Here is a 72,089-nt window from a genome sequence, read left to right on the forward strand (position 1 = left end):
TCTTGAATGAGCCGTCCCCCCTTAAAAATTCAATTTAACAAATGTACACTACTAACGTTTACTACGATATTTTCCCATTGACTACTGTACGCTTTTTAACCCTTATCTCTGAGTAGCATCTGGGTCTCGATAAGTGGTAACTCCTATGTAAAAAAGCTATCATCCTGTCAGGAGAAAGTATCAATGAAAATAAAACTTCTGTCTTTACATTATATATACTACTAGCCTTCCCTACTGAGTGTTTCTCAATAGCATTTTATTAATATTGCATTTTTGTTTTCAGAGTATTATTTTTATCCCAAACAAAGAATTAACTCTGTATTGTATGTGTCTTTAGTAAGAGGACATCCTATACAAATATTTTCAATCTGGACACACTATGTTCTGCTAAACTTAGATTAATCACATTGCTTGTTATTTACGCTCTACGAAAGTAATGGATGAATAAGAATATCTTATTTATTCTGTCAGTAGAAAGTACCGATCACAAAAATGAAAAAAAAAATAGCGTAAGACGTCATATTGTATATTTGATAAATAACGGGTGATCAACACCATTGGAAATTTTATACAGATCGATAAATATCTGGTAGTTATTGGAGACGAATTTACCAAAACAAACAAAATAATTTAGTCAAAATAGGAGCAATAAACATCACCTTGAACTAATTCCAAGAAAGCCTTTTATTGTTTTGTAATATTACATGTCGGGAAAAACATACTAAAAGTTTACGAAAATAGAATTTCAACAAAGAGTTCAAATGTGACGTCAAAGAATATGGCCGCCAAAGCTGTAAAATGGTAAAGGATACTTTCAGTGTCTGTCATATTTTTGTAAATAAATAACATAGTAGGTTCAAAGATGCATTTATACATTTATTTTCATATTATTATATTATTTTATATTAAAGTGCTATTTATACATTTATTTATTATTTTATGCATTCTTTTAACGATGGATTTTTTCAGAGCTAATGAGAACGATAGAACGTCAACAAAGTTGCTCTTTAAGCAGCACTGAAGTAGAAAATGATGGGTAAATAGTGGATATTGGTGCGAAAGCAGCCGAAGGTATCACTAAAGCAGATATTGAGAGTTGCGTTAACACGGTGGTAGCTGCTGGAGCGGTGGTGCACAGAAGATGTCATATGAAGTACATAAACAAGGAGCAAATAGACTTGGATCAGAAAGCTACTTCCGCTCATCGTTCACCTGCCAACAAAGGTACACGGCTGTATACTGGATCCTATTATAGCACGACGCATATTTTCTTCTGTGGACATCAACTGGTAAAGATTAAGTCTGTTTCTGATTTCGATGAGTATAGCTTGTTAAAACAGATGGATTATTAAGGACCAACTTGTCACATTGAAAACAGAGTAATGAAACAGCGAACACCATTCAAGGGTGAATTTCGTAATATTAGAATAACTTACATACTGCAGACTGCCTGTGTCATCGTTCAGATAACATAAACTTTGATATCAATTACGGAATTCCTATATGCCATACTAGTTTATCTACTAAAAGAGCCGCGAAAAGTAGACCGATCGATAAACATAAATTAAAGACAGCGGTCTTGATTCGAGGACAACGATACAGATGACTATGTCAACAAGAGTGTAACAGTATGAGTGAAGAAGAAGGGTCTGATGATGAGAGTAGTGCCTATTGATCCGACACAGTTATTCAGTGATGAGATACGCATTCTTTAATCTTAAGAATGGTACATGTAGGTCATAATGTCAGCGATGACGTCATCATCCTGCGTGTTCATGTAGTCAGTATAAAACTTTGTATAAAAATTGTTAAAATATTTTGTATAAAAATGCAAAGTCTTCTGCAAGCCACACAGTTTTGAAATATAAAAATAACGGTTTCATGACATAGTAAGAACTTTCTGGTGATCACGTATTTGAAAGCTTTTAGTATGTTTTTACCAACTGTATTTTGTGCAAACTAAAATGTATCTCAAGTATTAATGTTACGATTAAGCTGATCTAGCAGAGCCAGTAACGCGTGTGCAGCATTAGCAGCATTGGACTCACACATATGTAAATTAGCAAGCCAGTTCGCGATATGACAGAAAAGCGAAAGAAGAGAAGCATAAGAAACGCGCAGAAAAAAAGAACCACATAGGCGATCAAAGGTCTCACAACAGACACTCAGAACTTAGTACAACATATGGACGAACGACGGTGTACCATGGGCGAGCAGCAGACATAGCAGCGGAAAGGAAAAAAGAGATTTAATATACCGCGTGATAGGACAACAAGGCGAAGATAGGTCAGTGTGAGATATAAGAAACACGTGTGGCGACAGGACAAGTAGACAGGACGGCACGGGAGGTGAAAAAGCACGTGTTCGGCGAGTTTTGTCAATTACATTGTTAACTAAGAGACTTCTAAAGCAGGATGTAATGCGTTGATTCGAAATACTATAAATAAATGCCACTAATATCAAATAGAAAAAGGTTATTTCTTATTTCTCCCCCTTGTTGCTTAGCGAGACGTTAAAAAACCGAGTGTGGTCCATGTTACAGTGATTATTTAGCAGGGCTCTACAGACTCCATAGGATGAGTCTTTAATAAATCGTCAGTTAGGCAATGAACCTTAGAAGGAGAGGATTATAAATTGTGTCGAATAAGCAAAAATATTTAAGGAGAATGATAAGCACTAAGAGTAGTAATACATAAGGTTTGACGACGTCCATGTAAAAGTTGATTGTGCTATTTTCTCCACAGATGCTATGTTCTAAAAAAAGAATACTTTATTCATATAAATTCCATTGAGTTTATAGCTAAGAAAAAGACGGGGTGAAGAAGAAGAAGAAGAAGAAGAAGAGAGAGAGAGAGAGAGAGAGAGAGAACGTGTCGTTGGGAGAGTAAGTAGAGAGATCGAGAAAGTATAGTTCTTTCCTGCGTTGAAACTTAGTCGATTTGTAGCTGTAAATATTTTACACGGAATTATGGATTTTATTATTAGTCGAACATAACAACACATCATGTTCGCAATGTATTTTCTGTATGACTCCCTTTCTATAGAGGATAAATCCTCTTGTAAACCAAATTGAGAAGGCACTGTTGTACTCTGTGAAGACAAGAAAATTACTCTGAGTAGGATCACCCCAGACATGACAGCAGTAGTTCATTTAAAGACGAATCCGGCTTTTATAACTAAAAATCCAATCAATTGAAACCCCTAGCGCCGCTGTGTGATTTTTCGTTTCGAGGGAGATAGAGTTTGGAAATACTGAGACAGACAGAAAAACAGACAGCTGTTTATATAATGGATTACAAAAGAAAAAAAATCTTGTGAAGTTTCTAGAGTCGTATTTTTGCTCCGACCCAGAAGCGGGTTGTGTGTCTATTTAATTTTTAAGAATTGTCTTGCGACCAAAACGTCTGTGAGTATTTGTCAGTTAGAAAAAGAGGCTTTCTCTCGAAAGCTGGTGATTATAAAGAAGTACAGGTTACGTAAGCACTTCTTCAGCTACATTAGCAACCAATTTGATTCAAGCCTTCATTTGAAATGTTGGAGTGAAAGTCAGTTCTAGTAGTTTGACAACGAAGGCAGGTTCTTCATAGAGATTGACAGTAATTTCAACTGTTGATGATATGAGAATTGATTGCCTGGTAATCATACTGGACACCCTTGCAGAAATTGAGATCAGCTATGCTATATCGAAATTAAAGTCAATTTATGCACTGATAGTTTTGGGGAATGACAAGATTAAAATTGGTTAGAATAATCAAATACAATTTGCATGTATTGTGCACCAGTACTTTATATCCAACAAATATTGTTTTCTTATCAAACCAACAAAGCACATAATATAACGTTTTTCTTACTCTGTCAACGTTTCTCACATAACCATATTCTTTATACACACACCAATGCACCTTGGAAAGCAAGATGATCTATATATATCATGTCATAGCATGTTGTAAAACTGTTTCATTTTTTATCACTGAAGACTTGTTTCTGTAAAAACGATTATTACAGCAGAAAAATGACAGAACGTCAAGATGGTAAAAGGGAAGGATTATGTTATGTCTAGAAGTTTATGATCCAGTTAAAAAAACTCCATATCTGTCGACTATGCAGTTTCTATCGGTAATTACTGGAAGCAGTAGTCGGACTTAATAAAGAGTGAAAAATGGGAATTATTTATGCAGAAGGTTTTTGCGATTGTGATAGTGTTGCTCCTAGGCTGCAATGTAAGATGTTTTATAAGGAGTAAATGTGTCTAAAAGGTCGTTTTAAAGTTAAGATTGTGGCCAATAGTCTAGACATAATACATTTGTATGTGACATCTGTTGTTGCAAACATACAGTATTTTGATCTAAAGGGAAATTCCTGCAATCTATAAATATATATATATATATATATATATATATATATATATATATATATATATATAACTACTTCAATTAATCGCATAAATTAATATACGAAAGTATAATTTTATAATTATTATTTTATAATTTTTATAATTATAATTTTATAATTATAATTTTTATAAACTAAGTATTTACTTCAACAGTGTTCAATACATAGGTAGAGCTAGGTAGTAAGTTGAATTAATTGCCGCATATAATTTTCTAACTTACTATATATATATATACATATATATATATACATATATATATATATATATATATATATATATATATATATATATACTAGCATTTCAGCTCGGCGTTGCCCGGGTGTTTGAATGAGTATTTTGAGCAAAACAAAAAAAAAAGTGGTGGTAGGAAGGCAGGCTCGAACCCGTACCGCAAAGGAGGAAAAGAACGGGGCAAAACCTAACGTTTATGCTTTTAGAATACGTAATTTAATAGAAAATCATTAGAGTTTTAACGCAAATAAAAGGGATAAAAGACCGTTCATGATAAAATAAGCATACATTTTCACTTAGAATACCTTATACATTTTCCAAAGAAACACATGCATCAAGAATACAATTCGACATTATACACAGGTTCTGATTTGCTCATTCTATTAACAAGGCCGATAGCCATTAGTCGCGTTCTCTCGTGTAATGAATGAATGCGTGAATGTAGGATAGACATAAAATTCTTAAAGATAAACTAAAATGACCGAAAAATGGGCTCAAATGACTTAAATCAATAAAAAGTAAATGATTTAGAATGACTTTAATGAACTTAAGGATGAATTGAATGACCTCTAGAATGACTTGAATGCTTCAAAAATAACTGAAATCCTTAAAAAACAACTTGAATTATCTGGAGAATGACTTGGATGGCTTTGAGATTGACTGGTTGTAAAGTTGGTGATCATTTAACATTAAATTAATACAGATAAGTATAAGATACTACACTTTGATCCCGGCCCGAAGGCCAAGAAAAAAGTATTTATTTGCTCTCCCACCGAGCAAATTAGGCACAAGGCCGATTTTTATTGTGAGGAGTGAAGGGGAAATGGGGACCAGCTCCCCGGGGATTTGCGAAGCTGGATAGTGACAATTGGTATGAAGGGTTGCCCCTGCATTGACCAAGGTCTTATATGAGGTGTTGGTATTTATTTGCCCCCCCCCCACACGCTGAGCAAATTAGACACAAGCCCGATTTTTAATGTGAGTAGTGAAGGAGAAATCGGTACCAGTAGGGGAGCTGGACAGTGACAATTGGCATGAGGATTTCCCCTACATTGACCAAGGTCTTTTATGTGGGGTTTCTTCCACATATGGTCTTTGCTTATCTGCCGGAACAGATACTAAAATTTGATCTTGGCCAAAAACTTAAGAACAGCATCTATTAACAACAGCCCTTTGATCATAACCGAAAAGGCCAAGCACAAAAGTGTTACGGACAGACCAATTGACAGACCGACCAACCGACGGACCGTCGGACCGACGGAGTGACTTATAGAGTCGCTTACATGCGACTAAAAATAGTTGGAGATTTTTGTTAGAGAATTGATCAATATTTGGATATAAAGGTCGTTCCCGTCTGTTATCATGCATAGGGAATGTTTTTCATTTATATATATGTAAAAAGACACTATTTGTGTGTGCCTGACTGCGTGTGTCTTCTTATGGAATTTTGGAAATTTAACATCAATGTACATTATGTTTCTGTGAGTGTTCTTATATAGTTATTTACTGGAATTAAAGAAGGGACAGTGCGATTTTTACCAACATCACAAATTTAACATCAAAGCCTCACAACACAAATGGATTTGGGACATTTATTACCTCAGCGCAGTAAGGTCCGGCGTGAATAATCAAAGGTAAGCTATGGGCGTGTTCAAAATGAATGTGTCTGTTAAGACCACAATTGAACCATAATAGTTGACTTTTGCATTGTAAACTTTAATCCAAGTTATTATATAAAATAATTTTATAAAGTATACAATACGTTCTCTTCAGTGCAATGTACACTATAATATGTCGTGGATTAAGTCATGGGAAAGCATGTTAGCTTCCGCGCGGTGAACCGCGATGGGTCGCTAGCTACAGCTAATCGTTTTGATTGAAAAATTGACGATTTCATCGGTTCCAATGGCAACATAAATATTGAAAGTATGGAATATTTATTTACGTCGGGTCTCATTTAACATGATATTTTGATAAAAGTTGATATATTTAAAAATTGTTCAAACGAAAACAAGCGTTAAATACTATATTACTATGCAATGCGAAAAGTTATTGTGTAAATATCTCCACCCAAGCATCTGTAAGAAAATGAATACCGACTGTAATACCAAATTCTGGAAACATATAAAAAGAACAGTTTTAATTAAATCTTACACCATGCACGGTTAGCATACCATCCCCACTGTTCCTCATGTGAGAAATATACTTCTACGACCTCACCTAGTTTATGGAACAAGAAATTCCACATTATGTAACTGTCTTTAATTAAATAGAAATGGATGCTCGACTAGAGCAAACAATCAATTCATTTGATTGAAAAATTAACGAAATTTAACGAAATTTAACGAACTTTAACGAAATTTAACGAAATTAGCGATTTCGAAGACAATAAAATTATTGAAAGTGTAAAACATGCGTCGATCCTCATTCATTCCAAGGCAACATCGCGTCTCTGCATGTTATTTATAATCTCAAATTAAATATAGTTAGTGGAGGGAAATTTAAAAGAATTATCTACTAAAATATAAAAATAACAATAACAGTGAAATAAGTAACTCACAGTATTTTTTTATATTTTAATTGAAAAAAACGTATTATTCGTAGAAACGTAATACTGTTTTTTTTTTTACTTTGAGTTATTGAAATATTATAGCGAAGTGGGGTAGCTTTCCCTGGTCGTAAAACACGTTTAAATATGATATATTAATTTGTCAAGATTTCGGAACCATTATTATAGAATCGAGTATTCAAAATAAAATAAAATAACAGGCTAGAATCGAAACCGAAAGCAATGCTGCATCATTGAAAGCTGGTGACGTTACCACTGTACCATCGTGACACACATATGGACTGATTAAAAATTTAAAAAATAACCAAAATTAATATATATAGCGATATTTTTTTTTCAATTTTAATAGCGATATTTTTTTAATAGCGATATTTTTTTCAATTTTAATAGCGATATTTTTTTCAATTTTAATCCGTTTTTGACTGCTTAAAAATATTCAAACCGGCTAAAGATCCTTAAAAACGGTCCCTCAAAAAAATCCAATAATTTGAGATTCCTAGAGTTTATAATATATGGAGGCAGAGAGACAGACAGACATATATCCTTTTATATACTAGACAAGCGGAGGTGCTTTACTCTGGCGTAAAATACGCTTAAATATGATATTTAAATTTGTATTTTGTATATATTATTAAAGATTTGCGATTTCAAAAGTAAAAAAAAAATATTTGAGTGCCATCAGCTACAATCAAAACCGAATCTCTAGCATTAAAAGCTGGTGACGTTAACGCTATACCAACGGGACTCGCACATAAACTGATTAAAAATTAACAATTAAAAATAAACCAAGATGAGTGATCCAAATGTATAACGATTTTATCAATTTTGACCCATTTTAAAACTATTTTAACCTCTTAAGACCATAAAAGAAACGGTCTGTAAAAATCCAATCATTTAAGGCACCTAGCGTCGCTCTGCCACTTTTAGTTTCGTAGGAGATAGAGTTTGAAAATATGGAGACAGACATATAGCCGTTTATATATTAGATTACAAAAAAAAAAAATCTTGTGAAGCTTCTAGATCGTATTTTCGCTGCGAACCAAAAGCGAGTTTTTTGTTTATTTAATTTTTCAGAATTCTCTTGCGACCAAAACGTCTGTGCGTATTTGACGGTTAGAGAAAGAGGCTTTCTCGCGACAGCTGGTGATTATGACACGATTCCCATCCCACCACAACAGATGCAACGATTGGTGTTGGAGAAAAAATAAAGCTTGTCATGGGATTGCACCATTTATACAGTCGGCAGATGCGTTTTTATTCTTCGTTCGGAATTTTCTTTTGGTTGGCCAAAAAAAAAAAAATAATAATAATAATTCGAAAATAAAGCTTTGATCAAAAGCAATGGATCCTCAGCATTTTTTGTTATTAATTCAGAGTGTTTACGTTTTTGTTAAGAAACGAAAGTTTTGAGCGGCTGCTGTAGAGTAAGATTTATTTGCACAATTTATATTTCTTGCACGAAAAGATTCGTTGATGGAGCACGAGCGATAATCTTTAAGATGAGTCAATTTAGTACATAGGTTTAAATGTGAGAACCATTTTATTAATCTGAAGGGTGATTGGTCGACTTAGAGTCAGACAAGTATCTTTGTAGAAAGTCATGTACGCATCTCTTAGAATATTGGGGTTGCTCTCATTTGGAATTTGATTTTGGAATCCAAATAAAATCTAATGCTAGATCTGTAGAATTTACTAGCAAGAAATTTGGAACAAGTGTCAGACAGTGTCCTAGTCTTATATCAATGTTGCATTAATAAATGTTTATTTCTCTTAGATTGTTCCCTACATATCTTGATCACACAAAACGTACGTTTAAATATTTCTTGGATTGGCGTTGAATTTTTTTTAATAAGATGTGTAGAATATCGATTTGTTTTGGTTGTGACATGTTGTTAGAAATACAGGCTGATGAAATAGTAAATTCCTATTTTAAAAACCTTGGAATTTACTTATGAATCATATAATTCACAAGAAATGAACATAAGAACAGCATAATCCTGTTTAGTTCTTTACTACTGCAACAACTTAGACACACGGGTCGGAAAGTAGGTTCAAGAAGTTAGCGCTCTTGAGGAGAAGCAGCCCCCGTTGGCTTTTCTCGGTATAGGGTGTCTCCACGATTAGCAGTAAACAACCATTTTTCAAAGAGAAAAGGTAAATTCTGGAAGAGTGAGCCTCCCATAACTGCATAGAACTAGAATTACACTGCAATCAACAGGGGCAAGATTATTACAGAAATGGTCAAATCTCTGTTGATTTTAGGTGTCGGGGATAAAAATCTCTGCTCATGTGAAATTTTCTTAAAAATTCAATGTGCTCACAACTATTTTCCTTTATTTTCTCAAGACTCTTCGAAATCTGATTTTTAAATAAACTATTGTGGAATGGCAGGACTTACTTCTCGTTGTCGTCCTTCAAGTTCTTCTAAAGTCACTGTAAAAAACTTTTTCTTAACAAACACCAATGAAAGAAATGCTTCATGGTGTTAAATCAAAGCTTCTAACCAGCTATTTACGTGAATCACGTCCAACTAATCGTTTCCCAAGGAAATGAATTGCTAAGGTACACTAGGAATATAAAACTAGCGCCTCCTTGAAAGATACCCTCTGGCATATTAGAATTCGCCAAGCCAATCCCGTCGGTATTCATCAGTCATTGATTCTCAAGCAATTAGCAATAGAGAAGAAATACAATACTGAGGGGGTTGAACCGCCTAGGACTACCCAAGACACTACCTCAACCTGATAAAAAGACAACCATAATGGCCCAGTTTAAGTTAAGTGTAAACAAATCCTAAACTGGTATCTTCCAATAAAGAATCTCTTAACAACATGAGTGGCAGCAAGACTATTTATTTGTTTCAATTCTAACCGCAGGTAAATACTACGTAGAAGATGGACAAAATCACAACAATTCCGCTAAGGGAAAGCCTTCTGGCCTATTAAAAGTACATGAGTAGTCCTCACGATATTCTTCGAAAGTTATTTATATTATAGTAATATCAAAATAAATACGATTCAAACCAACATAAAAAAGACCTTTGGTTTTATCGATAGTTACTTAACAGTTTCATTTGTATTTGGTGTGTCTACACAACAGAGTATGATTAATTTAACAAATATTATGTTACTGCAATTATTCCCCTGAATCAATTTCAAATGCTCAGAAATTGATTTATATCGTATTTGATATTAGTCATGTGCAACCTGATATCAAACAGCCTCTCATAATATTTTAAAGGAGAATATAAAAAAGCAAACATATACTTTGTGGGATGTTATAGTAAAACTTTTATATACGATCAATATAACACACAATTATTACACTTCATAAACAAAAACAAAAAACACATATATTCAATTGTCATATATGTTTCGTTTAAAATAGAGAAAAATACATTTTGCACGTTGAAGACGCAAACGTATTTTTATTTTGACTTCCTTTCAAATCAGTTTTAATGAGACAGATTTTAAATAAATAAATATAATTTTCTTTAGTTTTCACACATATTATATATATATATATATATATATATATACATATATATATATATATATATATATATATATACACATATGAACTAACATGTCGCCTGGCATTGTTCGATCGTAAAATATGCATAAGTATTATATATTGATCCATGCAGAAACTGAGATATGTGCATGCGAGTATTATGTTTATTCTACACAGTTCATTCCTTCCAAGTAAAAAAAAAAAAGTAAACAAATAATCAAGCTAGGTTCGAATCCAAAACGTAAAGGCAGTGAGTCAAGTAGGAAAAACATTAGGTCTGCTTGGCACGTGTCTTCAAGCCTACTTTTTCTTAACATAAGTAATCTGTCATATGAACGATTCACGCATGCATATTCGTGAAACAGTTGCCAAGCAGATTATGTTCCGAAAAACCCAATGTACAGTTTTCCTTTCAATTATAACCTCTTAGCAGCCCCTTTTCCGGATGAATACCGATTACAAATACTTACGACATATCTGAATACCCTATATACCAAATTTCAAATCATAGATACACATTTCTTGAAATGAGAAGTGTCCTCACGCATACATTTGCAATTATATATATATATATATATATATATATATATATATGATGGGCTCTCCCGTCGATTTAGACTAATGAGGTGCCGTCATAACAAATACGTTGCTCGGAAATCCACACTTCTTGGCATTACTGCTAACCTCCGTCGGTGCATATTACTGCCACAGGAAAGAGTATACAGTAGATTGGAGTTTTTACATCAGTGTTTCCTAAACCTAGATCTATGTATTAACGAAGACTGGGGGTGCATCTCGCCCAGTTAATTTATACGCATCCAGATACCAACTATGCGCGTACATACAGCGCCTCAACTTTCCAAATGGTCACCCATCTGATATATATATATATATATATATATATATATATATATTTATCCATCTATCTATCTATCTTTCTTTCTATTTATCTTTCTATCCCTCTCGCTCTAAGAGAGAGAGAGAGAGAGAGAGAGAGAAAGAGAGGGGGGGAAGACAAAAAATAGCAGAAACCCCCGACAGTGCCGAGATCTGATGACGATGAATGCAGTATTCGTAATCGTATATTTGTAACCATGTGAATCATAGTAACCATTTAATTATAAGAAAACACAGGGAAGTGCAAATGTAGCTAGGTTGTATGGAATAAGTGGCAATTTTAGGTCAATTTTGAGACAAAACAGTTTGACAATAAAGAACCGCCAATGCCTTAATGGCCATTAGCTTTTCCATTTTCGTAGAGTATTCCAGAGAAATTGGTGAAGTATGCAAGTGAAACCTTAGCAAAAAAAAAACAAAAAAAAAAACAAAATATTTGATCAGACTAAAATCTTTCTAGTTTTTAAAGATTGTAAAATTTTGAATTTTCGTCGACCGATGTTTCAGGCTTATACTGTATTTAACTGAGTTAAATTGTATTTAACTCAGTTAAATTGCAGGTCTTTGCAATGAACGGAACCTAAACCATCGATTACCTTGTACATGACCTAGATATCCTCAAAGTGAATCAGAAATGACGTTTCACTAAGTTTCATAACAATTGGTCAAGCGATGTTAATGCTAAAGGGGCACAAACATAGAAGCATATTCATAATCACTTAGGTAAAAAAAAAATAAACAGTTAGATGCACTAATTTGCGTACATTCTCATCCAAACGAATAATTCGCCGTACCGACTACGCTAGCGCTTAAACTTTGAACTTTTAGTATAATAACGTTTAATCAGTTTTTAACTTAACAACGCAGTACACATTCACCCATCGATTCTAAATAGTATATCGTTTTCTTATGATCCAAAACAGGTGCGTGAGAGGATGGATCAGGCCACAATTTTATATTTGCATAATGTATGCAAACAAGATGCACCCGTGATTTATTGAGTCATAACCGGCACCAGTATTTATTTTGTTTTGAATTAATTCGAATAGTCATAAACTATGTCATATATTTTAAACCAATTTTTTATGACTGAAAATAACAAGCTTCGTTACATATGTTTTATAATTTTTTTCTTACTTCATTCCTCATCTTCTTCGTTTTTTTTTCTTGTTCGTTTTCTTCCTATTATTTTAAATATTCTTCTTATTATTACATAGCAGAAATATTGACACATTCCGGGCTGGTGCGTCTTCCCCTATCCTCTCCCACTTGGATAGTGCTCAGAAAAATGTATTCAATCTAATACGCCCCACTTTATCAACCCCTGTCCTACTACCGCATGTTATACCTTTGTGTCTGTTTGTCAAATATTTTAATGAGATGTGCTCTAATTAACACGTTCCATTTGTGCCACTTCGACACACATAACTCTGACAAACCCACTTAGTAACAAAACCTCTCCCCTTCAATTTAGACCCCTAAATGCCATAAAGCTTTCTACTCTGATACCTTTTTTCCTCGAACAGCTAAACTTTGAAATTTCCTTCTTTCTACCTGCTTCTTTGAGTGTAATGACATGTAGAAATTTAGATTTTACTTGACATTGCCCCAAATAGTAGCTTTTTTTGTTCAAGTGGCGGTATGCCTTGTTAAAGGTGAATGTGAATAAAAATATGTATATGTATATATTATTCTTCAAATTGTTCATAAAGAAATAACAGACTTATCATTTTTTTAATCTAAATTGCTTATGTGATTTTGGAGTCTGCAGTCGCACTGATGTAAATCAGATGACGACGTTTGAAAAAAAAATAGAGTTATTCTAATTTTAAATGCTTTCAAAGAAACAAAGAAAGATAGTGAGTGTTAAAATGTACATACAATGAGATGGACAAGGAGACAACGTAGATGATTATATGGAGATGCTTTACCCGTTCATATTATTACATATTACTTCTAATTAAAACATGTATATGTAAGTATTTAAACCATAAAATATCAGAACTAATTTTATTTTAGCATGAATGACCGTACGTACGACACAATCACGTTGAAACACCGGTTCTCGCCAGATCACTGAAGTTAAGCAACGTTGAGCCTGGCCAGTACCAGATGGGTGACCATTTGGGAAGGCTAGGCGCTGTATGTACCTTCTGGGAATGTTGGGCGTGGGGCCAGCACCCTCACCCTGTAAAAAGAACTCCTTGCTGCAAAAAACATCTGCAAACGTTGTAGATAGCCTATGCCCCTCCGGGGGTCAAGGGATATGAATGGATTAACGTAAATAGTAAGGTGGAATCAAAACAAAAACAAAAAAAAAAAAACATTGATTGATTCACATTTAGTACGACAGTAGATTTTAATGGACACATTTTAAAGCATCTACAACTTACCTGGATTATTCAAACGAATGTTCTTATCTTGTTAATTACATCTTTTTCATGCAGTTCGACTAAAATAAAAGCCATAGCATTTAGAAATCTAGCCTTATTTATCATTTATCTCATAGTCATTTATCTCTCAAGCGTTGTTACCGCCTGAGCTACTGGCAGGTGGATATAAAAGGTTACAAATTAAGCGACTTTAATATTTAATATTACACATGCGCAAAAGTAACAGCAGGGGTAACTTATCCTGCCAGGGTTAGCTGTTCTGTTTTCAGTTTTAACCTCTTATTAGCAAATTGAAAGTTTGCTATATATCCAAATATTCTATGCATAAAATTCCAACCCTTTAGACCAAATATTCAGAGAGCAGTTTAATACACACACACACAATGACTAAATCACACACAGACACACTTATATATATATATATATATATATATATATATATATATATATATATATATATGCTAGAAGTCGACCGGCGTTGCCAATCGTAATATATTCTATGATAGGATGTTTTAATTTGTGTAGATTTTATATTAATTATTATAGAGCAAATTCTCTATTGATTATATTGTAGCCAATATATACAGTAAATGATTTCAAAAGTAAAAAAAAATTACTTCAGTGTCATCAGCTTGCATCAAAACATTCAGTCATAATTGTTATTTAGCGCTTCAGCCTTCGTCAATAACGTCTAAGCTATCGCCAGACAAATTAAGATGTGAGTTTGGTAAAAAAAAAAAAAAATTCGAACCTGGCACACTCATGGTTTTGATCCGTTCCCGTAACAACATATCCACTATCACTCACTCTTCATTTTCGATATTATCCTCACAAGGTTTTAACAGATCTTATACAGTAGGCACCGCCAAAACTGGGGGGCGGGTAAGTACTTTTTGACGGACCGTCTTTTTAAAAATCTACCAAAAATCAGGTAATTATCCGATCAATACGAAATTTTCAGCGATTATTAAGAGAAGAATAGACTTTATAACAATGTACTTATTTTTCATAAACAATATTTTTATATATTTTTTATTTGCTTACAAACCCGCCTTTTGTGTTAGAGGGGCTACAAATATGCATAAAATAATCATCTGAAACCGAACAAAACATATTGTGTTGTTGTAAGGGATAGAATTATAGATTAAAGAAAAATTGTTTGCATACCTTATTTTGACGTCTGAATATCAGAACTTCGATTGTGTTTAATTATCCCGCTTTTGAGTTTTGAAGTGTGAAATTCGGTGAATATGTTAAGTAAAATTATTAATTTAAGTTAAGCAAAACAAAAAAAAATGTTTATACGAAAAAAGCCATTTTAAAATCTTTGATGAATAAATTAACAATTTTTTTTTAGCGAGCCGAATAATGCATGACCATTATTAAACAGGACATGCTTTGAAGAATCGATACAAAAAATCGATACATATTGTATCCTTTGTGTTAAAAAAGCATCATTTTTTCGACCCCGTTTGAGAACGTTTGCCGCCTTTCGACTACGGTTGACCAAACGCGCTGAAATAATTTTTTTTATTCTGCTTTAAATTGCCCCCCCCATTTTTGGGAGCCTGGCCCCCACACACATACACATTAAAAACCAAACTCATACAAATGGTCACCCAGCTGGTACTGGCCAGCCTCAGCATTAATAATACATTGAAATTTTCGTCACTGAAAAAATAAGTTTTTTTTTGGCCTGTTTGGTCTTCCATATTTTGCTTTTTATCAAATACAAACGTAAATATTGTCGATCTAGACTCTAGATCGACGCGAAGTAATTGGTTGCCTATATGAATAAGTGGAATTATTTGAAATCCAGGTACTTATATTATAATATTTTTGCATATTCTCATAGAAAATCACCCTAAATATTAGTTAGACAACAAATAAATATATTAATTATTTCCAAAACCTTTTTTTTTCTTTTAGATATTTATGTGCGTTTTTTGTGCAAGACAAAAAATGTCAATTGTTAACTTTTTGCAAAAATTTAACATTTAAACTTTAATTAAAAATAGTAGAAAAAGTTTTACATTATTCTGTTTTCTATATGATAAAATTTAGGGTTTTATCTTTCTGGAAAAAAAGGTTACTCAGAAATAATGGATTTTAATAAATGTAATTTCGTTTTAAAAAACAACAACAACTTGATTTTGGGGCCATTTTTGGCGGTGCCTATTATACAGTCACGTCTCATCGAACTCCGGGAATCTGTTCGTACTCTATTGTTATTTAATGCATGGGATAACACACTCTGGTTCTGTTATTAATGACTGGATAGAATTCTCAACACATACGTACTTATATGTCTTGTGTCGTTCGTATTGGGGATATTGATATTGATACGTATCAGTTTTCTATGTTAATCGGTGATTAAAGAAGAGAACAAAACTCCAAATGTTATACTTCATACATGGCGACGAAGACTTTTTTCCTTACAATGAACTCATAGTCGTGCATAAATAAAAACATGTCATTCCTATTAAAATTCATACCATATCACATAAAACATTCTTCTGTTAGAATCTTCTATATTTGTGTAGTAGTAAAAATGGGTTCCGTTCGAAATTCTGCCATATAGAGTTAAAAAGATACATTCACTGATCTCTGCCCAATCATAGCTCACAGAACGAGAGCAAGCTACCCCTGTGAAGTAAATGAAGGGAAGTTCCTCCAAACTCCCAAGTTCTACAGAAACATTCCCGAGTTTGACAAGATACCCCTGAAGAATGTCGAAGGTTTCATCGACCTAAACGTTGTAAAAATACCATTCAATTACCATTTATTATTACTGAACACTTGTATCTCTAGCGCCATAAGTCCGTGTATCATTGTATTTGCGAAGAATATCCCATTCGTATTTATTGCTTTAATCTCATTAAGTATATTGACATTCAAACTGAAACCCGTATCTGCACTTAATTTAATAGTCAGCCAAATCTTCACAACAAAACTTCGGGATCAAAATTCAGTCAATAACAAAGTCTAACGTTTTCTTATGATGAAGAGGGAAGCGGCGCGGGTGAGTGTTTTGTTTTCCTCCTCGCTTTATATGAGTATACGATATGATTGGCTGTCAATTCTGGGTATAAATGTTTGCCATAAGCACATTCATCACACTTGAAAACAAGATTTATTCTTCAGAAATTAATCTCCTGTTATTGTGTAATAAAGAAGGCAAGAAGACATCGGAAAATCAAACCGTCAAACATTAGTTTCTATTAACACTGATACAAAACGGTAAGATAATAGTTTTCGCACTTGTAAAATATGATCTTACCTGTGTTTGTTGTGGCTAAAAATAAATCAAATTTTTTACCAAAAATGACGTCTATTTCATATCTATGTCATGTGTTGGGGACGAGAACTTTTGCATCTTTTATACTATGAATCAATGTCATTGTTAATTATGTGTGATGAAATCGGTGGATAGTATACAATCTCATAATTAAAAAAGTGTTTCAATCCAATTTTACAAATCGTATTAAAATATTAATGTACAGCAGTAATGTTATCATTGCATATCAACTCTGTCTGATGGGACAAAACTCTAATCACCAGTTAAACTCGATCAATAACAGTGCAAGAAATATTAATATTCAAAAACACGCATATATCACAAAACACTCGTTTTTTCTTATTTTTTTAATTTGTTTAATTTTAATTACTTTTAGAAAATATACACAAGTGTGTGATAATTCTGAAACGTTTCCTTTGAAACAAAAGCAAAACCTCTCCATAAAGCAGCCCATTTATAACGATGGATGCCCAATTATGTCGAAACACAATTTCCTAACTACGTAGATTTTTATTAACAAGGTTAATTTTCACACACGTAAATGCATGTGGAACTACGCAAAATAAGCACGTATTCAATCTTACTAGCATAACAGGCACGTTGATCTTCACATACATATCCTCTGACAAATTCAGTAATGTTTACATTTATTCCGGCTTGCATTACGTTCCTAAAATGCTAATACATACTAGAGGAATATATTTCATCACACACTGAAGTTTATTTTTCCTTCCACAAGCTTATACTGGAAAATATCCCTTATAGAATAAACTAACAACTATTATCCCATGTTTCCTTATTTTATATGTTTTTTTTAATCTATTATGCTTGCATTAACTAATAAGGGGTCGATCCCTACAATCTAGGTTTTACATTGCTTTTGGTAACTTTCAATACAATTCCGGAACAATAAAATGGGATATTGGTATACTAAATATAAAAAAAAATAGCCCTTACACCTTACATTTATCCATAATGTAATTGCAATTATGACATAGACTTATGATATTTACGGTTCCAAAATAGATTTCATTTCCCGTTTCTGTTTTTTCTGCCCATCTGTAATTTAATTTTTATTTTTTCGTCTCACATTATTCCTCTTTTCTCTTTATTGGTAAAGAATAAAACACAAAATATTATACTTCATACGATGCGACGAAGATTTTTTCCCTTGCAATACACCCATAGTCGTGCATAAATAAAAACATTTCATTCCTATTAAAATGCATACCACATCGCATAAATCATTCTTCTGTTAGAATCTTCTATATTTGGATAGAAGTAAAAAAGGGGTTCCGTTCGAAATTCTGCCCATATTCTAGAGTTAGACAGAAATATTCACTGACCTCTGCCCAGTCATAGCTCACGGAACGAGAGCACGGTACCCCTATGGAGTAAATGAAGGGAACTCCAGAGTTCTACAGAAACATTTCCGAGGTTGACAAGATACCCTTGAAGAATGTCGGAGGTTACATCGACCTAAATGCTGTAAAATACCACTCAAGAACGCCCCCAGTAATTTGAAGAATACAAATAATACAAATAATTTCTTCTAGTTGTTTATATGAGGTTTAAGCGTTGATTATCCTTTTGAAATCGACTTAATAAACATGTAATTTCATTCGCTCTGACAAGACCATTTGTAAATCCAACTAAGTAAGCTTATGCGTTAGTAATAGGAGGGGTTTTAAGATAATCGATATAAAATCAAATTCTATTATCTTTCATCAATTTTATTCTTAAAAACTACGTTTCTAAATGTCTAGTCTCTGTTTACATGCAGAAAACACAACCACCATTACTGTTATTCGTGTTTAGATTAAAGCACACATACCATTATTTGTTCAGTTCACAAATTTTTTATTTGTGTCTTTGTTTTCCTAACCAAAGCCCGACTTGGTTGTTATTAAATCTTTTGTTTAATGTTTTTTTAAATATCTAATATATTTAGCTTAACACGCATATATTCATCATCATCCTTTTTTTGATACGTCCATGTTTAAATTAGAATTTTATAAGATAATAGAAAATTACGTTCTATTTCTTGTTTTTATTTGTAAAGTTTTAATTCCCATTAAAAAAACATTAACCAAACTATATGATAAAACTAGTTTGTGGTAAGTAAAATAAAAAAAAACAACAAAAAAATGAACGGTTCAACGTTCGAGTGCACAGCTCAACGAAATTTCTGGCCACGCTTATGGCCTTTATATGGTTTCAAGTGAAAGCTACGTCATGTCACCTCACGTCTTCGAAGTTGTCTTGAAAGTCAACACCAAAGTGTACCTAGATGTGCTGAAGAGTGTGGGGATAAAATAATGCAATCAGGTGGCCGATGGCGAACCCGGCGTGTGGTAGCAAGACTTGGCACCGGCTCACAAGTCCAAAGAGACTTGTCTCAAGAAGAAGTGCTTCTCCCCGACGTAAACTCGCTAAACTACTTCGTTTGGTCATATGTAGAGAACATCATTATTACATTCCCCAACATCCGCCAAGTATTCGCCAAGCTCCCGCCGGCGCTCGTAACAAAAGCATTCTCCCAGTTACGGACCCGTTTTGAGGCGGTGATTGAGGCTGAAGGCAGTACATTAAATAGATGTCAGCTCTACTACATGATCGAGTTCAATTGATTTTTTTTCAATAAAAGTTTTAAAATAAAGCTTTAGTATTGTATTCTTTAGGGCGACAAATTTATTTTCCACCTTGTAACGTACAGACTTCCTTTAGATACATATATATGTGATGTGAAGTATCTGTTTTTTTTCTGATCGAAAAGTCAACAGCTTAGTACGCAAATAATGCAAAATCTATGATGTCTACCTTTCTAAAGACCATTCAAGGAATATATATATATATATATATATATATATATATATATATATATATATATATATATATATATATATATATATATATTATTTACTTTGAGGGCCCGCAATTGCATAATAATCTCATATACGCCTACGGTTTCTGTTGGAAATGTTGTTCATCTTGCGCCAGAAAAATGTCTCTAGCACACTATTTCGTCGCTGATTTAAATTGACTCGGCGGAGAGCCGGTTTGACAGTTTATTGCTAGAGGTCGGAATGGACTTCCAGATGAAGTAAATTCGCCGCCGACCCAATAATTCAAGGCGACATCGAACAAGTGCTGGACTATTGAGTCCTCGACTCCTCTTATATGCAAGATTTCATAACCAGTTCCACACATGGCTACTGACACATGCTTTATTATTATTTTCGAAATGTATTTAATTGCATCGAATATAAATAAATAAAATATAATCTATAAAAATAGTTCGGTTTCGAAACAGCCGATAGAAATGGGAAGTGTAGCAGATTCATTAGAAGAAAACAAATTCATATATAAGTATACGGATATACTTATCCCAAGTAAGCAACAAAAAACGTTTGCTTTTCTCTCGTCAGATTTACATAATAGAATTATATACTTAGAAACTTCCCATCGTCACTGCTGTAATTTCATACAAATTATAGTGCTTGATTTTATTGCGCATATATTGGCGACACTCCTTCAATCGATTAACGAATATTTCCGCTTATTGTTTTTATTTTTCTGTGGCTTGATTTACTTCTAAATGAGATAAATAAACAAGACGCAGCCACACTAAAATAAGCTTGTCGTACTGACTCATCATCACAACAGCGCAGTCACTTTTTTTTTACACGGTGGTCACCACTTATCAAGACCCGGAAGCCACTCAGGGATAAGGGTTATTGCAAGTACAGTACGTTAGTGTGGAGATTTAATGAAGTGTTTACTTTAGGGGCGGTTCATTAGGAATTTGTTAACGTTGGACTTGAAGACATCCAGGTTGTAGTCAGGTGGGAAGCAGGCACACGGAACAGTTCCACAGGCGTGCAGTTCTAAGAAAGAAGCTTTATTCATGGAATCCACGTTTTGATTTAGGCACAGGTAAAGAGTGGGGAAAATTTTTCACAGTGGATTCAGCTAGACGGGTGTTTTTCATGAAAGATTGGCGAGGGAGGACCAGAGATTGGAGTTCAGACGAGCACCTGCCATGGAAATAACGATAAAACAAGGATAGGCTCGCAACGTCTCTTCTGTGGGAGAGAGGTTGCAGGGTAGATAAAAGGGCATCCCCCACTAAGCCATGAAGTCTATTTTGTACTCTGTCAAGGCAGGATAGGCTGTTTTTAGCAGCTCCTGCCCATTTATGGCAGCAGTATTCCATCCTTGGAAGTACTTGGCTTTTATATAGATAGAGAATTGCATCAGTAGTGAGATATCTTCTGGAGCGGTAGAATGATCCCACCATCTTTCCACCGACCTTGGCAACAGACTTGATGTACGTGTTCCATTTCAGATCAGGAGTAAAGGACAAACCCAGGAGCTTGTCAAAACATTGGGCTTCTCCTAGACGAGAGCCATCTATTTCAATTGATGCCAGATGGGGATCAGAGTTAATGATGTAAAGATGTCTTATGTTTGTTCTTATTTCCTTAAGGAAAACTATGTAGCCGATGTCGAAAGGGGTTTCTAACTATTTCAAACAAAAAAGTATAAATATATATTTTTCCTATAATCTATTGTTGATACCATTCTGAAATTTTTGGAGGAGATGTGAAACGTGTGTTATGTTGATTAATTGGACTCTTATTCTCATCTTTAGTGTTATACGAACAGCTTCTCGGTCGTTGCAACCATCGACCTTCTTTAGGTGTTGAAAACATGCTTTTTTTCTTTACTAAAGAAAAGAGGGTTAGCTCTGCATTACAATAAATTCAAACCGTGGGATTGGGAGTGAGTCTGTAGATCATAAAGATGGTTCAATCTTCAGGGGTCACTAAAATATTTTTAAGTTTTTCCTGACTCGATTTTTCGGGATATCTATACTTATTGTAAATATTACTGAAAAAATGTTTTACAGTTAATTGTATTTAATTATGTATTGCGGACAGTTATACTTATCTTGATAGTCGTTCTTTCAAGACATTTCGGCAAACTGTTCCTCTGACCTACTTCACAGAAACAGCTGGCTGAAACGTCATGAAACAACAACTATAAAGATGAGGATAACATTCCGCAAACATTTACTCATCTCAAAGGATTTCAATAAAAAAATAATACTTTCATTTATTCTTTAAAGATTACATAATCTGATTTAAATCAGAATAAATGAAATGCATTGGTTTTGCAAGATGCTTGTTAGAGTAGAGGCAAGGTAACTACAAAAAAGGTTCATATATTAGGAGTAGAAAATAAAAAAAATTGTGAAAGATTCAAACAACAAAAACACATTAAGAAGATAAGGAAAAGAAAAGGTGAAGTAGAAGATTAAACGTCGCGACAGAAACAATAAACCTTTTCATCAGTTTATCCACATTCACTATTCTACGTGGCTTAAATACGATTATACGTTAAATAATAAAATTTGAATTTGCTTTCGAGGTAGATTCTTTCAACGATTCTATTCAGGCTTTGTGTTATGTTTTAATCGGGTAATGACGATATACGGATCCTGCTAGTTTACTATATTTTCCGCCATAGATAGCTTGAATACCTGTTGCCTCAGCGACCCTTTCTCTGTAATCATCGAACCGTGATTTGCACAGGCTAATCCAGCAAATGATGAATACAAATTTATTTGTAACAACCGTCTTCCCTTCCAATTCTATAACAGAATACAGATGTCTTCCTTGACAGTTTTGTACGCTACTTGACAGTAGTCCAACGGCAACTTGCAAAAATGATTCTTTAGTCATAGCCACCATGCATAACTGAAACCGAGCAGACAGATCACAGTGAGGTCTCTAATTACAAAGACGTAAACCCGGAAAATGACGGGCGAACAAAAGGGACAAGGAAGTCAACCGTTGATTCTGATATCAATAGTCAATTTTGTTTCTGACATGAAAGAACTCGGCCATCTGTGTTTAGTTTTTTTTATTATTCACGTGCGTTCTCGCATGTTTGCAAACGATTTTGTCCGCCAGTTCATCTTTTGATGGTTGGTCAATCAGTCACGTTTCATTTTTAAGAGTGTGTGCGTCTGATCTCATATATGTACACATATTTCCCTCACTTGGTAATAGCAGTTGTGTTAGTCTGTCACGATTTTGTTTTAATATAAAATAAATATAAATATGAATAAATAATATACATTTTAGTTACTCTGTAACTTGAAAATTTGTTATTTTTTATTTAATTTTTTTTACTAATGTCTCAACGCATCAAGGTTGAAAGCAACTCCAGTATATAATATGATTAAAAACATGAGCAATTTTTTTAAAGATACGAATGGTTTAGTGTTTGGTTGCATTGTTTTTTTTTTATTGCCGCGATAGCAAGCATTTTAGGTTTAATTAATTCTAAATTTGGTAATTACTTAAAAAGTGGCTTTCTGTTTCAAATACCATTTTCAAATATCTTTTCAAATACCATTTTCAAATATCTTTTCAAATACCATTTTCAAATACCATTTTCAAATATCTTTTCAAATACCATTTTCAAATACCATATTCAAATATCTTTTCAAATACCATTTTCAAATACCATTTTCAAATATCTTTTCAAATACCATTTTCAAATACCATTTTCAAATATCTTTTCAAATACCATTTTCAAATACCATTTTCAAATATCTTTTCAAATACCATTTTCAAATACCATTTTCAAATATCTTTTCAAGTTGCTTGGTGTACTTGTTTTGTTTCACCGCTTATACAGAACTTCGGGTCCAATAAATTTTGAAAATGGTCGTATGCTTCAAATTATTTTATATCTTCAAATAGTTTTCATAGTTTAGGGATTTTATTGAGAAAAAAAAATTGTTGATTAAAATTTAGCTTTTCCGAAATCTGAATGAGTTTTGCTAAACGAAGAGAAAAAACCAATAACATTTACTGCATTTATGCGAAATAGCCAATATCTTTAGAGAGACTGATCTAGTAGAACCAGATCAGTAGTTTATGACACGTATTTCTCCGCCTCTTGGAAAACACATGTTGTAGTCTACAGGAAATCAGTCCCGTAAAAATGTGTTCCACTGATGGAAAGCTTCAGAAAGTAAATCTCTTCATAAATATTTTATTTGACATTAAGAGTACATGGAAAGAAAGCGAAGTCATTTTCTGTTGTGACAGAAAGACGAATTCCTGATGTAATTGTTTGCCACGGTTAGATGCTAAATATGCTTTACTGTTGATATTGAATAAACACATCTTAAGAATTGCGATCTGTTATTAATACGTCGTAATTCTTTCTTGATTCCTTTCGATACATGATTATCTTTCCTGTTTCTTACGTCTGTCGGCCATTTTTGTTAGTATAGTTTTTTTTTGTTATTGTTCTGGTTTAAATGATTCTGGGATTTCTGATTGATGGGGCATGTAATTGGAGGCAAAGTCCGAATAGTTAAAGGGATGACAAAGGAGAATATCGTGTGGACAGAATTCGCCAACCATTGCTATATCAGACTTCAATAGTATCAAATGTAATAACCCCATCACATGGAGACATGAAACCGAATCCTCTACATTCAATTGCTCGTATTCACCTGGGATTTGATTTAGTCTCGTACAAAGTAATTCTTGGTTATCATCATTATATACGTCAATCAAAGAACAATAACGGAACAATGAGCATCTCAAGTATCTACATTAATGATGTTGATAAGAAAGTTCTTGCTGTTTTTAACTTTTAAATTCAGATGAACATACCTCGACTGAAAATAAAATATATTTATAGAAATAACCACCATCAGGATCAACAAAAATTTGCCAACGCAAAATAAGTATATCTATGCCAGTAACGTAACAATATTGTATTCGCGTGACGCTGAAGACGTTTTTAATATCGTTTAGGTTTTTGAAGCATTTCTCACGCAGAAAGTTGTCGAGATGCTTGGAAAGGTAGTAGTAGGTATGTGAGAGGTCTGGATGTTACGGCGGATGAGACAGAGTTTTATAGCCCAATTCGTTCAACTCATGCAGAGTCGGTTGAGCAAGGAACTGTCGAACATTGTCATCGAGGAGAATTGAGCATTTTCTCTTGACTAATGCTGAGTGTTGTTGTCAAAGTTTTTTATATACATTTCCTCCATTTATTGACAGTACTTCGCCGCCGTAATAGTTTCGCCTGCATTCATATAACTGTAATAGATGAAACTAGTCGCGGACCACCAATTATTCTGCAAGACTTTCTTATAGTGCAACTCCGGTTTCGGGAGGTGTCGGGAAGTTTTAATGGCGTCTTGCCGCTTAGCTGAGCGTCGCTGTTTTTCGTAAAAAAACATTTTTACTGAGGAAATCAGGTTGAGAGACGGGTCATTATTCGTGCGTAAAAGAAGGGAAGATGATACTTCATAACAGCGTTTCTTTTGGCTGTCTTTCAATTCGTGAGGAACTCATTTATCAAGGTAATTTTCTTTCCACTCTCTCAAGTTAATAGAAATCGTCGTATACATGACGTCTAATTCAAAACCAGTTCTTGAATAGTTCTTGAATTGGCTTGGACTAAGGCTCTTAATGGATCGTTGTTAACATCCGATGGCCGACCACTATGTCCATTATCTTCAGGACTGTCGTTTCTCCCACGAAATTTCTTACGCTACTATTATACAGTACGCTCAGTAGATCTTCGGACTATTCAATGTATCTAAAGACGTACTTGTTTTGAAACGATTGAAATTCAAACGCTTAGATAGTGTGGAAAAAAACTATTTAGAGGGTAAAGTAGATTACCCGGTGATAGCGTAAGCTCCGAGGGGTTGCAAAGGATGCCTTATGCGACCCCCCCCCCCTACTGGGTCGAGTAACAAGTTTTGTAGTACGGCGAGCAGCGAGTAACTAATTTGTGCCAACCGTTCACCAGTAAGTCGTTAACAGAACTGGTGCTAGTCAGAGACACAATTCTTTTATAACAGAAGAATAGTGCCTCCCCCTACTCCTCCAAGTCTTTAAGAGACTCGTTCTCTCAACCAGTCAGATTAGAATTCCGCCCTCGAGGCCGGCGCCACCAAGTAAGCAATCTCCTTTTTTTATTTTTATTTTTATTTTTATTTTTATTTTCTCACACACTCCCGACAAAAACGAGAAAAAAAAACAAAAGGTAGAAGAGAGAAAAGAAAAAGAAAAAGTTACATAAAAATGACAGACCACCAAAATACTTAATCAAAAAACAACTGTTCGTACAATATAGCAGTAGTCTATCAGTCCAGATATCAATCAAGCAGGCAGCAGGCTAGGTCTACCCCGTCGTTTTTTAAGGGGCGCACATTCTGGGCAATACCACTTTTGCCTGTTGGGAGGTTCTGAGTCGATACCGACACATCGGAAATGGTACCAATCGTCGCACGAGTCACACCCGATCATATTCTGATTCTGCTGCGGAGAGCTGCACAGGGGACACAACCAGACCTGCTCTTCAACACTAGGGGGTGAATCCAACGTCTCCCCTCCCTCCGCAACAGGAGGTCCTTCAGGAGTCCTAGAAAGCTCTAAGGGGTACAGATGTTTCAGGGAATGTACTTCCTCCAAGCCCTCCCCTTTTTGTACACGTGCTGCTCTAACGACACCATCATGGCCTGGAATCAGTTCAGTAATAGTTCCTAAGACCCAAAACGGTCTGGGTTTCAAAGGACTCTTAATCAGCACAACATCATCCTTCTGGAGGCGGGTTCTTGTACTGAGTCGGGATCGACCAGGAATCTTCCTTCCCAGCTCTAGCAGGTACTCCTCATACCATAGTTTGTGGAAATCTGTCAGACATTGGTCCCTAAGTTCCAAGGTTTGAATTAGCCTCTCCCTGCTGGGAGGCAACAAGGTTGTTCTATCCTCTCTATCCAGTCGTATCAATAGCCCGGGGCTCTGATTGGGCTTAAGGAACATATTAGGGGTAATTGGAGTAGCATTTTTGTCGGCTGACACCTGGTAAGTAAGAGGCCGGTTATTAACAGACCTCCGAATATCCGATAACACTGTCAGAAGGGTAAAGTAATCCAATCTACCCCTGCCAAGAATCTTAAATAGGCAATTCTTCATGGTCTTGATACATCGCTCCCATGTTCCTCCATATCAAGGAGAGAACAAGGGAATAGTTTTAAGTTTTAACTTACAAGGACCGTATTTTCTTTGATAGTCCGTAAAAAGAGAGAGACGATCGAAAATCTTTCCACTTCCTATAAACGTTTTCGCGTTGTCACTATAAAGGGTTTCGGGAACGCCATATCGGTTAGTAAATCGAACCAGTGCCTGGAAGAAAGAGGGTACGCTCATGTTGGGAACTACTTCAATGTGTATTGCTCTGATATTCAAACAAGTGAACAGGAGCAAGTACATTTTCGTATCTCGTTTCCCGTCACTCATCCAAAGATGGCCAGTAAAATCAATCCCAGTGTGTTGATAGGGGACTCTGAAATCGGTACGGTGCGACGGCAGGGCAGCAGCAGCATTCGGCGTCACTGGCGTTGAATTATAACGTTTACATCTGGCACAAACAGCCAGTACCTTATTCACAGCTTGTCTACCCTGCGGGAGCCAATAACCGCTTCGCCTCAACTCCGCCAGAGTTGACCCAGTTCCAAGGTGGCAACACCTTTCATGACAATCTAAAATGATGAGTCTGGTAACAGGATGATGTTTCCCTATCAGAATGGGGTTTTTAACTTCATAGCCAAAGTGGGAAGATTGGTTGATTCTTCCCCGAGATCGAATCAAACCGTCAGAGTCCAGAAAAAGATCCAGAGCACGAACCCTAACTGGCATGGGTTTGCCACTCGGCTCCTTTAGGTACTCCACTTCCACGGGAAATTCTTGCCGTTGCACTGTCTTCATAAGGTAGATCGCTGCCTTAGAGTTGTAGTCCCATTGTCGATTAAATCGGATGGCTAGGAACTTAAACACCAAGGCAGTAACAGTCAGTAAACCAGAGAATGAGCAAAACCTCTGAAAAGGTATGGCCGAAGTGTACTCTTGATCATGGATCAAATAACAATTTGCTGAACTGCGGGTCATTCGCTGGCATATCGCACTCAAACAGGGCATATCCTGTCCTGGCCATTGAGATATTCCTTCGCATAGCCAGGAAGGGCCTGAACACCAAAATTCCATCTTGGATTGGAACTTTCACAATGTTAATCCTCTTGTTAACAAATCCGCCGGGTTGAGTGTACTATCAACATATCTGAAGAGAGTCTTCAAGCCATAGCGAGACTCCAACTCCACTTTCATCTGCAGAATGTCTTTAAGTCTATTTTTTGCAAAAACATTTTTGCTAGCCATGTTTTGAGATAAAATCCAGGACAAGACCACCTGTGCATCCGTGGCTATACACAAATTCTCGGGAACAAATCCTTCACAATTGTCCAGGATTGTGGGGAGACACTTGAAGGCGAGGAAAACGGCCATTAGTTCCAACACAGGCAAAGTCTTGTCCTTCATAGGTGCCACCTTAGCTTTCGCAAATAATAAGGATGACCGACCATTTTGTACGATATACACGGCAAACCCATATGCTTCCTTGGACGCGTCGCAAAACAGGTACATATCTCCAGGCAGCCCTGCCATAAGCGCCTTGCGCAAAAAACGGAAATCACTCAACCCTGAAAGGTCCCTGGCTAGCTCTCTCCAATCGCTCAAGATCCCTGGCTGGAGTGGATCATCCCAACCTGCACCATTCTTCCACATAGACCTGATTAGCACTCTACTGCGGATAGTAACCGGGAGACATAGGGACAACGGATCGAAGACCTTAGCTGACTCTGAAAGAACACCTCTCTTAGTTGTCACGTCAGGATTGCACTTTACCGGAGCGACATACAACTCCTCCGAATGTGGGGAGTATCGGTAGCCCAGTACTCTCTCCCACTCCTCTTCATGGATACTTAGAGTACCATCCTCCTTCATCCTATTGCGGAGCGCCTGACTGTTTGAGTTGCATGACTGGATAATAAAGCCCCCTTCCAGCAAACGCCCTCTAACAAGGGAATACAATGTAGTAAGCTCACTCGCGTCTGCCACGGATGCCACAAGGTTATCCACATAAAACCGGTCCTCCATCATTCTGCGGCAAGCATCCTGAGGGTATTTTGCCGCATGCAATTTTAAGATGCACCCCAACACAAATAGGCTGGAAGTAAACCCGAATATCAAGGTGGTGTAGCGGAAGCAGCGCAAACAATTTCCTTGTTTAAGAAAAAAGCAAAACCGGTTCCTATCCGCCTCCAGCTTAAGCCGAATCATTAGGAAGGCTCGGCGAATGTCTGCTAGTAGCACATAATTGTTGGCTCTAAAGGCCAGCAACAACTTGAAGATGTCCCCTGTTAAGTTAACGCCAGAATATGCTGCTTCGTTCAGCGATAATCCATCTCCTGTCTTCAAACTACAGTTGAACACTGGTCTTATCCTGGTAGTTGCCGTAGGGTCCGACTTGAAAACTGGTCTATGTGGTATCCACACATATTTGTCGAACTCCTGAGGGGAGACAAAAATCTCTTCAATTATACGCTCCTCCTGTTGCTAACGAAACACCTCCAAGTATTCATCATATATTTTTCTTTTAGTCAATTTTGCTGCTACCCGGTCTAAAACATGCAAGGAAGTTGCATGATTAGAGGGGACTCTGGCTAATCTATCGTGATGCCAGGGGAGCTCCACATAATAGCTTCTATCCCGAAGCTCTACCGTTTCCTCAAATCGCTTCATCTGAACTTTATCGTAATCAGAAAAGTCCTCCTGACTGGGAAGCCCCAGAGATTCCAACGTAAACATTTGTTCTAGTCCTCTTTGTACCATACTGCCAGGAAAGCACTCCGCCATGGGATCCAAGTATGTTGATTGTGTTTCAAGGACAAAATATAAATGTGATGAATCGACCTGGGGGGTATGTTCCATTACCGAATTAAACGAGAGGTGAGTACCATCAGAGAGGGGCTTATCTTCCAAGAAAAAAGAGTCCACTGCTCCAAACGGGACCAATCCAGGCCCATCCATTCAAACACGGGATCAGCTTCAATGAGTCCAGGTGTTCAATCAGGTCTAACCCAATTATTCCCTTGATCGGTATTAAATCCTTTCCGGTCTCAAACTGGCCGGCCAAAGCATATTTTGCATCCTGAAAGACACGCAATAGAGATTCCAGGTTGGCCACTCGAACCGACAAGTCCATACCATCGGCTACCAAGACAGGAGATGTCACAGTCCTTCCAGAACCCAAGTCAACTCCCAGGACTACCTCTGTGAACCCACGCTGACACTCACCTAGAAAGGTAGACAATCTCAGCTGACAATTGACACCAAGGGTTTCGATTGGGCACAAAGTTCTCAGTACATCTGCCGCCAGATATGTCCGCCCGCTACCCGTGTCCAGTAGGCAATTCACTGACACTGTCTTTGGTCCACAAGAGAATGTAACTGAGAGAATGGGTGGCAACGTGCGGGAATACCCGGTTGAAGTTGCATTGTTCACATCCACATGAAAAGAAGGAGTAATAGCGTTCCCCTTACCAAACTTTTGAGACGTATTCTGTCTTACTGTTGATGTAAATGCAGTGGAGACACCGCCCTTAATCTGCAATCTCTTTATTGCTTCTCCAGTTAGTCTCAATATGGAGGACAAAGGTGGCACCCGTCTATTTGTTAGCGCTATTATCTCGCCTTTCAGTTCGAGAGGAAATTTCCTAAATAGAATCTTAGCCATCAGTCTGGCTCCGCCAGAATCGTCCAAAGAAAAGTCACACGAAAAGGAATTCCCCAGCTCTTCCAACAGCGATGCCGTCCTGGAAACGAAGTCCCCCAGCTCAAAAAGGGCTCCACCTTTCTTTGGTACATAGTCCAGAATATCCTGGAAGATTTGGTCAATGATTTCATCCAGGTCCAGATACTCCCTCCTCAGTATAGCCATGGCTTGCTGGTAATTGGTGTCAGTGCAACTCAGGTGATTTACCAGCCTCAAGGCTCTGTCTGAGAGTGAACACTTCAAGAAGTTCAACCTCTCGGCATCATTGGCCATGCCGATCACGCAGTTCTCAAACCTAGTCAAGAAGTTTCTGAAACTCATGCGGTCGGACTCCATTTCCTGTCCGCTAAATGTAGGCCCTGTGATCTGTATACGTGGGGGTTTAACAATGAAGAAAGAACCTCTCCCGGTAGTTTGCAGAAGCCCTTGAGAACTCAAAGGCAGATTCCGAGTAAGGGCTGGGCTCTGGCTGTCGGTATGCTTGATCCAAATCGCCCAAGTCTTCATAATAATCCTTTAGTTGAGGCAGCCAAGCACCCTCAATCTCGGCAGGTGTACTCTCATCAAAGGAGCCTAACTCCAGCTGTGTGATACAAGTCTCTAACTCGACAATGAATTGTCGAATCTCCGTCCTTAAGAATGAGTACGCCGATGGCCTAACTCCATCACGACACATCTTCAGTCGTCCCTGAATCTTCTGAGTCAATGACTCCCTTCTGCGTAGGAGCTGCTCTTTCGTGACGTTCATGACAGTAGTTAACCGACGAAAGAGTAAGCAGCAAAACCTTTGCAAGATGTGGGAAAAAACTATTTAGAGGGTAAAGTAGATTACCCGGTGATAGCGTAAGCTCCGAGGGGTTGCAAAGGATGCCCTATGCGACCCCCCCTACTGGGTCGAGTAACAAGTTTTGTAGTACGGCGAGCAGCAAGTAACTAATTTGTGCCAACCGTTCACCAGTAAGTCGTTAACAGAACTGGTGCTAGTCAGAGACACAATTCTTTTATAACAGAAGAATAGTGCCTCCCCCTACTCCTCCAAGTCTATAAGAGACTCGTTCTCTCAACCAGTCAGATTAGAATTCCGCCCTCGAGGCCGGCGCCACCAAGTAAGCAATCTCCTTTTTTTATTTTTATTTTTATTTTCTCACAATAGAGCGACAAACGTTATATTAAATGATATATAATGCAAAGGTATTATAACGGAAATTATTTGAAAATACACCGTTTGCAATCCAAATTTTAAATTTTGTAAGAACTTTAGCGTTCACCTGATAGCTTATGAAAACATGCCAAGTATTCCTGGCACGTTTGGATGAGCAGATTGTTGTCGAAGCTCCATCTCTGATTTAAACATTTTCTGAGCCAATTTAATTTGACAATTTTCTAATATTACGCACCAAGCAATTAATGAATGTATTGCATATTATAACCTTTGATCTGTTGTGATATGGTTTCCATTCAACATCAGGCTATTTCCTTTAGTTATGTCTTCTTATCTCCAAAAGGAAATGCGTTCGTTTCTCGTGTTGAATATACTTGGGTCACTTATACAGATTTAGTAGTAAGCATCCTAACTGCCAAATGTATATACTGGATACATCGCAAATGTATGAACTGCCATATTGCTATTAGTTATAGGGATATGCTTAAAGTTTCGTCGAAATATTTATGTAATTCAAATAATATATTCTCATTTATTTATTGAAAAAAAAACTCTCCACGGCAATTAAACTGAACATTATTAAAATCACAACGAGTGAAAGTGTTTAGGCAAATAGTTTTATCAATGGTCATTAACACATAATAATAATTTTTATAATCTGAAGATATGATGTTCAATTAATGATATCGGAATTCAATATTTATTTTAAGGTAATTGAACCTTATAGAATTGTAGAGAAATTATCGATAGGTAGTAACCCGTACACATCATGCTACATTAAACTTGCATGACAATTTATATATTTAGTTTATTAATGCTTGAATAAGGGTTTACATTTATGGACTGATATTACGTAATTTAAATTATACTAGCATCTTTATTATTTTATGTGAATTAATTCCATAATATTAACCGTCTATTATTTATGGGATAATCTTGATTCTAAACACCTAATAACACGCAAAACATTACGGTATGTGAGAGAGTAAAAACTAATTAATACTTTTTCATGACTCGATATTTTGAATTTAATTTTAATAACTAAATATATTCATTCAAGAAAAATCCTCTATCTTCCTGTTTTTTTACTGTTCAAATTAGAATTGAGATATCGCAGTGTTTAAAAAATAGCACGTTTTTCACCTAAGTTTAACACATGTGCGAAATGAATTTCAAATATCGGTCTTCAACATTTGACGACGTGCATCAGTATTGTACGTAAAGTAAATATACATTAGCCAAAGTTTATTCATGAATGCCATTTTAATGGATCGCAAATTTAATTTTATAAATAGATATATTAAAAAAAAAATCATTTTTTCGACGGCCTCGTATTCGTTTATTCCTTTTCACACAGTTAATTAATTATTCTAGTATATTAATAAACTAATTATCATATATATTTATATGATGTTACTCTTAGTTTCCTTTAATATATTTCAACGTTGTTGAATTATTGTGTGCTATTATTCCAAAGAAATGCGTGAACAGACATTTACAGTGAAAAAACACTTTTCTTTTGTTTAAATGATTTACCCCGAATTGTACGCTTAATCTAGGAAAACAATATTTGGCGTGAATAGACACGTACGTTGTTTTAAATATTAAATAAAAAATCAAGTGAAATTTTTTACACTAAGGACCAGAGTCTTTTAAGATTATATGTCACTAAACTCTTGTTAAAAAATGAACGGCTAACTCAGAAGCGTATTCTTATTTTTAAATTTTCCGCTTAATCGATATTTTGAAGTATAAATAAGAAAACAGTTAACACCCATCAAATATTGAAATTTCTTTGGAAATTTTAATATTTTATATCCTGTATTTATGTAAATTCTATTTTTATATTATGAGGAAATTTAGTAAGCATTACATTAACTAATAGAATTATGCAAGCAATGGAGTATATATCTACAATTTACGTACTATTCAGTTTAATCCTCCCTTCATTAGTCCGTTTGTTCCGCTTTGAAAACGGCCAAAAGATGTTTTGTATTGCAAAACATTTTCAATTATATAAAAAAAAAAAAAACTCGCAAACTTTAGTTCTTTTTTTAATTTTAATCTTGCAAACCTGGAAAAGAATATAAGAATGATCTCCCTTTTATCTTGCCTTTTTAATAATAATAATAATAATAATAATAATAATAATAATAATAATATTTATACTACTACTACTACTAATAATAATAATAAAAGATTATTAGTAATAATAATATCTGATCAATATTGTAATGTTGTGTGAAATTGTAATTGTGTTCGAATTTCGTCTACCGCTGTTCCTCACTGATTATAACAGTCAGCAAAACCTTACATCAAAAAGGGAACATTCAAAACAAACAAGGCAAAAAAGGAAAACATTGTCTGCTATAATACTGGACTGAACAGGTAAATTAAAGATTGTTTGTCACAATGTGAGTTTACTAATTGTATTTAACTGTGTAGCATAATATTACTTTCTGAATATTTTTAATTACTAATTAATTTGGACTTATGAGGGGCACTTCTATATTTAAAATACAATGGACATCATTTTCATAAAAAAAGGTTTAAAAGGTTGTATTTGTTGTCTTGTATTTGATTTTCTGTCAAAAAGTCACTAGTTTTGCGCTATTCAAGAAATTTATCAACTTTATAAAAATATTTATTGATTTAATGTACTTTACATTCGTGAAATTTCCGCGAGTCCTGCGTGTTATGTATAATTATGTCAATTAAAAGAGATTATAATAAATTTACGGGTTTATTAAAAAAAAAAACGATTTATTCTAAACCGTAATATGTGTTCGCATTATTTGGTTTTAATTCAAACGACCGTGCTGCAACGGATATAATTGCAAAGTTATAAGGATCAACCCTCAGTACGGCCAATAATAACAAAATTACGAATTATATCATACTTCTGTCCGGATCTTGCTGACAGGACTAGCACAAACTACCCTCGTGAATTAAATAACACGTGTTGTTCGAAATTACGTACCCGAATTCCCGAGTTTGACCATAGTGTTTTCGAGTTCAACGGTACACACAAAGAGGAGATTGGCAGAAAAGTTTTGAGAATGAGATTAAAAAATAGAACCAAGTTCGAGTAAAAACAAATACGAATCATCAATATAATAATGATGATAATAATAATAATAATAATAATAATAATAATAATAATAATAATAATAATATTCGGAAACGTTTTGTAAGCATTCTAAAATAATTATATGACAGTACTCATAATAGCATACGGATTTAAAGAGTCTATATTTCACATTAATTCCCCGATATTGCTCTAGTCTATATGATTTCTAAAAAGACATTGGATACGTACGGGAGGGAACACGTGAGTGTTGACAAGATCATAAGTGAATGTTATTATTCGTAGAAAGAACTTTATTTGAACTTATACACACATGCACGCACCCCATACACACATGCACGCACCCCCATACACACATGCACGCACCCCCATACACACATGCACGCACCCCATACACACATATAAACAAATTGAGCTTAAGTATTTGGATAATGTCAACACAGTGTTATTTCACTGCCCGCATAGCAGCAACCGAATAGCGCAACCATTAGAAGCCACGACTGTCGTTTGTCGGGTTTCGATCCGTGCTTGAGGTAGTTGCTTGTCTAGCCGCACTGATAAGCCGTGAAACAATGAAAGAGTACTGTATGTGGATAAAGATAATGCTCCGTATCTTGGGTTGAGCATATTGGGAAGTGATATACAAATTACCATTTGCGAATTAAGCGATGCTCTTTATGCATACATATTGAGCTTAGGTATTCGGACAATGTCAAAACATTGTTAATTCATTGCCCGCATTACAGCAGCCGAATAGCGCAAAGATTAAAAGTCCCGACTGTCGTTTGGGTGGTCGGGTTTCGATCCGTGCTTGAGGTAGTTGCTTGTTTAGCCGCAGTGATGAGCTGTGATACAGCGAAACAGTACTGTATGTGGATGACTATAGTAATCCACACACACACACACGCACATATATATATATACATATATACATATATATAAATATATATATATATGTGTGTGTGTGTGTGTGTGTGTGTGTGTGTGGATGACTATATATATAAAGAAACTCTCTCTCTCTCTCTCTCTCTCTATATATATATATATATATATATATATATATATATATATATATATATAAAGAAAGAAAATAATCAAGTTACGTGTTCATCAACGCTTCGATTTATCAGTTCTTTTGGGTGGATGAAATTAAGAAAATAAAATACCAGTACAATATTTAAAAATACATTTTGGTGTAATCAAATATATGACTATGCTCATTTCAGAAACGAAAAAAGTCGTTCGAAATTCACAAACGGCCACAACCTTGTGAAAGAAAGTAACATTTATTGACTTTTTGTACATTTTTTTAAAACATCATATAGCCGTTAATATATGTAAAAAAGATATGCTGCAATTCATATAATTCTTGAAACATATATGTCCATTATGATTGAAATATAGATGTTTAAAATAAATGAATTTTTAATTCAAGCACAATTTAACAAGGTTTCTGTGATTTATCTACAGAGTAAACTCATATTAAAATATCATAATTTCATATTAGACACAGTCTCACAATTTAGAAAGCATCTCATACATATAATTATTCAATAAATTACCAAACAAAAGGCATTCAATAAATTTCCATTATACATCCATATGTGAATTATAACAAATATATTTGTCCAAAATGAATACAAATTACATCAAATATTTTTAATTATATATACAACTATAATATAACATAATATTACGTTTGATTGTCGGTTGTGTTTAATATGAATAGCTTCAAATAGCCTAAAAACAATTGATATTTAAAAAAAATCTCTCTCAAAAAGCAGCAACAAAGAAATAACATAAGAAAGTACTAAATATATTTAAAAATATGAAGCATTTTTTTTGCCGTTATTTTGAATGCTAAATTTGTAGCACCTGAAGCCTTAATAGTAACACATTATTTTTCTGGAACTAACGTAAGTTATTTTAGACGTTTACAAATATAGCATACTGGGTTCTTTGTTGTTGAGTATTATTTCTTTTTCTAATTTTATTACGGTTATTTTTACAATTTGTCTGGAATGCTGCGAAGCATCGAAATTAATTTTACTATATATGGAAGATGTATTTAATCTTTGAGTTTGAAATAAAAATATTGGAAATTGTAAAAAATAAAAAAAACGTAAAATACGGAATTGATTTATTTAAAGTTAAATAATATTTACTTATATATATATATATATATATATATATATTCGAGCGTTACCGACGACTTTATACTTTAAATGCATGCACTAAAAGTCTGGGAACTTATTAAAGAAACCTCGTATATATATATATATATATATATATATATATATATATACACATGCGTATTTCTGTCTTTTTGTTTATTTGTTTATTCACAATTTGATTAATATATACAAGACGTGTCCTTAATCCTCTATTTATTTTTATATATAGTATGATACTGGCAAAAATATACAATTAAGAGATCTCCTTATTTGAATATAACATTAAGAAAAATCGATTTTACTAAATAGCGGTATCTAAGTTACTGTTTTTAGCTAGAGAATAATTTCAAGTATTCTATTTAAAATTGTTATTTATCAAATTTAAGCAACAATTGCATTGATAATATATTTAAGTTAATTTATTTTAAAATTAATGTTTCCAACAGCGCCAATTAAAAAAAAACATTTTTAGAGTTATTTGCCCTTAGATGCTATGCATAAAACGTTCACCAAATAAAATCGTTTGGTAATTTCATTAATTTTCTAGCTGAAAAAATAGATTTTTTTTTTACTTTTATTGTTTTTTTTATAAATATTAAAAAAAAAACATTCCGAAAAAAAATGAAAAGATTTTATTTGTTTGTTTTATTTTCGAAATCGATAATTTTTTAACATATAACCCAGCGGCGTTTTGTACCTAACAAATAAAGATTTACTACCCCCCCCTCTAAATTCCACAATTTACACTTTTTTCTTCTTTTTTTCACGTAAATCTGATCGATTAGAAACTTAATTTTCTAATTAAAAAGGTAACTTTATACGACGTGACCCGGCGTCGTTTAACCCCTAAGAAATGAAGATGTAATTTTTTCAGCCTAATACATTTAAACAGGCTTTATAAATATTATGAGAGTAGAAATTTTGAAAAAATATCATGTTAGAGCGGGGGATCACTGTTCTATATAAATTGAACGTAAAATAAGCATCCACTTTTTGTCACCAGCGTTCAACGAGACATGTCACCTCTAGCATTTTTTAAAAGTTTTGCGATTGAGAGGGGAGGGAAAAATCTGACTAATACAATTTTTTCTGGCAGGAATTACATTGGAAACATAAAATAACGATACATTTCATTATTTTTATGCGACCATTCTCTACTTTCACCTAACAATTTAATAAACAAACACTAAATTATGACAAATTCAATTTTTGCGTTGGGGGAATTACATTAGAACATAAAACAACAAATAAAAAGCAAAACGAAAAGCCTCCCCCTTAAAAAAACAAATCGAAAATTTCCTTTATTTACAAAAAAAGCCAGGCCAAGTTCAAGTGTTTTTTTATTGTTTGGCCTCAAAGGACCGACCCCATTCTTTGGGTGAGTGGTCCTTAAGGCATTGTTTTGTTTATTGTTAATTACTAATTGTTACTTGTTTTTCTATTTTTTTTTCAGATAATCCAGTGTCTGGACCCAACTGAAGCAGCCGGCCAGGCTAAGGGATACTGACGTGCCTTTTTAGGCGAAGGTCCTCTTAGTTCCAAATTGTCGGGTTGGAAAAGGGCACTGGACCACCACCTAGAGTGGAAAAAAAACTAGAAAGTTTCCTTTCTGGCCCGGGGAGCGTCTTTGCGAAGTAGAACTGACGACGAGTGCCTTCAACGTAGCCCAAAGAAAATATCTCAAAAACCTCGAAAGCCTGAAAATGGTGGAAGAGAAGGAGGTCACCAACCCACGGAATTTCGCCGACGCCCCAAACTTGATAAGGTTTGTGAGGCCGAATAGGTGAGGAAGAAAAAATGCTTTATGGAGGATGTTGGAGGCTGGAAAGACTCCATTTCTGGGCCTCATGCTCATGGACGGGGAGCACCCATCGCTAACACAGATTGCAAAGCGCTGCGAGGGGAGGGCCCCTATTTATATTAACCTCTCCTTCTATATGGCAATTTAGTTGACGTCCCCCTTGGACGTGGGGGCCTGGCTCGAGACGGACAGCTTATGTCCGACCTGCTCACTAGCAGTCTCGGCCAGACCTTCGACGTACTTACCAACGAGGATTTCAGACCCTTAGTCGACGAATATTACTTGTTAGGGAAACATGGCCACGGGCTTGAACCTAGCTAGTTTGAATGCGAGGGGCATGAGATCTCGAAGCAAGGCTGCTCGCGTGCTGAGGGATCTCGTGGCCCTTGAGGTAGATGTAGCTGCACTACAGGAGACACACTTTGTTGGCGCTGGAGACTGCGTTGTGCTTGTAAGTGATTTTGACGTTTACTCAGCATATGCCAGCCTTCAGGGCCGGGGGATTTCTGTACTAGTAGTCGCACCCTGTCTGCGACGGTTACCGTAGTCCATGCAGACTCTCATGGGAGACTGGTCATGGTTGATGTTGCCGTTAAAAGCGGCGCGTTCCGGATCGTGGCAGTTTATGCGCCTAACATCCAAAGCGAGGGGTTCTACTTTTTTCGGCGGGTGTAGGTGTTTCTCTCTTCGGGTCCGGAGTGGATAGTCTTAATGAGGGTATGGAATGCCGTCCTGGACCCCAATATAGATAAGGTCGGGGGGTTAGAGGGTTGGGGCGGCGTGATAGCAGTCTGTCTGACCTGATAGCGTCGTGCAATCTGGTCGACATGTACCGTCTGGATCACCCCGGGAGGGAAATGTGGACGTGGCATGGTACTTCGGCCGTCTGTCCGAGCATATACTTAGACAGAATGTTTATTAGAAGGGGCGACATAGATTTCCTATCTTGTTCCACGTTCCACTGGCTAGGTCAATTGGACCACAAACTCGTGTTGGCCCGTATGAAATTAGGTAATATGCCTAGGTTGGCTGGCTACTGGAAGTTGAACATCTCCTTGTTGGATTCGAACGACTTCCGGGAACAGCTGACGTCATTAATTCAGAGGGAGTTAGTGGGGGCGGTTACCGGGAGTAGCTGGTGGGTTAGGGTTAAGGCTACCATTAGGCTCTTTTGTGGCCAATATAGCCAACGCCTCGCATTAACTAAGGCGCGGACCAAAAGGAAGCTAGAAATAAAATCTGGAAGGACGCTCTCTCGTATATGCACGGGAGATCTGCAAGGGGTTTCGGCAACATTTGGGGGAATGCTTCACTCAACTTCCCAGACTCCGAGGCCAGGAATTTGGCAGCTATTTAGCTGGCTCGCCCCGCCTTACTGCGGTCCGAGCGGCTAGCTGTGAGGGATGGTTACGGAACGGGAGGTAATTACTGCATTGGCCATAACAAATCTCCGGGGCCCGATGGTTTGCCCTACTAACTATTCTTGAGGCTGTCGCCTATGTTTATGCCCCTTCTGACGGGCGTGTTTAACCGTTAGTTTTCCCAGGACTCGATCCCGATGCACGTTACTAAAGGAGTGGTCACGCTTCTGAAGAAGCGGGATCAGCATAGAGGGGGGAATCTAGATGATTATAGACCCATAACTCTGCTTAACGCACATGTCAAGATTTTGTCCCGCGTTCTTGCGAACCGACTGCAGGTTGTTATCGGTGACTTGATCGAGCCGGATCAGAACTACGCTGTGAAGGGTTGATCGATTCAGAACAATTTGCACTTGGTCCGAACGATCATAGAGAGTCTAGAAGCCGACACGGAAGCCATGCTGATCAATTTAGATCAGTCCAATGCGTTCGATGGGGTCGACCATGGGTTATTGAGATCTGTTGTGGAAACCGCCAGCTTTGGTCTGGACTTCCGCAAGTGGGTCTCTGCTCTGTATCGTGATCCCGCGGTAGTGGTGCAAGTCAATCATAGGTTGTCGGAGTCTTTTGGGGTCTTCCGGTCGGTTCGACAGGTTTGCCCACTGTCGACTCTGTTATATGTCCTGGCGTTGGAGCCCCTTCTTCGCAAATTAAGGGACGAGGCGACTAGACCAGTCCTGCGCGGCATATCCCTTCCTGGCGGCAAATTTACCAGGGTGTCAGCATACGCCGATGACGTCACTGTGTTTGCTGCATGCTGTAGCGATGTTAAAGCGGTGATGGAGGCGATCGCTGATTACGAAATGATCAATCCCATCAAGTCCGTTAGCCTTCGATTGGGGGCCCTGGACCGGGGTAAACTCGCTTCTAGGTGCGTTCGGCTGGACTGATGGCCCGGTCAAGATCCTCGGAGTATGGTTCGGGCCGGATCTCCAGCTGGACAAGAATTGGTCGAAAGTACAGACAATTTGGAGGAGATGGTCCTTGAAGGGTCGTGCGGAGACATGTGCCATGTACGTGTTTCCGTTGATCCTTTACCGCTTGTCTGTTCTTCCCCTGCCTGCGGATCGCTGGAAGGCTTTAGAGCGCATCCTTTTCACACTTCTTTGAAAGGGAGGAAAGCCGTATGTTCGCAGACAAGTCTGTACGCAGAATCTTATCGAGGGAAGCTTGGGAATGCCTGACCTACAAATTCACAAGCACGCTGAGAGATTGGCGTTACTGAGTCAGACACTGATGGAGGAAACGCACTGGGTACCAGTCGTGGAACAAGCTTTTCCATGGCTCATATACGACCCAGCCGCTGAAGGTCACAGAAGACCGGTGGGGGAACGGCGTTTCCTGACCAAATGCCGAGCCGCCTTTAGGGCATTGCCGGGGTCCAGTGACCTTGCAAGGCCTAGAAGGAGGTTATATGAGGAGTTAGTGGCGGGTACCGCGAAAGCTACGCTGGTGGAGCGGCTACAGCTGTCGAAGGGGGAATTTATCTCGCTGTAGAGTTGAGCGCCAGCCAGTAGTTACATAAATAACGCGGAGTTTTCTGTCACATGGAGGCTAGTCCGGGATGCGCTACAACTCTTTGGCAGACTAGCCAGGGATTTTAGGGACAGTGAATATTATTATCCCCCTGCCCATGCTGCAACGGCGAAGAGGAGGAGGAGACGAGGGGACATGCGTTCTTTCATTGCAGTGGGGTGCGGAGTCTCTGGGAGTATGTCGATTTAGCGTACGTGGTTGACAATGTGGACTCGCCGTTTACCAGGGAGACACTGGCGGTTTTTCTAGTGATCCTAGTTGTAGCTAGATTAGTGACATGGGTCTCACCCTGGGCATTTTCTACGAAGGGCGATCTGTTTCGGATCAGGATCTGGTCGTTTATTTTAAGCATCAACTTAAAATAAAGATCAGATGTGATTAGGAAAGATTGCCCCGCATAGACTTTGATAGGACATAGGTGCACAACACTAGCTTGTGCATCCGACGAGGCGCTAGGTTTGAGTTCGTGTTTTCACCCTAGTGGTATTGGTCCTAAGGTGCTGGGGTTTTTCTCGGAACCCAGCCCTTTGGTTAATACAAGGTTTACCTTGTACTATGGGTAGATAGGTAGTTAGGCTGCGTAACCACTAAGAGTGGAAAGGAAGTACTTTATTAGGGCCTAGACTAAGGTAAGTATGCGTGTCGATCCTGTTCCCTTTTATTATTTCATCGGCACTAGGAGAACTTCCAAAGATGCCCAGTCCACTTGTTTGTTTTGTCCCTGACCTGTTTTTGCCGATTACGTACTTTATCTTGAAAGACGCCGTCCATCCCTGTTGACCTCAACCCCAAGTTATTTTCGAAGAAGTGCTGTCCTTTAGGTCCTCCACTCCCCACTAGGGAACGACCTGCTTGCTTTCACCTCTACTCTCTGGAAGGGGATCCGGTGACAGTGGGCGTTCGAATTGACGAATAGCAAGTAGGAAGGATTCCCTTACTAACCCCCCATAGGTATTTTGTTTATTTGTTTTCTTTTTCTTTCTTTTTGGGTGTTTCATAGTTTGCTCCCCTTCCTATCATCTTACCCCCCATTATATAAATAAAAAATACTTTTAATTTTGTAAATAAGTTTTGTTCTTTTTTTTAAATATATTATTTTTCTCTTTTTAAACAGCATGAATGTCGCCCACCATCCCGTAAGCTGGGGAGCAGTTGTTTTTAAGTAGTTCCTGGTAAGAATGTAGGCGATTGAGACTCTAGTATTGGGGTTTCTCTAAATAAAGTACTTGCTTTTCAATGCAAGTCTAGCGCAGTCCTTAGAAAATACTCGTTTTCCCCCAAATCCCTCTTACTGGCGCTGGTGCCTTTCGGACCCACATGAGGTCTTGGCAGTAGATAAAGCCAAAGCCGGGGCCGAAAGGCTAAATAGCATCTGTTCTCAGCATACTAACTTTGCTTTGCTAAAAGACCGGTAGCGACCACCCACTTGACCAACCTTTGGTCAAGTTCAAGCGTTTTTATTGTTTGGCCTCAAAGGACCAACCCCATTCTTTGGGAGAGTAGTCCTTAAGACATTGTTTTGTTTCTTGTTATTTACTAATTGTTTCGTTTTATATTTTTTGCAGATAGTCCAGTGTCTGGATTCGACTTAAGCAGCCGACCGGACTAGGAGAAACTGAACTGCCATTTTAGTCGAAGCCCCCCCCCCAGTTTCCAAATCGGCGGGTCAGAAAAGAGCACTAGTATAATAGTAGAGGGAGCAGGCCTCTGCCTCTGCCACCATGGGGGACGCCCCTGGTGTAGGGACTGTGTCGGGGGGCACCACGCTCGGTGGTGCAAAAGTGCCGTTGTTGGTGTGAACCACACCCGGTGGTGCCCCAGTGCCATTGTCAGGGAATGCCACATCCGGTGGCATTCCAGTGCCGTTGGCGGGGGGCACCACACCCGATTGTGCCTCAGTGTCCGTGTCGGGGGGGGTATCAGCTTCAGGGTCTGAGTCGGGAGATATCGAGAGGGAGTTTTTCCAGTTCGCATCTTCAAGCGACAGTCCGATGTCGGGTAAAGTGGCAGCAACGCCGGAAAGCTTAAAGAGCTGGCTCGAGGAATCCCCTAGAGGGATATGGCATTTACCAAGGAGCTTTAGAGACAGTGGTCTGTATCCCTCGGCCGAAAGAGAGGTACGGAGGACGGTGAGGTCAGAAGGATGCAGCCCGCAGAAGAGGCAAGATCTCAGGAGGTGGCAGTCCCTAAATCTGCATACGGAGACAATAAGAGGGGACGCAGGTTCATTAGCGTCAGAGAGGGATGCTAGTAAAAGTGAGGCAAAAAGGCACCGGAGGAGGAGAAGCGGACTAGCCCGGTGCAAGAAAGTAGCCCTGGCAAAACTCCCTGGGGCCCAAAGGAACAGAGGACCCCGGAGGAATATAGAAAATTATTTCGTACCAAGTACCAAGCCCTGACAGAGGGAAAAGTGATAAGACCAGAGCCAGGCACATTAGAAACCTTGCGCGGGCAGTATTGTGTCATTTGTAACATTGGACACAAGAAAAAAGGGTTGGTAGGAGTACCACAAGACAACTTCATCAAGATGTTGGTAGACCAGAACGTTCTTCGTCAGGAGCAGTTATGCAATGTGGGACGTTCTGGTGAATACCAAAGAAGAAGCGGAGAGGCTCGCGAAAGGGGACCTCATCCGGAAAGGAATTAAATTCAAACCAGAATATTTGGAGAAAAGAAAGACTCTAGTGTCGGTACTAGAGCCCCATGCTGCATAAGCGCGGAATTTCTCGGTGCAATATTGTCACAGGATGGAAACGTTGAGGCGGTTACCCTGGTCCGAGGCCCGAGGAATATCCAGACCGGGGATAACACATAATGATGAAAGTCGACAGAAAGGGCTTTAACTCCATCCCTGCGCAGCTGAAGTGCGAAAGTTGGACGATGTCCTTAATAGTAGAAGGACGATGACCACATTGCTGGTACTGCCAGAAGCTAGGCCATATGACAAAGGCGTGCCTACTAAAAGCGCCAGCAGAGTCCAGCAAAACGAACCCCCAGGCTGCTATTCCTGCAACAACCGCGGCTCCAAAGGTGGCGACCATAGCAGATAAGAAGGAGAAACACCAGTCCGACTGGAAAACAGTGGAAAAGAAGAAAAAGACCGTCCTACGCAGAAAAGAAGGAGAAAAGGGTGTGTAAAAAGTTAATTGGTGGCGCCTTCCTCAGAATCGAAGGAAGAGATAGAGAAAAAAGACCAAAAGAGAACGCAGAAAAAGGCAAAAGAAGACAACAACCCTGCTCGTGAGAATACCCCTCCAACCTCACACCCCGATTGAGCAGAATACCCCACCCTCTTTAACACTCTCATGCAGAAGCCACAGTAGGAGGAAGCTGAGGAGGAGATAGAAGTCCCAGAGGACAAAATTATTCCAGAGGATAAGGCAGTAGCCTCTCCGAAACCGACAAGAAAGCTGCCCTTTTTGCCTGGGGTGAGGATCTGCGGGGCGGACGAGGTGGACGTACAGGCAGAGTTGAACGGGAAAAAGCAACTAAATCAGTTGGCAAACCTCTTATATGTAGATGGGAAAAGAATCAAAGACCCAAGAAACTTCCCTGAGGCGCCACTGTGTCACCTTCGTCAGACAATACAAGGGGGCACGGATCAAAGCGTTATGGAAAATGCTTAGTGAGGCCAAATAGGCAATTCCAGGACTGAAGATAATTGAGGAAGAGTATCCCTCTCTGAAACAGATTATGGCGAAATGCGAAGGGAGGGTACCCATATATGCCCACCCATCCCTGTATAGAGCATTGAAAATAACATTTCCCCTTGACGTAGGAGGCCTGGCTCGGGATTGTCAGCCTGGAGCGGAGCTGTTGACTGGCAGTCTCGGCCAGACCTTCGAGGTCCTTACCCCCGATGACTTTAAACCCGTGATAGACGAATATTACTAGTTAGGAACTTGAAACTAGCTAGTTTGAATGCGACGGGCATGAGATCCCGAAGCAAGGCTAATCGCATGCGGAGGGATCTCGTGGCCCTTGAGGTAGATATAGTTACAATTCAGGAGCCCCATTTTGTTGAGCCCGGAGATTGCAATGTGCTGGTGAACGACTTATACGTTTACTCCACATATGACAATTCTTATAGCTGTGAGGTTTCTGTGCTAGTGAGTCGCACCCTAGCTGCGACGGTTACTGTAGTTCACGCGGACGCTCATGGAAGGCTGGTCGTGGTCGATGTTGCCGTTAAAAGCGGTAAGTTCCGGATTTTGGCTATTTACACGCCCAATATCGTTGGGGAGAGGGTTTCCTTTTTTCGGCAGGTGGAGGTGTTCCTTTCAGCGAGTCCGGAGCGGGTAGTTTTAATGGGGGACTGGAATGCCATCCTGGACCCCAAGATAGATAAGGTCGGGTGAATAGAGGTCGGAGAGGTGTGAAAGCAGCCGGTCCGACCTGATTGCCTCGTGCGATCTGGTCGACAGGTTCCGCCTGGATCACCCGGGGAGGGAGATGTTAACGTGGCAAAACACCGTGGCCTCCGGTCCAAGTACTTACTTGGACAGGATGTTAGTTAGAAGAGGCGACATAGATTTCTAATCTTGTCCCACCTTCTACTCACTAGGTCATTCTGACCATAAATTAGTAATGGCCCGTTTGAGAGGAGGTAATAGGCCCAGGTTGGCTGGCCACTGGAAGTTGAACGCCTACTTACTGGAGACGAACGACTTCCGGGAACAGCTGACAACACTAATCCAGCGGGAGTTAGTGGGGGCGGTTACCGCGAGTAGCTGGTGGGTTAAACTTAAGGCTATCATTTGGCTCATTTGCGTGCAATATAGCCAACGCCTCGCGTTAACTAGGGCACGGACCAAAAGGCACCTAGATGATAGGCTGACCCGGGCGGTGGCGTGTGGTAATCCCCTAAAGATAGCAGTAGTAAAGGGGGACCTCCAGCGTTGGGCTAGCGAACGTTACGAAGGTCAAGTAGTTAGAGCTAGGTTAAAAAGTGTCTCTAACGAAGCTGTGAACATTGACGCTGTTGAGCGTAAGACTGCCTTAAGACGTGGCTCTGATGGGTACATTCGGAAGGTGAAAAACCTGGAAGGACATACCCTCGTATCGACTCGAGAGATTTGCAATGGGTTTCGTCAACATCTGGAGGAGCGCTTTACCCAACTACCCAGACTATGCGACTAGGGGTTTGGCAGCTATTTAGCCGGCTCGCCTCGCCTTACTGCGGCCCGAGCAGCTAGCTGTGATGGGATGGTTACGGAGCGTGAAGTCATTACTGCGTTGAAGCAGGTTGGCCATAAAAAATTTCCAGGGATCGATGGGCTGCCCTACGAACTGTATTTGAGGATGTCGCCCATGTTTGTTCCTCTTCTGACGGGTGTGTTTAACGACTGGTTTGTTCAGGGATCCATCTCTGGGCAAGTAACCAAAGGAGTGGTCACCCTACTGCAGAAGAGAGAGCGGCATGGTGGGGAGGACTTAGATGATTATAGGTCCATCACTTTGCTAAACACAGCGTTGAAGATTTTGTTCCACGTTCTTGCAAACCGACTGCAGGTTGTTATCGGCGACTTGATCGGACCAGACCAGACTTGTTCTGTGAAGGGGAGATCAATTCAAAACAGCTTGCACGTGGTGCGCACGACCATAGAGGGGTTAGAAGACGACACAGGAGCCGCGTTGATCAATTTAGATCTGTCCAAAGCGTTCGATAGGGTCGACCATGGTTTCTTGGAATCTGTTATGGAGACTGCCGGCTTTGGCCCGGAGTTCCGCAAGTGGATTTCCGTTCTGTATCGTAATCCTGCAGTAGCGGTACAAGTAAATCGTATGTTGTCGGAGTCCTTTGGGGGTCTCTCGGTCGGTGCACCAGGGTTGTCCACTGCCACCACTGTTGTATTTCCTGGCGTTGGGGCCCTTCCTTCGCAAATTAAGGGACGAGGCGACTTGACCAGTTCTGCTCAGCATAGCTCTACTTGGCGGCAAATTCGCCAGGGTGTCCGCATACGCTGATGATGCCACCGTTTTCGTAGGGCGAAGGATCGATATTAAAGCTGTGATGGAGGCGGTCGCTGAGTATGAAATGTCACTGGGGCCATAGTCAATCGCGGCAAATCTGTTGGCCTGCAGTTGGGCGCCTGGACCGGGGTAAACTCGTTTCCAGGCGGGTTCGGCTGGACGGATGGCCCGGTAAAGATTCTCGGAGTGTGGTACGGGCCTGGACTCCAGCTGGACAAAAATTGCTCGGAAGTACAGACGAAGGTCGAATCATCAGTAAGGACTTGGGTTCGCAGGGGCTTATCCCTGAAGGGTCATGCGGAGGCGTATCAAACTTATGTCTTTCCGTTGATCCTTTACCACTTGTCACTACTTCCTCTGCCTGTGGGCCGCTGTAAGACTTTGGAGCAACTCCTTTTCAAACTTGTTTGGAAAGGGGGAAAGCCGTATGTCCGTAGACAGGTCTGTACACAGAAACTCAGCGTACGCCGAAAGATTGGCGTTCCTGGGTCGGACATTGCTTGAGGAATTGCACTGGGTACCAGTTGTGGAGCAAGCTTTTCCACAACTCTTATCCTCCCTGCCGCTGAAGGTTGCAGAAGACCGGTGGGGGTACGGCAATTCCTCTCTGAATGCCGAGCCGCCCTTAGGGCATTGACCGGGTCCAGTGACCTTGCACGGCCTAGGAGGAGGCTATATCAGGATTTAGTGGTGGGTAGCGCAATAGATCCGCTGGTTGAGCGACTGCACATGTCGAGGGAGGAGGTCCTCTCTCAGTGGAATTTAGCGTCAGCCAGAAGCTATTTAAACAACTCAGAGTTTTCTATAACAGAGAATTGTCCGGAATGCGCTGCCACTTTTTCGCGTGCTTGCCAGGGACTGCAAGAGGGATGAATACGTTTCCTTTTGCCCCCGCTGCGAGGATGATGAGGATGAAACAAGGGATCACGCCTTTTTTTCTTTGCAGCGGAGTTCCGAGGCTCTGAGAGTACGTCGGAGAGGTAACGGCTCACATCGACCCCGAGCGGTTGGTGCCACTTGATTTGGCGTACGTCGTCGACAACATGGACCTGCAGTATACTGGGGAGAACGGTTGGTATTTCTCGCTATCCTAGCTGTAGCTAGGTTAGTGGCGTTGGTTACACGTCTTAACATTGTCTATGGGGTTGAATCTGTTCCGGATCGGGATCTGATTGCTTACTTTAAACATCAGCTTAAAGTAAAGATCAGATGCGATTGGAAAAGATTACATCGCATAGACTTTGATAGGAGATGGGTGCACACCACTAGTGTGTGTACCCGAATAGTCGCTAGGTTTAAATTTGTTTTCTCACCCCAGTGGTATTGGTCAGACGGTGCTAAAGTTCTCCGGAACCCAGCCCCGAACAAAGTTTTTTAGAGTAGGAGTAGTTAGGTTGTAACCACTTCGAGTAGAAAAAAAATATTACGTGCTAGACTAGGGCAAGTATGATAGTTGATCCTGTCCCCGATTTTATTTTTCATCGGCACTAGGAGAGCTTCCAAAGATGCCCAGCGCCCACCCTTTGTTTTGTCCCCGGTCATTGCCCCCCCTATACGTACATTTTTCTTGGAAGACGCCGTCTACTCCCTATATCGCCCATTCCTATCTAATTTGTTTTCGAGATATCGTCCCTAGGGCCCTCACTCCCCACTAGGGAACGACCTGCTTGCTTTGGACCTTCGGGACCGGAAGACAGTGGGCGCTCCATATTTAGAAGTAGGTTGGGAGGATCCTTTACTAACCCGCCCCCATATGCATTTTGTTTAGTTGTTTTCTTTTTCTTTCTTTTTGGGTGGATCTTAGTCATCATCTCATCCCTCATTTAGTTTTAAAAATCCTTTTGCTTTTACATACGATTTTGTTTTGTTAAATTCATTTTTCAGAGTGTATATAAAGCCGACTCATGCGCTGGGGAGATTTTAAGTAGATAAACTCCATGGTAAGAATGAGGTATTATGGTGTAGTGTCTTAGTGTAGGGAACTTAATAAAGTCTTCTCAAAGACCTAGCTCTTAGTTTACAATAAGACTCGACCCCCACTTCCCCCTACCGGCTCCATACCTAAGTGTCTTGGACCCCAAATGAGGGCCTGGCAGTAAATAATGCCAGATCACTATACAGCTCCCATTTCCCACCAATCGGGAGCTTGTCTCCTTTTCCCTCCCCCTCCCTCTCTCTCCACATTAAAAAATGGCCTTGTGCCTAATTTGCTCAGTGGGGAAGGCAATAAATACAACCCTCCCTGGTCCGGGTGATAAGATCACAGTGTAGTATCTGTTCCGGCAGATGCTGCAAGAAAAGACCATATGTTGGGGAAACCCCACATAATAGACTTACCAATTGTCACTATCCACCTCCCCGGGGAGTTGGTCCCCATTTCCCCTTCACTCCTCACATTAAAAATCGGCCTTGTGCCTTATTCGCTCGGTGGGGTAGCAAATAAATACCCTTTTCTTGGCCTGTTGGCCAAGATCAAAGTGTAGTATCTGTCTTACTACATGCTGTACTCATGTTTGTAACTTTGTGATATAAAGTGGGGGATCACTTTTCTATATTAATTTAATGAAAAATGATCACCCACTTTACAACCAGTCAGTCTCAAAGCTATTCAAGTCATTCTCCAGATCATTCAAGTTGTTTTTGAAGGATTCCAGTTATTTTTAAGCATCCAATCCATTCTTAAGGTCATTCAATTCATCCTTACGTTCATTAAAGTCATTAAGTCATTTGAGCCCATTTTTTGGTCATTTTAGTTTATCTTTAAGAATTTCATGTCAATCCTACATTCACGCATTCATTCCTTACACGAGAGTACGCGGCCTAGGCTATCTGCCTTGTTTTTTAGATTTCGGTGTGCTAAAAACGAATCTGAAAACCGTTTCCGTCGCAGAAAAAAAAAATTGATTATATGAAGAAATTACTTTTTGAAAAGTCGGGTGTCACTTTTCAATGTTAATTTAACGTAAAATGCGTACCTACTTTCTGGCCACCTAAGAGAGGGGGACATTTTTTGTGTGTTTGTTACCTAAAAAGTTTTTGTTTGATTTTTTTTGCATGGTATTAACCCCTGAACTCTGGCACTATTTTCCATTTCATAGCCTAGCCTTCGTTTATGTTACGCGCGACCATAAACGAAAGCTGTTAAATTTGCACTCGCGTACTAAACTGCATTGTCACAGTGTAGTATTGGCGAAAAATTAACATTAGACAAAAAAAAAGTAGTTTTTCAAATTTTAAACCACGCAATTCTATATGTTATCACGGATGGCCATTTTGTACGCGCAAGCGCGCGCACATGCCGTACGCGCGTTTTTCGTCTAATTTTATTTTTCTTCCAATACTACACTGTGACAAGGCAGTTTGGTGCACGAGTTCACATTTAACAGCCTTCGTTTATGCTCGCGCGTAGCATAAACGAAGGCTAGGCTGTGAAATTGAAAATAGTCCCAGAGTTCAGGGGTTTATACCATCGCGCTTGCGCGTACAAAAATGGCAACCGTGATAACATAGAATTACATGCCTTCATATTTGGAAAACTACTTGTTTTTGCTCTAATTTTAAATTTTCGCCAATACTACACTGTGACAAGGCAGTTTGGTACGCGAGTGCATATTTAGTAGCCTTTTTATGCTTGCCCGTGAAATGGAAAATAGTCCACGAGTTAAGGAGTTAATACCATAGAAACGGTAAATTTGCGACGGAAACAGTTACCATATTCTTTTAAAACCCACCGAAAACTACAAAAAAACTATTTTTTTTCTATATGAACGTGAGACGAGTTTTAAAGTAAAATACCGATTTTTCTTTATTATTTAATTTCCTCGTGTCTTTATCGAAAGATGAAAACAGAAAAAAGAAATCGAAAAAAGACTTTTAGCCAATAAACACTAAAAATTACTCCTCTCCCAGGTAGCCAGAAAGTGGGTACTCATTTAAAGTTAAATTTACATTGAAAAGTGATCACGCACTTCTCGAAAAAGTAATTTCTCCATATCATGAACACTATTTTTTGCGATGACACATCGAAATCTACAACAAAAAAAAAATATATATATTCTGTCATATACGAACGTGAGATGGGCCTTAATGTAAAATTTTACCAAACAATTTTTATTTTTTAAACAGACGCGTGAAGAATATTTTTAAAAAGAATTTGTTTATTGCTTGAAATTTGACGGTAATTGTTCAATTAAAAAAGTCAGTTAAAAAAATTCAAAAATGTAAAAAATATTAAATACAAGAGCAGTTCAAAATTTTAAATAGTCTTGTGTGCGTGTTGCCATAGCAACATGGCGGTTTCATGTATGCGCTTATATGTGTGTGCGGGTTTGTTTTTATAGAAACCAGACGTAAGATTTGGATGTAAATGGCAGTTTTCGTATATACAATGTCTTTTGGGGGGTAGTTTCATATAATTTTATTTTTGTAAATGTTCACTTAGAAAAAAAATTAACACCTCCGAAAATTAACAATAAATTATTGTCTTTCATTTAATGCTGAAATTTAGACGATTGTAATCATCGTTTATGACGAGTTTTGATTATTAGATTAGCCAATCAAAACTGTTCCTAGTGTCCAGACACATTTTTGCTTTTATATATATATATATATATATATATATATATATATATATATATATATATATTCAAGCAAATATTATTAATAGCAACGGAGACACTTTGCCTGATGATTCATTTTTTTTAATTTTTTGATTTTCCGTATAACTGTTTTTGTATCAAAACCAAAAACATTGATAATAGTTCTATAGTTGTTGCTGTCAGGAGTGCTTTCGATTCGTCACCGAATCATCATCGGGTGTTGAAGTAAAAGTCCAAAGGAGCGAAATGAGAAGTAAAAGTTAAACCTAAAGTATACATTAAACGGCGATAAGTTAAAATATATAGAGTCGATGAAAAGTTGATTAAATATATAGGTCGATTAAAAATTCGAGTATTAAAATCAGAAAGTTTGTGGACACCGTTAAAAAAGTCCGTTCAATACGAACTACGCAAGATATTTTAGAAGGTTACCGCTTTTCTCGAATGCAATTTAATATTTCCCAGAAGTGGCTCAACCAATGAAGTTTTCAATTAATTATACAAGAGTGCGCAATATAGAATTAGGACAAGATATATTTTTGATTGGATCTACATAAGTATTTATATGTAGCTAGCCATTCATGACCATCTTTCAGGCGACATTGCTTATACAATGGAATTTTTTACATAAACAATATCACCTGAAGAGGTCTCTAGTAACTTGTAACTGTCCGCTCGAAAGATGCTCATTGTGGGGACATATAAATACTTGTGTAAGTAGTATAGCACATTTATGTGGCAAGTTGCGATAATTTAAAGAGTGTATAGAATATATTTGAACACCCTGTATATTTATGATTATCGTATTGCTTTGTTCTCCTAGACGTTAATGCACTCTAAGTTTTAGTTTATAAACTGCACAATAACAGTAAAACTGTGTTAGTGTTATTCTTTTTTTATTCAAATATTTTAGGCTACATATATGAATACATATTTCAGCTGATAATTTTCGAACATCAAGCGAGGGCTATTAGTCTCATCTTTCCCATGTGACATCAGTTGAGATAATTATCTGCCTATTTCCCCATGATTCTTGTTACAAAGATCGTTCCAAGAGTAAGACCTCTTATTTTACACCCCCGAAACTAAAACGTTGAAGAGCTACGATAATAAGATGGAAAGCATTCTAACAGGTGATATTTTATGCTTCAGAATTTGCCAGCCTGTTTTTTGTCTCTGCCAGCGTGCACTTTTTCAGCCACATCTCTGTCGCCACTCTGAAATCGATGAACCCATATCCCAAGTTTGCTGACTTGTATATATCTTAAAAGTATTAAAAGGATATGCCTTCATAATTCTACCACTTAAATCATATACACATTAGGCAAATTGAGAATCACATACATACCATTTAGACCACCTCCATTGTCCTCCCTGGAAAGGTATACATATTCATGCATTAAGTACACGTTTTTACTCGATAATACAACGTTTCCCTCTTTAAAGAACGCACACGGTGACATTAACATTTATATACATAGATCCAGTGAAAATTATTGCCTGCATAAAACTAAAAGCAGAGAAATTCAATTGAATAATTATTTAATTATTTAGATAAAGTATATTTAATTGTTACGACGTCCGTAAAAGTTTCAAAGTATATGCTATGTTTAACACGTTTATCTCTGACATGTTTCATGTAGTTGTCTTCTAAAAAAAATGAAGTATTTGTTTCTTTTAATGCAGTACGTACATTCTGCACACAAAATGCTCGAAACAATATAAAACTATCATTAGAAAGAATTAGCCTTTTTTAATTCATTCTATTGTGTTGTCTACGAGTAGTAGTAGCACTGACTTTAGTTGTATTCTTTCGAATAACCAGCTTTCTTTTCAAACACAGTGTACGTTGTTTTATTCTTGCAAAATGAGATTATTTGAACATATATTAAAAAAAAGAACCACGACTTAATTTCCTGAAGAGAATTTTATCTAATCGTAGGGAGATTAGAAAACCTTATACGATTTCTGAACCTTGTATGTAAAACGGAGAAAGGAAACAGTATGGTGAAGATAAAGAAACTAAGCAACAAATACAGTCGGAAAGAAAAAAAAAAAACAAAGGAAAAATGTGACATAATTCAATGGAACAGTAAGTCATGAAAGAAGAAATAAGGGGAAATATGCGGAAATGTTCAGGATTATACGATATGCCGAATACATAAATGCGGCGGGCGTTATCAAACAGTTTTATCGCTCACATTTCTGCGCGTAATCAACGGGTACAAAGTGTGTTAATTTATTTCTCCACATGTGATATGGCCAAGTTATTATATCTGCTCATGCGAACAAATTAAAATATTTCTTAGTAATTACCTAGCGTTTGTATACAACCGAAAGAGGCGTCTAGATTTTTTAAGAACAAGTACTTAATAAAATATGTAAAAAAAAAACACTTTGAAAAAGAGTTAAAAACATATTTAATTTAAAAAGAAAGCACAAAATAAGTAGATAGTCTTTAATCCGCGGAGTTTCGAAGAAATACTTTCCTTCTTATAAGGGGGTAGGATTTAGCAACATGCGGGATCGGATTTTGCTTGCAAAAGTATTTAATGAAACTACAAGTAAGTCATAGATCTTACTTGGTAACAAATAGTGAAGCATAGGGAATATGGTGAAGAAAAGTGTCATCTCAGATGAATGGATAGTCTGGTGAAGGGTAAAATACTCGATATATATATATATATATATATATATATATATATTACAAGTAAGTGAGTTACCACTTATCAAAATCCAAAACATCCACTCAAAATGTAAGAGTTTTTAACGAGAACAGGGTGGTGACCGTTAGTTGTTGAAGTTGGGTTTAATTAAATTATTTAAGGAAAAAGATCAAGTAAATGTTTGCATTAGACTTGAAGACAGCAATGTTGTAGTCAACAGGGAGGCAGACTAGCGGAACAGAATTTCACATATGTGCAGTTCTAGGAAAAAAGCTTTGTTGTTTATGCAATTTGTATTTAGATTTAAACACAAATGGATAGTGCGAGAAATTTGTGATGGTGTGTGTAGCAAGACGTGTGACATTTGTGAACGTTAGGAAAGGGGCTATAGATTGAAGCTCAGATGAGCACGTGTCATGAAACTAACGATGAAGCAGAGCAAGACTCACAACATCTCCTTTGTGGAAAAGAGGTCGTAGGGAGGAGAAAAGGGCATCTTCTATTAGATTCGAGAGCCTTTTTTCCACTCTTGCCAGTAAGTATAAGATGATCCAAACGACTCCCCCCAGATGTGGCATTAATGCTCTATTTTAAGCCATACTTGTACAGGCAAACGATTGTGTCGATAGTGAGTCATATTAGTTTACAAACATACATTTTTACATTATAATCATATTATTTTACCAGTATAATTACAAGAGGTACAGTTATTGAACATTTTCTTAAATATGGGTATAAACACAAAAGATGTTTTAAAATACGTGTAATATCTACATTAATACACGTATGACGCATCTTTCTCGCGAGCTTGGATATGAGCATCATTTTTCATATAATTAATTATTTGAAGTATGCTTATTATTGGAAGAATATATTGCCATAACATGAAATGTAATACATTTCAGATTCTATTCAGAATTTAATCCAGCATTTCGCAATGTCGTGTTTTTTTATGAATGATTTATGCATTTCAATAGTGCATTTAGTATTCCAGATGGAAAGGACTTTCCGTGCGAATTCGAAAGCAGTGTAAAAGATTTAAAACTGTGGAATTGAAAGTTTTAATCGGCTTTAAAATTTAGAATAAATTCATCCTGTATTGCATGCTAGTAAATTGCGAAATCTAAATAAACATGGTGTTTTTGTACGAAGTAGATATTGCAAAAATAGTCTTACATATTACATATGAAATAGAGATTACAATAAATAATCTTACATATTACATATGAAATAGATATTATAAAAATAATCTTACACACTTACAAATAAAATAGAGAATACAAAAATAGTCTCATATACTTACATATTAAATAGAGATGACAAAAATAGTCTTATATACTTACATATTAAATAGAGATGACAAAAATAGTCATATATACTTACATATGAAATAGAGATTATAAAAATAGTCTTATATACTTACATATTAAATAGAGATGACAAAAATAGTCTTATATACTTACATATTAAATAGAGATGACAAAAATAGTCATATATACTTACATATGAAATAGAGATGACAAAAATAGTCATATATACTTACATATGAAATAGAGATGACAAAAATAGTCTTATATACTTACATATGAAATAGAGATGACAAAAATAGTCTTATATACTTACATATTATACAGAGATGACACAAATAGTCTTACATACTTACATATGAAATAGAGATTATAAAAATAATCTTACATACTAACATATAAAATAGAGATTACAAAAACAGTCTCATATACTTACATATTAAATAGAGATGACAAAAATAGTCTTATATACTAACATATTATATAGAGATGACACAAATAGTCTTACATACTTACATATGAAATAGAGATTATAAAAATAGTCTCATATACTTACATATGCAATAGAGATTACAGAAATAGACTTATATACTTACATATGAAATTGAGATTACATAAATTGTCTTATATACTTACATATGAAATAGAAATGACAAAAACAGTCTTATATACTTACATATGAAATAGAGATTACAAAAATGTCTGATATACTTTCATATGATATAGAGATGACACAATTAGTCTTATATATTACAAATAAAATTGAGATAACAAAATATTCTTATATACTTACCTATTACATAGTGATTATAAAAATAACCTCATATATTACATATGAAATAGAAATTACAGAAATAGTCTTATCTACTTACATATTGTATAGAGATTACAAAAATAGTTTTATGTACTTACATATGATATAGAGATTACACAAATAGTCTTATATACTTACATTGGCAAAAATTGTCTTATATACTTACATATGAAATAGAAATTACAAAAAAAGTCTTATATACTTACATATTATATAGGAATAACAGTCTTACATATTTACATATGAAATAGAGATTACACAACTAGTCTTATATACGTAGATATGAAATAGAGAATACAAAAATAGTCTTATATATTTTCATATGAAATAGAGATTACAAATATAGTCTTATATATTTTCATATGAAATAGAGATTACAAAAATTGTCTTATATACTTACATATGAAATAGAGATTACAAAAATTGTCTTATATACTTACATATGAAATAGAGATTACAAAAATATTCTCATATACTTTTATATGAAATAGAGATTACAAAAATAGTCTTATATACTGATAAATTAAATAGAGATTACAAAAATAGTCTTATATATTCATAAATGAAATGGATATTACAAAAATAGTCTTACATACTTACATATTAATTAGAGATGACACAAATAGTCTTACATACTTATATATGAAATAGAGATTAAAAAATAGTGTGACATACGTACATACGAAATAGAGATTACAAAAATAGTCTTATATGCTTACATACGAAATAGAGAAGACACATATAGACTTATATACTTACATATGAAATAGAGATTACAAATATGGTCTTACATACATACATACGAAATAGAGATGACACAAATAGTCTTATATACGTGGATATGATATAGAGATTACAAAAATAGTCTTATATACTTACATACGAAATAGAGATTACAAAAATGGTCTTATATACTTACATACGAAATAGAGATGACACAAATAGTCTTATATACTTACATATGAAATAGAGATTACAAATATGGTCTTACATACTAACATACGAAATATAAATGACAAAATAGTCTTATATACTTACATATGAAATAGAGATGATCAAAACAGTCTTATATACATATATATAAGTACAATTATATGTCTTTAAATGCATCTATATACTATATACGTCATTGGCATTTAATGAGTAAATAACCGTCTATTTTAACATACGGTTTATAAATATACGAATGCCTGTTTTTAACCGTATGCATAAATCACTTCAGTGTTAGGAATATATATATATATATATATATATATATATATATATATATATATAATGTCTATGAAACGTACTCTATAGCAATGTTCTAATGCGTTGTGTATGCGCATGTGCGTGAATGTTTGTTTAAAACGTACATTAACATACGAGCTTTTGATATTTCTTTCAAACAGGCTGCTAACTCCAGTCTTAATAACACGTATATACCATTAACAGAACACAGTTCAACAGTACCATTCAGGTTATGTTCTTTAAACAACAATAAACAGTCACGCCTTTTGACAATTTCAATGTTGCTTTATTACCAATGCATTAACATCTTTGTAATCTGTGTCGCAAACTAGTAGTTTCATCGCACGTATAACATTTTCAATTATAACTTTCTCCATTGGTCCCAGAACGTAAAAGGACCGATGCTCTCCCCAAGCGAATAACTCCGTAATTGACTCAAAACTCTTTGCCTAATACGATTCCGTTTCTGTTTTGGGTTCTGTAAACGGATCTCATCTGAAATAACAATCGCATCATCTTTGGCGCTTCCACAAATAGAGCTAATGTTTGTCATTGTAGCTGAAGTTTTATTGTCTGTTTATAGGTCAACTGAATTGTTCATGTGCCAAATATTCACTATTTTTTTTTCGTAACAATTTTTTCGAAAATGCCTCAGGCTAAAATTTGCAAGCATTCATATTTGTCTAGTTCACCTACTCGAGTCTTCGTTAGTGTAGAACCTCAATCTATTACAGTATATTACCAATTAAATTAATTATATATTCATGTAAATTTGATTTAATGAATAATTTTAGGATTAATTTATACCACAATAATGGCATTTAGATTTTAAATTCCTATTTAAAAAAAAGAATTTGTTCTAGAAATAGAATAGAAACTAAAACGACCTGCAGGAAATCCCCGGAAAATGTATGGCGTTATAGATAGGTAATAAGAAGTACAGATAACGAATACACTAAGAGACGATGTAGACACTTAATGCAATAACTTACGATGTAATAAATAAACAAAAAAATCTTACACTAATAAAGGGAAACAAGTTATGAAAGGCGCAAACTGATGGGAACTAATGAAAAATAATCACGTTCGCTCTATGCATCGAAATTTGATTTGTTTCGCTATGGAAAATAGTTATCAGTACGTGCGGCCATTTACGAATATACATTTTCTTGTTCTGTAAGACGACACGTGCGAAAGAACAATCGTGTAAGGTGCATGGCACTAAAAATGAAGGTCATAGAAAATAGTTGGCAGGAAAGAAGCAATGCCTGTGATGATATCTATTGTCAGGCTTTCTTACCGTTAAAAGAAAAATGTGATTTGCTGCAAAAATAAAAGAAGCCATTTCATAAAATTGCTTCTGCAATGAAAAATCAAAGAATGGCAGAGACGGAAATATAATGATTGGCACATCATTATGCAAAAATAGAACATGTATATATGCATACTTTCTCTGGAAGCAACGAGGTTAATATACATAGAATTTTCAAGTAATAGAAAACGTTTGATCAGCATATAAGGTTCGTTCTTTATGGAATTGGTAGTAACAAAGAATATATGTAAAAAGAGAATGACGAAGAACTAAGATTATAACAGATTCAATACCGTGTATGTGTATGCCTTATCAATGCATGTGTTTGACGTGTGTTGTATAGGTGTAGGCGTAAGTGTCCATGAGCCCATTGTAAAGAAGCATCATTTTACAAGCAAATATATTTCAGTTTTGATATCTGTGTAATGTTCAGCCTTTTGTTTTCGTTTACGTTTTGATCTCACGTTGAATCGCTCACCAATGCTAACCTAGCTTGTTGCTTTCATCTCAACAAATCGGCTCCCCTACGTGCTGTGTTTAATTCCGCTGGAAGCTTCTGATTGGTTGATTCGGATTTCATTATTATAATCTTCTAATTTGATTTCATTTTCTGTTCATGTTGGGATTCTCAACACTCGTTTCGTATTGTACTATTTTTTTTATTTATTTTCAATAAAAAAAAATAAAGTGAATGGTACAAAATGAACGAAGGAAGCAAATGCGAGAAAAGAACAGATAGACATGGCTTACATGAAACAAAACGAAGCTTCGATCAAAGATCGCAAAAGAACGAGTGCTATAAAAATAGAAAGTAAATTTATGTGAGCTAGAGAAAACATAAATGAAACTAATAAAATAAGTTTCAAATTATTGCAACAGACACAACTTGAGTGACAGACTCATTATATTGGACTTTCTCATGCGTCTTACTTTGTTATAATGACATGCCACACCGGGAACTATCGTGAACTGTTATAGCTTTACAAGCGCCTATCCATCGCCGCTATTTGTCAGTCTTCCTAATATTTACATATCAGTTTTAGAAAAGAGTATTTTATAGATTAATTACTATTTCTTGTTAATTGTTGAATAAACGTTTAAATTTAAGTGTAAACCACGAATGTAAAATTAATAAAAACAATTATTGGGAAAAATCAATAAATTTTATTGAACAATATAAATGATTCGCTTCAGAAATGTATTAAATTTGTAGGAAAACGATATTATTCATAAACACAAATGAATCTTTCGGTTATTATATATACTTAGGAATCAAAAAGACTTATATATCTATATATGTATATATATATATATATATATATATATATATATGTGTGTGTGTGTGCATGTGTGTGCATAGGTATATATATGTATATATATATGTATCTATATGTATATATATGTATCTATATCTATATATATATGTATCTATATGTGTATATATCTGAATCGAGAAAACGTATATATATATGTATCTATATTTATATATATGTGTGTATATAATTGTGTATATATATATATATATATATATATATATATATATATATGTATTAGGCACCGCCAAAACTGGGGGGTGGCAGGTAAGTATTTTTGAAATACTTGCCTGCCACCTGACTTTTACCTGATTATTACCTGATTAATTGGATAATTACCTGATTTTTAGTAGATTTAAAAATCTACTAAAAATCAGCTAATTATCCAATCAATACGAAATTTTCAGCGATTATTAAGAGAAGAATGAACTTTATAACAGTGTACTTATTTTTCATAAACAATATTTATATATATTTTTTTGCTTACAAAACTCCCCTTGTTTTGAGTGGGTTCCAAATATGCTTAAAATAATCATCTGAAACCGAACCAAACATATTGTGTTGTTGTAAGGGGCGGGATTATAGATTAAAAAATTGTTTGCATACTTTATTTTGATGTCTGAATATCAGAACTTAGATTGTGTTTAATTATCCCGCTTTTGAGTTTTGAAGTATGAAATTCGGTGAACATGTTAAGTAAAATAATTAATTTAAGTTAAGCAAAAAAAAAAAAAAAAAATTAATATTGATAAGAAAACAGCCATTTTAAAATCTTTGATAAATAAATTAACAATTTCTTTTTAGCGAGCCGAATAATGCATGACCATTATTAAACAGGGCATGGTTTGAAGAATCGATACAAAAAAAATCGGTAAATATTGTGCCCTTTGTGTTAAAAATATCATCATTTTTTAGATCCAGTTTGAAAACGTTTGCCGCCTTTCGACTACGGTGGACCAAAGGCGCTGAAACATTTTTTTATTCTGCTTTAAATTGCCCCCTCCCCATTTTGGAGAGCCTGACCCCCACACACATACACATTAAAAACCAAACTCATACAAATGGTCACTCATCTGGTACTGGCCAGCCACAGCGTTAATAATACATTGAAATTTTCATCACTGAAAAATAAGTTTTTTTTTTTTGGCTTTTTGGTCTTCCGTAGTTTGCTTTTTATCAAGAACAAATGTAAAGTTTGTAAACAGAGTAATCAAATCGACTCGAAGTAACTGGTTACCTATATGCATAAGTGGAATTATTTGAAATCCAGGTACTTATATTATAATATTTTTGCATATTCTCATAGAAAATCACCCTAAATCTTAGTTAGACAAGAAATAAAAAAATTAATTCTTTCAAAAACCTTTTTATTTATTTTTTTAACTATTTATATACGATTTGTGCAAAACAAAAAAACGCCAATTGTTAACTTTTGGGGGAAATTTAACATTTCAAATTTTATTAAAAATAGTAGAAAATGTTTTACATTATTCTGGTTTCTATATGATAAAATTCAGGGTTTTATCTTTTTTGGAAAAAAAAAGTTACTCAGAAATAATTGATTTTAATAAATGTAATTTCCTTGTAAAAAACAACTACAACTTGATTTTTCGGCCGTTTTTTGGCGGTGCCTAATATATATATATAGAGTATAATGCTGTCAGGTATAGATCGTTCTGAATTATTAAATGCAAATAATCCACCAATATACTTCATAAATCTGAATATTAATGTAGAATAAGGATAATCCAGCAAATGTAGAAACTATTTGGAAATAATGAAACAAAAGCAGATATTTCAGGGAAATTGAATACTGGATGAATTACTTACGAAAATTAAAGGTAATTATTATTTAGAAAGATCACTAATAGAAAAAACAAAAGTTAAAAAAAAAGCAGGATCAACTGAATACAAACTTGGATATATAACTCGAAATCTCCAATATAGTTACGGGAAACTTGAAGTAACAAAAAACAATTTTTTAAAACATATCAATGTGTAAAACCACGTGATACATTAAAACACATAAAACTGCTAATTACGTTGCATCGCAAAATGTATGTAATTACTAATTCGAAAATTTGAGCTAGAATGAAAAATGTTTTTATGTTAACAAAAAGCTACATTTGAAGGGCTTAGAGATTGTTACCGTTTTATTAAAGAGACGATTTCTTTATAGATAGAACTGTATTTTCGGGTTGAAGGTGATAAACCTGAAATACATTTAGTCATTATACAGACACATATATCATAACGTTGTTGCAATTTAAAGTATATTACTCTCTAAGGTAATTGCTCTTGACATGTTAAAAGCCTTTGATAGGACATGGCATGAAGGTTTACTTCACAAGAGCTTCACCTACGGTATAGCTGGAAATGTCTTATCGATTATTAATTCATTTCTCTTTGATAAGTTCATAAGAGAAGTGGTTTATAGGCAGAAATCAGAAGTTCACAGTATTAATGGTGGAGCCCCTCAGAGGTCCATCCGAGCCAACTCTCTTTCTGATCGACATTAATGATCTTCCAAATCAGATCCTTACATCATTCGTAGACATTAATGCTGATGATACTACCATCTATGGTAGCACATCTAAGACCGTAAATGACCAATTCTCTCTTCTCTGACCTTGAGTACGTGGTACAATGGGGAAAGTGATGGCTGCTTACTTTTAATGCATCGAAAACCAAGCTTTAATCTTTACATCATCAACGGTGTGATCCCATCTGCCATCAAATGATCTAATATATATATATATATATATATATATATATATATATATATATATATATACAATACATATATATATACACGCATACATATATACGCACACATATATACACATAATACATATATATAGACACATATACATGCATGTATATATAACTATATATACATACAAATATGTTTGTATATACAAATATGTTTGTATATATATATATATATATATATATACAGAGAGAGAGAGAGAGAGAGAGAGAGAGAGAATAAGTGCGAAAGTATCGCCCATTTCACGTGATATTAATGCTGACTATACAACGTATTGAAAGATTGTTTTCTTTGAACGCATAACCCGAATGCCAAGGGGGAAACATAATTTTCACTTCATGAGTTTATACGATGTATAGGAAGCGACTTTATATTTAAAATATAACAATTACTGTATATATTTAATAAAAGTTAAAGTAAATCTATTTTCATCAATTTAGAACAGAATCATCCATTCTCAGCGTCATCATAAATCAATGTAATAAACATTGTTGCAATATAATTTTATAAAATATTAGCAGGGTACAATACACTTAAATATATTTGTATTCATGCAGATTTCGTATTTATTATAACAGAAAATTCTCTTTTTAATATTATACTCTACTTAAAACTTAGTATGAAAATGTATTGAGCAAAGTTACAAAGGGAGATTTTTAATATGCAGATCGGATAGTAAGACACGATTTTTACAATGTGAATCTTTTTTAACGAGGAATCCAGATGTGGATTTCATCTTCGGCATCTTGTCAGATCATTTAGAGACATTGAATTTTTCGTTTTTCGAATACACCTGATATTAATTTTTAAATCGATTTATTTTTATTCTTATGGTTCTCATCCCTAGAAAATATCAGACACAGATTGTCATGACAAAAACGATATTATGTGGCTTCCACTTTCAGACATTTTCTAACAGTAGCAGCTAGCAGTAGTCACTGGCTATCACCGTGATCATTGGAGGTTACTAGCGATGGGTACTGGTGAGCACTGAATATTTAGCAACTTGTAGTCACTGGCGCTCATGATCAGTGTCGGTCTGCATTGGATAGCTCCGAACAGAAATCGTCTGTCTTGGACTTTCAAGCATTGTTGGGCACTAGCACCCATCGGATGGCGTGCACTGATGATTACTGGCGGTTAATGCTGCTTTGAAGCTGTTACTTGCATCCATTGCGAAAAATGACCGTCTTTTCAATTGCCATTGAAAGTTTCCGGCTTTCATTCTTGGCCAGGATCAATATCGGCTTAAATTGGATTACTCCGAAATTAAAAATTTTCAACAAGTATATGTCGCCATTTGCCTGTTAAAGTGGTTTGCTCATTTTCCATCAATATCGATTATCACCAGTGTTAAGCAACATCGGGCTGCCCTGAAATGAAATAGGCTCTCGTCAATATTCGTGACCTGTGTCCCATTGCCTGGTAGTGCCATCCAGTGGCAAACACTGTTGCTCGCTAGCAATTATCATCAAGTGACGGACACCGTCATTGTCTTTTTAACTTGGCTACTGTAATTTCATAGGATTGTTGGACGCTGCCGAGCGCTGCTGTAATAAGGCGGTAATAGTTGTTTTTATGTGATTACTTGAGAATATTAGCATTTACCCGCAATAACTGGCGGTCACTGCTGGTCACTCATAGGCACTCGCTGCCTTAACGACTGTCATTCACTCGTTATAACCCTCACTCAAACACAAATATCAGCAAGTAATGTGTTTTGTCTAAAGGCTGAACAAATAATTAATACTCCTGTACTCATGCAAAACACAAAGGTGCTATTTGTTTTCGGTTTTGGTCAAATTAAACGTAACTGTATATACTACTGTTGCGTATGAGAATGTTATTAATTTAGTCCATAATATTTAACAAAACATGTCTTTTTTTACACGGTGGTCACCACTTATCAAGGCCCGGAAGCCACTCAGGCATAAGGGTTATTTCAAGTACAGTACGTTAGTGTGGAGATTTGATGAAGTGTTTACTTAAGGGGGTGGTTCCTTAGGAATTTGTTAACGTTGGACTTGAACACATCCAAATTGTAGTCAGGTAGGAAGCAGGCAGATGGAACAGAGTGTTTGACCAATTTTAATCAATCGATCAAACTCTTTCTCCTTATATATATATATATATATATATATATATATATATATATACTAGCTGTACCCTGCTACGCGTTGCTGTGGCTTAATTTCGTGGAATGGAAAATTCTAATAAAAAGAGAAAAAAATGCATATTTCTTATATTCTTAGTACAGCAATCCACTCCAAAAAGTAAAAAAAAGCGAAAAAAAAAAAAAAGCGAAAAAAATAAATAAATATGGTACTCTTGCAGAATTGGATCCGGATCCTCGGGAGTTACCATCAATTATGGCTTGGGCTCGACCAACATTCAGTGGATTAAGACGAAAGTTGCTAAACCATTGAAACGCTAAATAGTTTTCTTTTTTATTGTATTAAAAAATGTGAGTTTTTAATTAATATTTGGGTAAGGGGGGTGTTACTATACACAGATTCGAAAAAATTGTTCAAAAACGAATAAATGAAAGCAAAGGTAAGGTAAATTACGTTTCTATCTTACTGGATAATTTTTTAGTATTTTTATTTAATGTAAAATGTTTAATCGGCTCAAAAACACAGTGTTTATCTATGTATTTGAAAAAGACGTATGGTCGCGGACTCTGTTGAATACGTTAAGTTTGGGAAAATCAGTTAACAATTATACCAAACAATGTCAGACACCTACTGATTATATGTTATTGTGACATAGGCTGACATATTCCGTGGGTTTCTGATAGTATTTTGTATAGTTTTTTAGTTTTAAATCATTTTCTCAAACTTAACATCATCAACAGTGTCCATCACCGTTTGTATTTTTCAAATACACTGATAAACACTTCGAGTCGACTAAACGTTATAGTAAATAAAACGGGTTTGTATTACTAAACACAGAAACGAAAAAGTTGTTGAAAAATAGATATAACAAATAAATGTTATCAAAGGCAAGATAAGTTACTTTTCTACCTAACTGGATAAGATTTTAGTGCTTTTATTTAGTGTAAAATGTTTAATCGGTTGTAAAAAATGTAGTGTTTATCTGTATATTTGAAAAATACAAATGGCGGCAGAATGTTGAACACATTAACTTTGGGAAAATGAGTTAAAACTAAAAAACTATACAAAATACTGTCAGGAACTCACTCAATATATGTTACTGTGACATAGGCAGACATGTATTCAGTGGTTTTTAACAGTATTTTGTATAGGTTTTTTAGTTTTAACTCATTTCCCCAAACCTAATGTGTTAACACAGTCTGCCGCCATTTGTAATTTTGAAATATAACAGTAAACGCTGTGTGTTTTGAGCCGAATAAAAATTTTGCATTAAAAAACAAAAAAAATATCCATTTCGGTAATAAAGTAACATATCTTGCCTTTGATAATATTTGTTATACATTTATTTTTTGACAACTTTTTCGAATCTATATGTACAGTAGTACAAACCCAATAAAAACACTAAAAGTTATCCGATTAGGTAGAAAAGTAACTTATCTTGCCTTTGAAAATATTTACTTGTTATATATTTGTTTTTGTTGACAACTTTTTCAAGTCTTTGTGCAAGTACAAACCCAAAGGTGTATTTTGCTGTCTAATTTTATTTTTGTTACCGCGCTTAAATTTAAATTTTACGATATCTTTTTGGGGGAGGGTATTCTTTTTACATTAGGTCCACCTCCACAATTTTCGACTATGCTGAATAAGAAAATCTCATTAAAAATTTGCAGAGACCATTAGTTTTCGAGATATAAAGACATGTACTATGCACTATAATTCACTGACGGCCATGAATAAACACTCCCAACCTCCCCATATTAAGAACGGCTTTCGGAATAAACAACACCCATGCCTAACCACATGTTTTAACCTTTTACCTGTCTTTCGTCTTTTAAAAACGGCTTTTGGAATAAATACCACCATTCTCCCCATGTTAAGAACGGCTTTCAGAATAAACACCCCAAACCTACCCATGTTAAAAATTGTGGAGGTGGACCTAATGTGAAAATTTACCTTTTGTTTTTTTAATAAATTGTTCGTTGAAAGCACAGAATAGTGACAAAACATCATCCCCTCCCCATGGAAAGAATAGCAAAAAAAAAAAAAAAATAATGGTTTTCTTGGTAGAAACTTTTCTGTATTTCACCTAACAATTTCTGGTGCTAATGAGCTTACTAATCCGCGCTATTTTTTAAATCGAATTTCCAAGTTTAATTAAAGTTTTATGATATGTTTTTTTATTCAATTGTAAGGTTAAAGTACAGAATAGATACAAAACACTCTCCCCATGTTAAGAATGGCTTTTTAAATAATAACGCTATGATTTCAGCACGGATCACTCTCTACATGAGTACCTAATATTTTTTCAGCCATTCTTACCATAGAGAGGGGATGGTGTTTTGTAACTATTCTGTGCTTTTTTAACTAACAATTTATTATTAAAAAGGATATTGTGTAATTATAAAAAATAAAAGGATATTGTGAAAGTTGAATTTAACTTGAAAAAAAACAAAAAAAAACAATGTGAACGGCACGTTCAACATTGTAGCCGGACCTTATTTGGCAATAAGGTCACGTTAGTCGATTAATGGGTGCTAATGCACTTACTGATCCGAGCTATTTTTCTAAATCGTATTTCCAAGCTTAATTAAAGTTTTGTTTTTTTGGTATTTTTTTTAGATTAGGTCCACCTTCACAATTTTCTTTTAAATGACGACTTTTAAAGGTTTCCGACTATTCTGAATACAGAAATCGCATTGAAATTTTGCAGAAATAAGTAGTTATCGAGATATAGATAGTTGTTTTATGCATTGTATTCTTTGGCGGTCATCTTTGTTACGCGTGTAGATTTGTTTATGACGCGCGCAAGCGTGTAAAAAAGGCGGCTGCCAGAGATTACAATGCATTATACAAATTTTTATTTCTCGATAAATACTTATTTCTGCAAAATTTCAATGCGATTTCCGTATTCAGCATAGTCGAAAACCTCGTCGTCATTTAAAAGAAAATTGTGGAGGTGGACCTAATCTAAAAATTTACCGTTTTTTTTTCATTCAATTGTAAGGTTAAAGTACAGAATAGGTACAAAACACCCTCTTCTCCCAATGTTAAGAAAGGCTTTTAATAATAACGTTATTATTTCAGTGCGGATCAATAAGTGCACGAGTACCCAATTTCTCTAAAAGCATTCATATTTTTTTATATAAAAACAACTTCTGTAAAAAAAAGAAAAAACGTGCACTTTCAATCTTTGTTAAAAAAGGTTTTCTTGAAAAAAACAAAAAAATACGGTAAAAAAAGCAAAGAACAAAACTTTAATCGGTATTCATGCAGAGAGTGAACTGTGCTGATATAATAACGTTATTATTTAAAAAGCAATTCTTAACATGGGGAGAGGAGGGTGTTTGTACCTAATCTGTAGTTTAACATTACAATTGAATAAAAAACATATAAAACTTTAATTAAACGTGGAAATACGATTTAAAATATAGCGCGGACTACTCTCTGCATTAGCACCAAAAGTACAGATTAGTTAAAACATCCTCCCTCCCCATGTTAAGAATGGCTTTCTAAATAATGTTAATGCTTCAGTACTGTTCCTTGTCTGCTTAAGTTTAATTTTTGTTTATTAAATTGTTAGGTGAAAGTCCAGAATAGTTAAAACACCCTCTTCTCCCTATGTTAAGAATGGCTTTTTAAATAAAAACGTTATTATTTCAGCACAGATCAATAAGTGCACGAGTACCCAATTTCTTTAATAAAGAAAAAGCGATCATATTTTCTTATGTAAAAACAGAAAATGAAATCTACTTCGTTTCGTCAATTCGTGGCTGTGAAATGAATCGAACCGGAAGTTAGTTTTATCAACAAAACAGGTTCGCACTAACGGTTACGAAACTATATTTATTTTATTTAATATTTTAATAATTCGCGAGGTAAATTATTTTAATAACATAAAAACATCCCTCGACTCTAAAGATTAGTTGTCTGAAAATTTCAAATAAATTGGTAACGTAGAAATATGGTTTTATTCGCTTATAAGGAACCAAGAATTACATTTATATATATATATATATATATATATATATATATATATATATATATATACAATCATCTCTCTCTCTCTCTATATATATATATGTATATATATATATACATATATATATATGTATATATATATATATATATATATATTTGTGTGTGTGTAAGTTCTCTTCCGGATCCTTGTTTCTGTAGCTTTATCGACATGTAAATTTTCAAGTATAATGTAAACTGACATTTCACTGCTTAAAAAGTATCCTTGCTACTTAAATAGCCTCTTACGTTAAATACCCTGTGCTTCGTTTCGGGTGGAAAAACAATAAAATATATGTAAAAACCGGATTTCCCTCCCCTTATTTTGTACGTCTAAATTATTACATATTTCTGCTTTTATATTTAGTAAGGATTGTTGGTACTTTTGTAACCCGGGTAACGTAAATATGAGCTCTGTATATAACAATATATACTATACTTTGTAAGTACCATTAATTATTTTATAAGACACAGCGTTTTTCTATTTTTAATTGATACAATGAAAAAAGCTTTCACCGTGTCACATATACGAATAACAGTTAAATTCCCTAGTTTCCAGCAGTAACTATGCAGATAAGTGAATTGTCATTCATTTCAATACTTTTGCATTATGCAAGTAAGATATTAAAAACACAACCTTTTATGGCTAAAAGTAAGTCTTTATTCGTGTAGATATCAAACGTATGGATACTTAGACAGGATGGAGCTTAAAAGCAAGAGTATTCTCTTGTTCAGGTTTGTTTAACTTACTGCGATTGTTCCGGGCAGACAATTTGATGAAACGATAAGATCTTTTACTAGTGATCCGTGAAATAGAAAGAATCATTCATGGTACGGACCACCATTTAGAAATGATAGCATCATTTTCCGTCGACATGGAGCGTATTGTTAATAGCAAGAACATGGAACTGATCCGCTTGACAAATATGGCCGCCAGCTGTCTTTCCTAATAGATATTACCTCCGCTGACTGATTAGCTTTAAATTCGACAACTCTGACAAATATTTACCCAAGGCGTATTCCTAGACGATTCATTGCTTCTACAATACAACTTTTCTGAAACTTATTAGCTATGGCAGCTCTTATTAGAGACAATGATGGTTGGCGTCGGAATGAAGAAGAGGTGAAAGATAGTGAAACCATATGAACTAAACTTTCAGGTGAATTAGAAGATGCATGATGGAATAAAGACAATAATCAAATAGAAAAAGAATATGGCATGTAACAGATAAAATAGAAGAGTTTATATATATATATATATATATATTCTTCTTCATTTATGCTATATATATACATATATATACATACACATATATACATATATATATATATATATATATACATAAATATATACATAATTACAGTTAAATTATTCTTTTATAACTACAGAAATTAGTGTTTGATGCTTACGCAATCTTCAGTTTAGGAGGTGAAAATTTCTGCCATTACAGACATTCAAATCCAGCCATGAAACCACCTTTTACTGCACTTTCTCAGCTTCTCCCTCCAAATCAACAATAATTGTTATATTTCACAGTTGAGACAACAGATCTGTTTTCAGGTACTTCCAGAATAGCGCCTCATCGTTTCTTCTTCATGGACGTTGCAAAAGTAATTAGTTCCGTACCTATTAGGTTGGCGACTCTCTTTTGGACGCTGTCCAGGAACGAGAGACTAGTAGCAGATGCACCAGCCCAAATGTGACAGCAGTACTCCATACGTGGGCGAATGGTGGCTTTGTAGGGGTACAGGATACTTTCAGGCATAAGTGACTTTCTAGCAT

General features: G+C 36.1%; 1 pseudogene; it reads left to right on the forward strand.

Annotated features, from left to right (window-relative positions):
- The first annotated feature begins 13,635 nt into the window (after positions 1–13,635).
- Positions 13,636–13,752, forward strand: LOC145273429 (5S ribosomal RNA; annotated as a pseudogene).
- Positions 13,753–72,089: the final 58,337 nt, after the last annotated feature.

This window comes from Euprymna scolopes, chromosome 4 (genome assembly GCF_053919585.1).
Source record: "Euprymna scolopes isolate OS-2025 chromosome 4, ASM5391958v1, whole genome shotgun sequence".
NCBI lineage: Eukaryota > Metazoa > Mollusca > Cephalopoda > Sepiida > Sepiolidae > Euprymna > Euprymna scolopes.